The 72089-nt window shown below is 41.3% G+C and overlaps 1 protein-coding gene across 2 annotated transcripts; it reads left to right on the top strand.

The window, feature by feature from the left end:
* Nucleotides 1-30645: 30645 nt before the first annotated feature.
* On the top strand, nt 30646-53755 carry LOC147730794 (uncharacterized). 2 transcript variants are annotated; one of them, XM_086958637.1, is made up of 7 exons: nt 30646-30768; nt 33080-33149; nt 34822-34892; nt 41655-41725; nt 50524-50961; nt 52453-52668; nt 53469-53755. In XM_086958637.1, the coding sequence occupies exons 5-7, from the start codon at nt 50524-50526 to the stop codon at nt 53727-53729; spliced, it is 915 nt and encodes a 304-aa protein (XP_086814763.1). In that variant the 5' UTR covers nt 30646-30768; nt 33080-33149; nt 34822-34892; nt 41655-41725; the 3' UTR covers nt 53730-53755. The 2 variants fall into 2 exon arrangements, with proteins under 2 accessions (XP_086814763.1, XP_086814762.1); XM_086958636.1 differs by lacking the exons at nt 30646-30768; nt 33080-33149; nt 34822-34892 and adding an exon at nt 35915-35986.
* Nucleotides 53756-72089: the final 18334 nt, after the last annotated feature.

Below are 72089 nucleotides of genomic sequence, written 5' to 3'. Positions count from 1 at the left end.
CGAAAATGTTTCATGCAAGCTGTAAACTGAAATCTCGAAATAGGTAAAGAGATAATGCGTTTACCAACCACACAGCTGAAGGTGTTTCAGTTATAGTGAATGGAAGTTCTCTAAATGCAGCATTGTGTAGGTTGCGCCTTTCATTGCCATACGTTGTTGCTTGTGTGTTAAATTAAAGGGCAAGAATGGAAAGGGGCGACCATTCGGTCCCCCCGAACATATGGTGGAGTACCTCGATCCCCCCGGGAAGCCATCTTGGGCGGGAGGCGAGTCTCGGCTGGTATGCCCGAAGCGGCGTAGCCGGGGCGCGCCTTTTTCCCGCCCTAGAGTGGGCTGGCCTAGACACCGACGCGGCCGGCCACGCCCTCGGAGGCAGGCGGGGGCGGGTTCACGCCCACCCTGAAGACGGATAAAAGGAGCGGAAGCCAAGAAAGCATCCTCTTGTTCCTGTGCTCTGAAGCTGCACCTCCCCGCTGCACGTGAGCTCGAGACGGAACGAAGAGCCAATTTTGAGCGTTGTAATCTCTCTTTTTGTCTTACAGATATCCCGTCTGAGAATGCCCAAGAAAGTCGGAAAGCGGGTCGGTACCGAGGAGATGCTCCGCATACTCATGAAGGAGATAGCCGATCTGAAGAAAAAGGTTGAGGCTAAGGACGGGGAGGGAGGACCGAAACGGCCTTTACAGGGAACAATCCCCGGTGGAAAAAGCAAGAGGCCCAGAAGGGGAGCGCTTGGGGCAGAGACCCCGGTTCCCGAAACCCTACAAGAGGAGCCAACCCCGGTGCCGAAAGAGGGGAATCCAATCCCTGTGGTGGTCACCCCCGTGAACAGGGAGGATATGCCCCCCGAGTTAGCGGCACAATTGTCAGCGTGGTTGGGAAACGATTGCGAGGGCGCCACGGCTGATGACGCCCGGGCAGTAATGAGGCAACTGCGGGAATCTAGGGAGGCTGCGAAGGCGCCATCTTCTGTTCCCCCACAGGTTCCGGCGGCTGGAAGTACAGCAGGCCCAAGTTCGGCGACAAGCGTGGGGTCTACTTCAGGTAAGCGGCCATTGCCGATTGCGGGGGAGGGGTCTGTACCTTCTCGAAAGGAGAAGATTGCCCAGCACGTCCCACAAGAAATCAAGGAATTGATTTGGGCGGATAAATATGTAAACATGTTTTCATTGCTTACCGACCATTACGAGATCGAGCATGTGAAGAGTCAAAAGGAGCTCATGCATCCGAGTGTTTGGCGCGCAAAAATGGCCACCTTTAAGGTCGACGAGACCATTGGTACTTGGGGCAGAGCGTGGGGCATTTTTACTTCCATCATGGGTGAGCGCAGGCCTGAGTTGTTGACCGAGTTACCCATTTATCAGTCGCGTATTATGGAGTATTCTGTGGCATATGGGGGCAATCAGTGGTTCTGCTATGATAATCTGTTTAGAAAAGCTAAAGAACACAACCCATTGTTGTCTTGGGATTGTTACGACTCCGTGTCTTGGCAAAAAATGGAGAGTACAGGGATGTTGAAGGTGCCATTAGTAGGGAGTAACGGGGGGAATCCTCCCGCCAAAACTCTGGGACACCCTTTCGGACGGGTGCAGGTAACGAGTACCACTCGAAGCCGAGTGGCAACACAGGTAAAAGGGGGATCTGTTGGAATTTTAACAGAGGCAAATGTACCAGGCCCCAGGGGTCATGCAAATTCAGACATGAGTGTGGGGGGTGCGGGCAGCCATCCCATCCTGAGTCCATGTGCAGAGCCAAAACGGGTGATAACGGTGGTAAGGGAGGCGCCAAACAGGTCTAATATAGTCCGAGGGGCGCCATTACCGACCCCGATTGATACCATGGCAATGATTCCTTGGCTCAGCGAATACCCGGATCATGCTTCCGCTGGGGTGTTACGGAACGGGTTTTCATATGGTTTCCGCATCCCAGTGGGGGATTTTCAGGGGGTTCCAAACTGTAAGAATCAAATGTCGGTCTTACAGCACACGGCGGTGGTGCAGGTAAAGATTGGGAAAGAGGTGACTCGAGGTCGTGTCGCCGGTCCATTCGTTTTGCCACCGGTTGCTAATTTTGTGTGTTCTCCTCTAGGGGTGGTCCCCAAGAAGGACCCGGGTGAGTTTCGGCTGATACATAATTTGTCAGCCCCACGTGGTCTTTCCGTGAATGACGCGATAGACCCGGAAGTATGTTCGGTGCGGTACGCATCTTTCGATGAGGCCGTTGCCATGTTGAATCGCCTGGGGCCCGGGACGCTGATGGCCAAATCGGACATCGAGTCAGCGTTCCGGTTGCTCCCGGTACACCCAGACGATCAGCGTCTCCTTGGTTTTCAGTTTCAGGGTCGCTATTACATGGATAGATGTATGCCAATGGGATGCTCAATTTCATGTGCCTATTTCGAGAAGTTCAGTTGTTTTCTGCAGTGGGTATTCACGAGGAAGACACGTTTTCAACATGTTATGCACTATCTCGATGACTTTCTGTTTTTGGGGGCAGCCGGGGATTCTGAGTGTGGACAGGCTTTACATGAATTTTGTGTCCTAATGAATCAATTCGGTGTGCCATTGGCGCCAGGTAAGACCGTGGGTCCCTCGACCTTGATCGAGTTTCTGGGGATCGAGCTCGACTCGGTGGAAGGTTGTTTTCGATTACCCAAGGAAAAAGTGTTGAAATTCAGGTTATCCCTTGAGACATGTATTCGTGCAGCGAAAGTAAACCTGCATCAATTGCAACAGGTGGTGGGTCAGTTGAATTTTGCCCTAAGAGTAATGCCGATGGCGCGCCCCTTTTCCCGCTCGATTGCACAATCCATGGTCGGCTTGAAGGAAGGACATCATCGCACGAGACTCTCGGCAGAGGTTCGCCAGGACATGCGCATTTGGATTGCATTCCTGGCGGATTTCAATGGTCGAATTGTCTGGAACAAACCAGCGGTGTCTTCCGAGGAGTTGGGGCTTTGGACAGACTCGGCGGGGAGTATGGGTTTTGGCGCCATATTGGGTACACAATGGTCGGCTCAAAAATGGCCGTCATGGTGGCATGAGTGCGGGTTGACGAGTAACATTGCTTTTCTCGAACTGTTCCCTATTCTGGTGGCTTTGAAAACATGGCCAGAAGGGTTTAGGGATCACTCTGTGGTGTTCTGGTCTGATAACATGACCGTGGTTGAGTGTATCAATAGTCAGGCAGCACGTTGCAAATTGATTCTGAGACTGCTCAAGGAAATTGTGTTGTTGTGCATGCAACTGAATGTACTGTTTAGGGCACGACACGTGCCGGGGGTGATGAACCAAGCGGCTGATGCGCTTTCTCGTTTCCGTATGCAGGCCTTCTGGGGTTTTCTGCCCACAGCGGACCCGGTGGCGGCACCCTTTCCCGAAGCTCTCTGGTCTCTCGGTGCCCCGAACTACAAGACCTCGTGGGAGAGAGTTTAGCACCCAGGACGAGGAAGGCATATGAAGGGGCGTTCCGTTCCTATTGGGCCTTTTTGGGTACTGCCAGGGGGGAGCTTTGGGGTCAGGAAGAGTTTGTAGTGAGATTCCTGCTCTCTTTACGTCAGGCAGGCTAGTCAGTAGCTACGGCCCAGAGGCATCGGGCCGCCATTTCCTTCATGGCAAGGGCTCATGGGATCCAGGACCCGACAGCGTCTTTCGTTGTGCAGAAAGCGCTACGTGGGTGGCAACGCCTTGAGGGTCGCAGAGTAGACGATAGGCACCCGATAGGTCTGGATAGGTTGGCCCTGTTATTATCCGTGCTACCGGTAACATGTTCATCCCAGTACGAAGCAGTGTTGTTCCGAGCCGCATTTGCATTAGCATTCCATGGGGCTATGCGGGTAAGCGAATTAGTGGCAAAGAACAAGCAGGATACGATGGGGGGACTGTGCCGGGAACACATTCAGGTCAGGGAGGAGACAATGACGGTCTCGTTTGTCAGGTCCAAATCCGATCAGGGTGCAATCGGGGACTGCGTAATCATCCAGAGGATCCCCGGGTCTGCCATGTGCCCTGTTGTGTGCGTAGAGGAATATTTAGCGCAGAGGGTGGCAGCATGGGGGGGGGACCTTGTTAAGACACGCTGACGCCACCCCACTGACGAGGTTTCAGTTTCAGCGGGTGCTTGCGATGTCGATTTCGGCCGCGGGCTTGAACCCCGGCGACTTTGGGACCCATTCCTTTCGGATAGGGGCTGCTACGGAGGCTACAGCCAGGGGTCTGAATGTTGAACAAGTAAAACGTGTGGGGCGTTGGTCCTCGAACTGTTATAAGAGGTATGTGCGGTTGCACATGTTGTGAAGCTGTAATGATGTACTCACGCTTCTTGTTTTTGTTTGGTTTTCAGTTGCGCGAGCCTACGAGGCGGGGCGGACTGTGCAGTCGACCCGACACCGGGGGGCCAGCGGTCAGACAGTACCGGCTGTGAAAAAGGAGGTGTGGGTCGTGGGCCACTCATACGTGAGGCGTGCCGCGGACGTATTCAAAGCAGGTGACATGATTCACCTGGCTGGGGAATACGGGTACAGTGTGTCTTTCTACGGAAAGGGCGGGCTCTGTATTGACCAGTTTCGATCATTTTTCGAGGGTTTGTTAGGGCGGACGAGGTCACCGCCGTCTGTAGTCATAGTACATCTTGGGGGCAATGATTTGGTGACCACTGGTAGACGACTTCTTCTTGAGGCGATGCTTTCCACGGTAAGTTGGTTGGCGAGAAGAGTTCCAGGGTGCACAATTGCATGGTCCCATATGATCCCACGAAAAGAGTGGCGGGGGGCTATTTCTGTTTCTGCTCTGAATCATTCAGTAAGGAAAATTAATAATAAAGTGAGTAGATTGTTCCGTTCAAGTACACTGCATTCTATTTCGCATGGTTGTATTAAAGGGGACAGTATGTATTCGGGGGATGGTGTTCATTTGTCCCGGATGGGGAACGAGTTACTCATAGGAGACCTGATAGCCTGGCTAAAGACTTTATGACATGACCTTTAGGCAGGAGTGTGGTGGGGGGTCCGGATAGCCGGTCAACTATCCGGCCTGTGGCGGTAAGGTCATGATCGGTGAGCAGTAATTCGAAGATCCCTATGAGGGGGCGTCACCCATTACGGATGGGAGCGCGCGGGGGAGGTGGCCAATTGGCCCCTCAACGGGGAGGCGGTCCTGTCTAAGGAGAGGCCGCCGGAAGGAAAGGAAAGGTGGTCAAGGCCCCTTCCTGGATAGGAGGGGCTACGGCCCCTCCTGGGGAATTTCCCGGGGCCAGGACATCTGCGACGGCAGATGGGTAAGTTGTGTGGGGTGCGGGAGGGGGTTTACGCTACCTTTTAGACACCTCACACGAGTCCTCGAACGACCGTTAAATGGCGTCGAGTTTATTGGGGCCCCCGTCAAGTACAAAGGGAAATTGGTAGATGCACTTGAGGTACGCCTCTGTGCGGTCACTCCTCTCACAAGTGAGGGGGGTATTTCTGGTTTAGGGATCTGACACCGGTTACGACCTTGCCGTTGGCCCTTAACCTTAGGATGTACAATTTCAAGTCAAATGTTTTGTAGGATGTTAGTTCGGCTAGGAGAACCTTTGTATTAGAGATCTGTTAAGGTTAGCCAAACATCGTAATGTGGAAATGAAATTGTACATAATATGAAACTGTTATTTTAATGTTTTAATTTTGTTTCATATTTTAAATAAATACGGCCGGGAAGGGTGACTCCCTTCCCGCCTTCCAAAAGTTCAAGAACGGTTTCCGGTTTCCCAATTCTTGGGGATTGTGTTGAGAGGGGGTGGCGGGTATCTCAGCCATATGGAAAGGGGCGACCATTCGGTCCCCCCGAACGTATGGTGGAGTACCTCGATCCCCCCGGGAAGCCATCTTGGGCGGGAGGCGAGTCTCGGCTGGTATGCCCGAAGCGGCGTAGCCGGGGCGCGCCTTTTTCCCGCCCTAGAGTGGGCTGGCCTAGACACCGGCGCGGCCGGCCACGCCCTCGGAGGCAGGCGGGGGCGGGTTCACGCCCACCCTGAAGACGGATAAAAGGAGCGGAAGCCAAGAAAGCATCCTCTTGTTCCTGTGCTCTGAAGCTGCACCTCCCCGCTGCACGTGAGCTCGAGACGGAACGAAGAGCCAATTTTGACCCACCCACCAGCCCCTGAGGACAGCGATTCGTTGTGAATACAGTTGATATAGTATCTTTTGTTTTCTCTGTTTTCTTACAGGTTGTGATGATATCGTGAAATTTCTTAAGATGCAATAAAGATTGGTTATTTTCAGTATATTTCGCAAATAAAGTTTTGGAACAAGGATTGAGCAGTATTCACGCTTGGTAATAAGTGATGTTTGCTTTGTAATCTTAGTAACTTAGTTAGACTTGTCGTATTTATTTTGGTCGGGCGGTAAGGTCATGATCGGTGAGCAGTAATTCGAAGATCCCTATGAGGGGGCGTCACCCATTACGGATGGGAGCGCGCGGGGGAGGTGGCCAATTGGCCCCTCAATGGGGAGGCGGTCCTGTCTAAGGAGAGGCCGCCGGAAGGAAAGGAAAGGTGGTCAAGGCCCCTTCCTGGATAGGAGGGGCTACGGCCCCTCCTGGGGAATTTCCCGGGGCCAGGACATCTGCGACGGCAGATGGGTAAGTTGTGTGGGGTGCGGGAGGGGGTTTACGCTACCTTTTAGACACCTCACACGAGTCCTCGAACGACCGTTAAATGGCGTCGAGTTTATTGGGGCCCCCGTCAAATACAAAGGGAAATTGGTATGACGTAAATAATTAATTTACTCTCTTAATTTCTATGCAAGGTAAGTACTTAATCAATAATAACTCAGATCGGAAGAAAAAGACAGAGTCCGTGGTGTTAGAGTTCTTAGGGGTCTTATTCCTTAAAAAGGAATGGTCATGGCCAGGATATCATGTTCTGACCACCACAGGGGTGTCAGAAGGGATAGAGCGCTACATTTTATTAACAGTACATAGCTTATATACTTAATTCATGCCATAAGCAACAGTGCAAGAGGCGTAACAGCTGAGAGAAGACAAGATAACAGTATACACGTGGTACAAGTGCGTAACCAAGAGGCGTGAACTAGAGGTGTGTGCTAGAAACGTCACAGGTAGGTGTCACAAAAGGGGTGGCACTAACAGAAATGTTGCAATGTCAGCAGAAATCGGAAGCTTGGGTGCGCGCGCAGCTGCATGACGTGTGATTGACGTGAAGCTGGAGGGTGCAGGGGACTTGACATTGACACTGACGGAAAGAGACAGAAGTCTGGCATGTCAGATCAACTTGTGCTTCTATCATATCTGGTATCTGGTGTTTAGGAACTAAGCTATCTGGGCGGAAAAGTCTCTAGGGCAGAAGCTATTCTATACTTGCTGTGAGTGCGTGTATAAGCGCCTGAGTGTCTGTATGAGAAGCGTGGGGGCATGGGCCTTCCATGGGAGCATGGCAACAAGGGCTATGAATTACTTGGATTACTTGCACAGAGACAGGCCGGCCCTTTGGCTCTGCAGCTGAGGGGAATGTTTACTGAAACTAGCAGGCAGGAATGTATTTTCGGGGAGCGGAACAGATAACTCGAAGGTTATAGTCAATCTTGGCAGGCAGCAGGCTGAGCTGAGCGCGAGGGGCCGCGCTGAAAGTAAGTCAGAGTTCACGGGTACAGAGGCAGCCTGGGCAGAGGCCCTTGGAGTCAGAAGCCAGAAAAGAGGCTCGGTGGCAGAAATTTAGGGCCTACTCAGCCAGAGCTGAAAAACGTAGAAGTATACAACAAAAAGACGTTGGCATAGCATACTTAGGAACGGACCATTCAACCCATTCATGGTGGGTCTGAAAGAGGACATGTTAGCGTTGGACGCAAATGTATTTGCGTCTTCACAGCTGGTACAGGAGGGAAGTTACATGCACTTTAACTCGTACATGGAGACGGTGGGGTACGCGCTAGGGAACACATCTTGACCATAAAATTTATATTTCCTCATTCCCTCCTTGTTCCCTACGGACCCTTCATGATATATTAATCATCATAAATTGATCAGTTTGTTCTTGCAACATCATTTGCTCATCTTTCTTTCTTTGACGGTTTGAGAGGAAACTGGAATGTTCAATGCATGATGTGGCACACAGTCCACATATCGCCGGCCCACACTGTAGGCACAGGCAGCAGCTGAATACTATGACAAGGCCGAAACCTAGGAAGGATAGGATCTTCCATCCCCAGGCAGTTAACGTTGTCCAGAACCAACCGGACCAAGTCCAGGTGCCTGGATTCTGATGTATCTGATTTGCAATTTTATGCAGACGGGTAATAGCTTGATAGACAGATGGCGCATTTTGTGGGATGAAAACGCAGCAACTTGACCCGATGACCTTACAGGCTCCACCTCTATCTGCCAAGATGACGTCAATAACAAGACGATTTTGAAGGACAACAACCCGTATAGCAGATTGCTCCTCTGTTAAGTTACCTAAGGCGGAGGCAGTTTCATGTACTACAGCTTCAAGTGTTCTAGTTAATCTACGTATTAATTTACTGTTTTGGACAGGTCCTAAAAAGAAAAAGAATCCCTTATTAAAATCAGTGTACTGTTCCCATGCCGTTTCTGTGTAGTCGACAAGTGGGATATCTCTTCTGGGTCTATTCTTTACTAGATTGGTATTTCTATGGTAATCAGGGGGAGCTAGGAAAACAGGTGGCAGAAGGAATGCAATATAACAGGTACCATCCCAATCTGGAGGCAAACGTATGTATGCAGTATGACCACAAACAAAATAGGAGTGACTGATAGTTTTAAAGGACGATTTACCATGGTCACTGAATTCGACCACAGTAGTGCATTTACTATGACCTAAGTGTACTGAACCTTTCTTTCGGACACATAATTCACCAGTGACTGGTAATACTAGCATATGGGGCAGAACTGGTGCAGCTTCGGATTCAACAGTAAGGATCATGAGACTAATTGTGTAGTTACCTAATCCATATACTTCATTTTCTAGATCAGTTCCTATTCGAGTAGGGAGTCCCTCCTTATCAGGGTAACAGACATCGAGCAGGACTAAGTTCAAGTTTCCCCAAACCCAGCCCCCATCGAAAACAGCAATATCAGGATCTAAGGAATTAATTATTTTAAACCATGCCCCACAGGAGCCATTGTGAGTGAACGGGTACGGAATGAGGGGCAAAGCTCCCTTGTAATTCTGGTAGGGAGGGAGTCGGCCACATATCCAGCAGTCTGTAGCATTATTAGTCTGATGGGAGTGATGTAACATACTAATGAATGTATTGTTGCGCAGCGCAAGTCTGTAAGAGAGTTCGTGTGCAGGTAATTCACTAAAAGTGTGTTCAGCAGAGACATTGTAAACAGACTGTTCACGCTTGAAAATAGGCCAGTAGATAGGTAGCAGAAAGCTGGCAACAATAACTAAAATACTTAGAATGAACATGATTAATAGGGTCACTATACAGTGACTACGGAGTGATTTACAATATGCACCTTTTTTAACTTGTCTCTCTCTCTCTCTATCTCGATCTAGGGGATACATGTCAGAAACTATTTAACCGATTCACCTAGGGGAGGACTTAAACAATTAAACTGTCTGACTTGCTAGATCGGAGTTTCATACGGTACTCTTCTTGGGGAGTTTTTTCTCGTTCGGATACTGTAAAGTCTTTTTGCTCAACACAGTCTTTGGTGGGGGTGGACGAGTCTCGATCAGGTTTCAGTCCACTAAATTTTTTCACATGACTCGTGTGGACCCACCCCTTTCTCCCCTCAATCTTCACGGCGGTCCTTGTGGTGAGAAGAACGGTCTTCGGAGATTTCCAGCGGGGCTCCAGCGGACTCTTCCTGTCGAAATTTCGGACCAATACTAGGTCCCCAGGACGGACCTCGTGCGGCTTTACATCAGTGTTGTCAGGGAAGGCTGCGGCAACCTGTGAACGACATGATTGGAGTGCAGACATCAAGGAGGCAAGGTAATCTGTCAACATATTACAATCAACATCAGTGATTTTCTTCGGAATGGGCGTCCCCCACATATTCGGTGGTCTGCCAAAAACCACTTCGTACGGGGATAGCCCTGATCTCGAGTGGGCGACCATCCTCATGTAGAATAGTGCCACGGGCAGGGCGACTATCCAGTCGACCCCTTTCTCCTGACATATCTTTGCAAGTCGTATTTTTAGTGTCTGGTTATGCCTTTCTACAAGGCCTGCTGCTTCAGGATGTCGGACACAATGGAATTTCCACTGGTAACCTAACAGTAAAGAAACCTGCTTCATTAACTCGGACGAGAATGGCTGTCCGTTATCTGAATACACGACACGGGGCAAACCGTACCGTGGGAAGAATTCACGAACCAACTGCCGGGCAGTGGTCGGAGCAGTATAATCTGATACTGGGTAAGCTTCTGTCCAACGGGACAAAGCACAAACAATTACAAGGACATACTTGAAACCTCGACAACTGTCCATCTGGATATAATCCATCTGGAGGACTTCAAAAGGGTGATCGGGAGGATGAAATCCACCTTGCTCTACAGGAACGCTTTTACCTGGATTGAACTGACAACAGATCATGCAAGTACGCACTTTCTGTTTTGCTGCTGCTCGTAAGTGTTTATTGCTCCAGAGATTTTGTAAACTGTCTAACATCGCTTTCTCTCCTAGATGTGCCGGGCTATGTGCTGTATTAATCATGCTTTGAACCATAGAGTCAGGGAGAAACCATGTAGATTTTCCCTTCGTCATCCAACCTTGATCTGTCTGGATCCCTCCTAGTTCAGTCCATTTCTTTATTTCATCTGGAGTAGCGTGTGTCTGGATATCGATTACGTCTAGGGTGGGATCTCTAACTGCCATACACTTTGTCGGTACTATTGTCTTTGTCACATCAGTAATCTGGGTGTGAGTCAGTGCTGTATGTTTTGCTGTCTGGTCTGCCAGGTCGTTACCCTGGGAAACAGAATCTGTAACTTTAGTATGTGCTTTACACTTCATGACTGATATGCCCGAGGGCAAATGTATTGCTTCTAATAGTGCTTGAATGAGGGGACCATGTTGTATCTTGGCCCCATGAGAGGTCAGGAAACCTCGTTCTTGCCAGAGGACTCCGAAGTCGTGTACAACTCCGAATGCATAACGTGAATCTGTGTATATGTTAACATTTCTGTTCTTGGCTAGAATACAAGCTCGGGTCAGAGCGATGAGCTCTGCTGCTTGAGCAGACAGTGTGTCAATACGATGTGTTTCTTTAACTTCGGTTTCAGTGGTCACTGCATATGCGGCCACTAATTCTCCGGTACTTGTTCTCATGCATGAACCATCCACATAAAGTGTCAGGTCTGGATTTGTCAGTGGGACATCTGTTAAGTCTCGTCGTGGCTTTGTAACTGCATTAATGACCTCTATGCAATCATGCTGGGCTGGATCTGTCATAATTGTAGGTAACAGTGTTGCGGGGTTCAGAATACTGCAGCGTCTGATTTCTATGTGTGGCTGGAATAGCATTAATTCATAACCTGTCAGTCGTGCTATAGTCAAGTGCTGAGTCTGGGTTCTGTTTAACAGAACCTCTACAGAGTGTGGAACTTGTACTGTTAACTGATGACCTAAAACAATTGAATCACTTTGTCTTATTGCTAACGCTGTTGCTGCTACTGACTTTAAGCATGCAGGGAGTGCCTGGGCTACTGAATCCAATGTACTTGAGAAATAAGCGCAAGGCTTATGTGAACCTGCTTGATCTTGAGTGAGGACAGACAACGCTGTACCATCACGTTCTGTAACAAAAAGTGTAAACGGTTTGCTGTAACATGGTGTCGCTAAAACTGGTGCTTGGCATAAAGTTTTCTTTAATTCTTCAAAAGCCTGTGTATGTTCTTGAGTCCAAGGGAGGGCAGTCGAAGTCGCTGCCTCCTGTGTCGTTAACTGAATGAGTGGCTTGGCTAGAAATGCATACTGTGGAATCCATTGTCTGCAGTACGAGGTGAGGCCTATGAAGGCCCACACTTCCTTTTGTGTCTGGGGTTGCGGCATATTTACAATTAACTGAATGCGATCAGGAGTGAGCTGTCTCCCCACTTTGGACAGCAAGTGACCCAAGTACACAACTTGCTGAACACAGAATTGTAGCTTCGAAGGAGACACCTTGTGTCCCTTGTCGGCCAGGAAATGTAAAACTGTCAGTGACGCTTGTTCACATTCGGGCTCACTTCGTGCGGTGATCAGTAGATCATCGACGTATTGCAGTAAAGCGGTATTAACTGGCATTTGAATACAATCTAGTTGTCTTTTCAGTGCTTGACTATAGATGCTGGGGCTTTCTGTGAATCCTTGAGGTGCGCGCGAAAATTTGAAGCTGCGTCCATTTAAACTGAATCCGAAGAGATATTGGCTCTCTGGATCAATAGGCACGCTGAAGAAGGCGTTCTTGAGGTCAATTACAGTAAAGAACGTTGCTTCTGAATCAATAGCAGTCAATAAGGAAGAGATGTCGGGGACCACAGGGTATTGTGGTACAATGCATTTATTTAATTCTCGAAGATCAATCACCAGCCGATATACTGGCGGTGCATTGGGATCAGTACGTTTAAGAATCGGAATGATGGGTGAATTACAGACATTGGAGTCGGTCTCTACAACCACTCCTTGGGCAATGAGCTCTTCAATGATTTTCAGTAAAGCCACTACAGCATCGGGTGGTAACTTGTATTGTCTGATTCGTGGTAGAACAACACCTGTCTTGAGTGTAACACGGTATGGTGTAATGTTCATACAACCTACATCAGTTGGGCCTTTTGCCCACAAGTAATCTGGTACATTTTTCAGTCTGACATCGAATTCTCGCAAAACATAATGACCCTTGAAATCCCGTAGAAAGAGTCTAACTCCCTCCGGGGAACAGCATATTATAGCTCCTAGAGCCTTTAATGTTTTAATTCCTAACAGATTTTCTGGACATGATTTTGTAAGTAACAAGTCTGTAACACGTGATAATGGACCCACAGCCAGGGGAACTGGTTCGGATACCTCGTTTACAATAGGCTGTCCTGAAAAACCCAGGGAAACATTCTGTGAGCCTGAGAGGGGTGCCCCTGGAACTTCATCATGGCTGATTGTGGTGCGACTTGCCCCTGTGTCTATTAAGAATTTTCTGTCTTTTCCTAATACTTGACTATGTACATAAGGACCTTCTTGATCTACAGGAATCTCAATAAGAGGCAAGTCACCTTCCCTCTCTAGGCTGTTTCATGTATATCGGGGATAATCTGGATATGCGGACTGTGCATACTGATACATCTGCTGTGAAACTTGCTGAGACGCAGCAATGGGCTGTGGCTGTGGTACCGCTACTGTCTGTGCCGGAGCTGAAGAAGCATGCATAGGCTGTGTATTCTGTGTATTCTGTGGAGACTGATGCTGGTTATGGTCTTGTCTAGGCGGATGCGGTCTTTCTTTAGTTTTACCTGTCGCTATGTTATGTTTCAGGACCGGGCATTCATGTACGTAGTGACCTGGCTGCTTGCAGTAGTTACATGTCCCTTTAACGGGAGCTGTAGGGTGACTTGTCTGGGTCCCACCTTTTCTCTGACCATCAGCTGGGACCGTCTGAGCTACTAACATTTTCATCTTCGTGTCTTTCATGCGCTTCTGTTCCTGATCTTGTTCTTCTCTAATTCTGTTCTGATGATACTGGAGCATTTGTAACATCTGGGATGGCGTGTTTGCCTGCCAAGTACTTTCAACCTTGTATACACGGTTTTTAACTAACGGTAGGGAATTCTCGACTAATTTTGATACAAAAAGATGCGGATATGACTCGCTGCTTGGTTTGAGGCCACTGTTAATAATAAAACATTTCTCGAATCTTGAATAGAAGTCGCTAGTATCTTCATCATGTTTCTGTTTACAGGACGAGATCGCGTCCCAATCTTCCTTTCTAGTTGTCAATAATCTCGGCAGAACCTGTACTATCAAACCTGGTAATGCTTTAGTTTTGTCCCCAAGGCCTACCCCTGGGACCCGTTTTCTTTCTTCATCCTCTATTTCTGCCCATGCAATCTTTGTGTCCCCCACCTCCCATTCCTTTTCTTTTAATTTCTCGAAGATACCCGTGGGCAATAATACTTTCAACATTTTCATGATGTCATCATACGTGTAATCCCCCATCAGTAACATGTCTTTGAGCTCTCTGTGAAAACCTGCAGGGTCTTTATCATGGCACGGGACTAGTTTCTTCATTTCTAACAGTTCTAGCTTGGTCAATGGCGTGTGTACATATACGCGCTTCAAGACACGATCCTCACCCATAACAGGGTGCACTTCTCGTAAGGGGTTCTGACTTTCAACGCCACTCAGGCGTTGCATGTGATACATTTTCCTTTCTGGGGGTGGGGCGGGAACATATTCGGAGCTTACAAAGGTATTATATCTGTGTCGTTGTTCTAGAATTATTTGAATTAACTTGGTGCTTAAACCTCTCCATCTATCCATGAGTAGTGCTTCTAGTGTTTCGTGTAAGGGACCTGGATCAGAATAATGTTTTCTGTATTTGATGAGGAGGTGCTGAATCATGTATACACCTGCTAATTTCTGTTCGTCGGGGGAGAGGTTCAGAAATGTCTGCGCTACCGTGTCGTCATTATATATGTCTGCATTTTCGGCCCATGATACAGCTGATCGGGCTAGTTCTTGTTCATCCATAGAATTGAGTACGTGGTACCCAACTCGATCTCGAAGCCTTTTATCAGTTTCCTGGAACTGATGTTCAGCAGAATTCGGATTTGTCAAGGCAGAGAAGAAAACTCTCTTGCTTTCTGGACAGATTCCCTTCCTAAGGTAATTTCCCTTACCTACATATGCTATAGTATCTGCAGCTTTTTCTGGTTCTTCAGATTCTTCTTCCTCCTCGGAGGGAGCTTTGTCTTTCTCTTTTTCGTGTATTTCTATTACTGTCTTTCTTATTTTCTTGTACATGCTAGCTATGCAATTCTGTCTATCATGTTTTCCTTCCGATATATTTTGACCCCACTTGTGGAGTGCCTCTATTTCATCCTGATCTGTCTCAGGCCTGTCTCGTTCTCTTATTAGACAGTTTATGAAAAATCGTAATATCTGTGCTTGAATGTCAACTTTCTGTTTCTCCATGGCATCCTTGATGCTATCAGGGTCTTTCCCTGTCTGAACAAACTCGTATATTCTATCTAGACGGTCCTTCATTCCTACATAGCATAGCAAGATATCAGTAGCAGATCTTAACCGTAGTGATGCCAATATCATTAGGTCGTCTTTTCCGGGTACTGGATCGTATCTGCAAACTGAAATGTTTTCTTTAAATGCATCATAGCGGGGTGATCTGAACGTGAGAGGACTCTGTATGTCCCTGAGATTTAATCTGTGAGTTAATGGCGGGGTCCGAGGACCCGCGGTCGCACCCCCTGAAACGGAGGCTTGTGTATTATCTCCTTGTGGAGTCTGTTTTTGTACTTGAATTTGTCTTTTTGTTAGATCAGGTAAACGTGGTTTCGGTAGATCTGTTTTGAGTGCAGGAAGTGGCGGGGCTGGCGGAACGGGGGAGGTCTGTCGTGGTACTGGCGGAGCATGATTTGGGGGCGGGGTGCCACCCTCGTCCCTGTCAGTAGGCAGGGCGCGGACAGGCAGATTGGTGTAAGCGGGAGCTACATCTTCTAGATAGGAATTCAGGAATATATCTTTAGTGGCCCTATGAGTTACTTTAGTTGGAACCAGTGGTGGCGGCAGATTTTTCGGTATTTCTGAAATGGCGTCAGGTGTACCCTCGGCCATAAGATACATGCCGTTTACTTGGCTATTTCGGATGCGATCTATTTGTTCTGTTTTTACTCGGATTCCTTCAGTAACTAATTTGTTTTCTTGGGCTCTATCTGATTCTTTAAGTCTGTCTTCTCTACGGAGTGCTTTTTCAGTACGTTTATGTGATTCCTTACGCCAGAATTCTATGGCGTCTTTCTGAGATTGTCTGGCTTTCTTTTTCCATAATGCTTCTTCTACCTTCATGATGCACTCGGCATCCCATGTTCCATTAACTGGCCATCTGTGTCTTTCGTCTAGATGTTTCGTATAATCGGCCCATAATTCTAGATACAATATGGCATCTATGCCATGCTTGTTATACATAAAGTTACCTGGAGTGTCCCTAGGGGGGATAGGAATTTCTTCCTCTAGTATCCCTTTCCTAGTTCCTATCTGCTTTAACTTGTTGAAAAACGGCATTTTGCTTACTTAATACTGAATGCTCGATCCTTGATACTCAATTCTGAATATAACTAGTTATACAAGAAAACACAATAATGCACATAAAACGGTCACATTCATACCACAACATTAATCACATGAAAAGACATTTGAGACATAGATGACTACCCCCTATACCGGATGTACTGCTAAACAGTACAGATACACTGCTGTAACAGTGCAGAAGTTCAGAAATTCAGAATACTAGATATACTGCTAAACAGTACAGATACACTGCCTAAAAACAGTGCAGACCGGACTTGTGTACCCAAACCCGTCTAGATACGTCCCAGCAATGGTACTCACCGGGAAGCACGGAAAACAGAAGGCCTCGGAAAACTCGACTGGACTCGACTCGAAACTTCGGAAAACTTCGAAAAACTTCGGAAAACTTCGGAAAACTTCGGAAACCTGGTGGGCCTCTTGACACCTCGGACCTTGTTTCTTTCGGCTAGGCTCTGGTCGGGATCCTCCGCACTCCTCACCGCCTCGTCTGGGCACTGATCGCAGTCTTCGTCACCTCCGTGGGTCAGAGGGAGATGCAGGAAATCCTGCCGGTACGCGTATGGTCCATCTAACTGATGGCAGGGGACAGAGCTTGCAATGCGCCAACCGGCGCGTGAGGTGGGGGAGGGGTCCCTGTTCGGGCGCCAAATGACGTAAATAATTAATTTACTCTCTTAATTTCTATGCAAGGTAAGTACTTAATCAATAATAACTCAGATCGGAAGAAAAAGACAGAGTCCGTGGTTTTAGAGTTCTTAGGGGTTTTATTCCTTAAAAAGGAATGGTCATGGCCAGGATATCATGTTCTGACCACCACAGGGGTGTCAGAAGGGATAGAGCGCTACATTTTATTAACAGTACATAGCTTATATACTTAATTCATGCCATAAGCAACAGTGCAAGAGGCGTAACAGCTGAGAGAAGACAAGATAACAGTATACACGTGGTACAAGTGCGTAACCAAGAGGCGTGAACTAGAGGTGTGTGCTAGAAACGTCACAGGTAGGTGTCACAAAAGGGGTGGCACTAACAGAAATGTTGCAATGTCAGCAGAAATCGGAAGCTTGGGTGCGCGCGCAGCTGCATGACGTGTGATTGACGTGAAGCTGGAGGGTGCAGGGGACTTGACATTTACACTGACGGAAAGAGACAGAAGTCTGGCATGTCAGATCAACTTGTGCTTCTATCATATCTGGTATCTGGTGTTTAGGAACTAAGCTATCTGGGCGGAAAAGTCTCTAGGGCAGAAGCTATTCTATACTTGCTGTGAGTGCGTGTATAAGCGCCTGAGTGTCTGTATGAGAAGCGTGGGGGCATGGGCCTTCCATGGGAGCATGGCAACAAGGGCTATGAATTACTTGGATTACTTGCACAGAGACAGGCCGGCCCTTTGGCTCTGCAGCTGAGGGGAATGTTTACTGAAACTAGCAGGCAGGAATGTATTTTCGGGGAGCGGAACAGATAACTCGAAGGTTATAGTCAATCTTGGCAGGCAGCAGGCTGAGCTGAGCGCGAGGGGCCGCGCTGAAAGTAAGTCAGAGTTCACGGGTACAGAGGCAGCCTGGGCAGAGGCCCTTGGAGTCAGAAGCCAGAAAAGAGGCTCGGTGGCAGAAATTCAGGGCCTACTCAGCCAGAGCTGAAAAACGTAGAAGTATACAACAAAAAGACGTTGGCATAGCATACTTAGGAACGGACCATTCAACCCATTCATGGTGGGTCTGAAAGAGGACATGTTAGCGTTGGACGCAAATGTATTTGCGTCTTCACAGCTGGTACAGGAGGGAAGTTACATGCACTTTAACTCGTACATGGAGACGGTGGGGTACGCGCTAGGGAACACATCTTGACCATAAAATTTATATTTCCTCAGGTAGATGCACTTGAGGTACGCCTCTGTGCGGTCACTCCTCTCACAAGTGAGGGGGGTATTTCTGGTTTAGGGATCTGACACCGGTTACGACCTTGCCGTTGGCCCTTAACGTTAGGATGTACAATTTCAAGTCAAATGTTTTGTAGGATGTTAGTTCGGCTAGGAGAACCTTTGTATTAGAGATCTGTTAAGGTTAGCCAAACATCGTAATGTGGAAATGAAATTGTACATAATATGAAACTGTTATTTTAATGTTTTAATTTTGTTTCATATTTTAAATAAATACGGCCGGGAAGGGTGACTCCCTTCCCGCCTTCCAAAAGTTCAAGAACGGTTTCCGGTTTCCCAATTCTTGGGGATTGTGTTGAGAGGGGGTGGCGGGTATCTCAGCCATATAAATTGCTATAATTCATATAGCGCCATGGTACGTGCCCATTCTTAAGGGTTTGAAGAGTCCAGCTAAACTGCATAATAGAACTAAGCTGACTTTGCCCATAATACAATGTTGGCATGTCACTTTGAATGATATCAATTATAGATGACACAATTTTATTATTAATATAGGAAGACAGCGTATTAATACTATTATTAACAACAGCAAGCACTCTATCCAAATTATCCTGGTCAAATAGTCTTTAACACGTGGTCGCTTCCATTTGGGATAATTTCAAAATTATGTTATAAGTACCATAAATAAATCTTTTGGAACATGGAGATTTGGGACCCAAAAGAAAATCTGGCAAATCCATGTCTTCGGACAGGAGATAAAGATGTTCTTTTACTGTAGACAGTGTGGATGTTCTAACCATTGTTGACAAAATGTCCCCACTGCATCAGTGATAACAATACCAGAATGTTGTGAGTGAGAATATTAAGGATCGGGTCTGCTTGATTTGAACCCAGCTGTGGAATTGAGAAAACGAGCATGACAACCATTAGTGTCTACTGGCCACAATAACCACCTGTGTTGATCTGAAAGTGTGTAATTAAATGTACCATTCTACACCATACTATTGTGTTGTTCTTCAGTAAATTTGTCAAACTTTGCCAATTATCAAAGCAGGCAATGGAGGGAATGGTTGGGGCATTAATTTCTTTAATTTTTGCATACAGTGTCATTCAAGATCCTTTGTTCAGGAATTAAGCAGGCCCGAAATAAGGTTTCCATTTCCTGAACCTACCAAGGTTTCGTTCCCCAAAGGTTATGACTTCTAGTCTGGCTTGTCTCTCTAGTAGATCAGCCTCTATTCGAGAAATTTTAAGTTTCTTTGCTCTGTTTTTACCTATAGCTATACCCGCTAGTGTACCTCTAATAACAGCTTTATATGCGTCCCAGACTATCACTGTGGACATCTCCCCTTCCCCATTTTCCTTAAAGTAGTTTTCGGTTGTAAGACTTAGTTCATCAATGACTTGTTGGCCTAAAAGGAGTGTTCAGTCGAGAGTCCACCTTTTCTCACCCTGCCCTGATTCAAGCTTAATATTTAGTTGGACCGGCGAGTGATCGGACAAGTGCGCTGCAATTGGTGGACTTTCTTGACTTTATTACTTAGTAACTTATCAATCAAGAAAAAAATCTTTTCTTGAGGCATGGCCATATTTGTAATTTCTAAAAGTTAATTTATTTATTGGGTCCCCTTTGAGATTCCAGATATCAGTTAAGCCAAGATCATCTTTGAGCCTATTGAGGCACTCTCGCATCTTGGGTAAGTCTAAAGTTCTACCTGGGGGGGTATCTATCTTTTTTAGGATCTGGTCGGATGTTAAAATCTCCTCCTAATATAATTGGTGTGGATTGTGATAGCAGCTGTGTGTATAACAATTGAAGAGGCGTAGGGTTGTCTATGTTAGGGCCATAGTAACCAACCACTGAGAAAGCAATATCTCAAATTTTTATGTTTGCTATAGCCCACCTTCCCTTAGAGTCTACTGTTTGTCCTACTAACGTAGTAAACTGTGACTTTCTTATGATGATGGAGACTCCCCTGATATTACATACTTTATTTGTACAGACAGCCTCTCCAATCCACTTCTCATATTTTATAGGTTCGAGCCATTTATCTCTAAGGAGGTGGGTTTCTTGTAAAATAATGATATCCCATTGCTGTAGCTTAAGATACTCAACGATTTTTTGACGCCTCCCCCTTGTCCTTAGTCCATTCACATTCCAAGTCACTATCTTTAAGTCGCCCATTGAATCTGATTATATTTCTGTTGTTTATGGCTTTTACCCTGTTTGCTATACAATTTACAATTCGGACAAATATATATTTTTTTCTTTTTTTTCCCCAAATGCTCCCCACCCAAAGAAGAAAATATCAACGTGCATGAACAAAGAAAAAGAAAAGTTATATTTACACCCAACCTGGCGAACCCTCCCCATTACCAATGAGCAATCCTAGTTGCCCAGTTTGAGGACCGCAGTCGGATAGTACATTTTCTAAAGCGGCCTATGCTCGTAGTACTATTTATCCCTATTTGTCTTCATATGTCCTAGTAATTGTTCCACTTCTTTTGGATCTCTAATGTTATAGGTTTTGTTGCACCACATTATTCGAAGGAGGGCTGGGAATTTCATCTGGACAGTGGCTCCTTCAGCTCTTAGATCTTGCATGTACTTTCCTAAGGTCCATTGCCTATCCACAGTTGCCTTAGATATATCTGAGCGGATTTTATAGTTATATCCATCTCTTGACAGGGTGCCCGAATTTAAGGCCTTATTCAATATATGCTCTTTTATTGAGTAGGTTTTGAAGTTGACTAAAACTCTGCGTGGATTCTTCCTATCTCTATTGAGCTTAAACGGGTCTCTGTGAACTCTTTGTATGTCTTTATCCAATTTTTGTTTCCTCCATGTCAGGAATAAAACCTTTTAAGAGGCCTACTACGAAGGACCTTATATTTTGCCCTTCCTGACCTTCAGGAATATTTAATAGACGTAAATTATTCCTTCTCGAGTTATTTTCTAAGGTCTCAATTTTATCCCTGAATTCTCTCTCTGATAAGGATACTTTCTCAATATCGCTCTGACAGAGCCTCACTTCGTCCCTGATTTGTTCCAGGGCTGATTCGACCACCACCACTCTATCAACAAGTGCATTAACTTTAGACTCCAGAGCATCACATGACATGAGGCCTGAATTTTTTCCTGTTTTTTCTCTGACTTGGCAAACTTGTTTTTCATCTCCTTTAGCAGTGAGGCTACAAGATCCCCCATGCTGCTCCTTGAGGTGGTGTTCTTATCTTGCTCATCAGCTGAATCCTCGGGGGGCTTACTGTGTTGTGCATTAGCCTCTGTTTGTGGGACCTCTTCCAGTGTTCCATTAGTAGAGACATCAATAATGCCATCAGTAGTGCCTTCAGTAATGTGTTCATTGCCCTCCTCCAGCTCAAGTAGTGTTAGAGCTTGATACTTGTTCGGTGACTCTATTGTCTTAAGTGGTGACGCAGACATTACGTTTGTTCCACCGTCTTTCTGCACTGGCTTCTCTTGAATTTTAAAGAAGGATCGCAGTGAGGGAGTGAATTTTAGATTCGAGCCCCTCCTTAACTGTTCTTTTTTTTGCTGTTTTTGCAGCTCTTGTAGAAACCACTGCTGCTGTAACTCCTTTGAGTTTCTGAGCCCTCTCTTTCCTGTTAAAGTATTTAGTTGAGCCAGAGTCCTGTTGTGTACTCCAATTCTCTATTTGCTCCTGTAGTGGCTCAGCAGTTTTACCCACCAGTGGCCTGGATTTTGCAAATTATCTCCTGGCGCGTATAAAGTATTGTTGGGGGCTACGGGGTTGTAGTTGCCGTCTTCGCCCACTGCGGGTGACAAGGGTCGATGTGAAGTAGTAGGACTCCTCTTCTTGCCTCACCCCTTTTTAGGTTTTGCCTGGCGAAAGCTGCGCTCTGCGCAGCTTTTTCGCGCAGGCGAAAACCTAATGATTACTGTGTGTGAGTTTGGGTCGGCCCTCGTCATTCATTGGCTGGCTCCATAAATGGAGCCTAGCCATTGGATGAGGGGCCTGTCCGTCAATGCCGGACCAGACACGGGGGCGTTCCCGAGATTCTTTGGCTTTTGCCGACGTCACGCGACGCCGGAAACGCCCCCGATTCTGGTCCGGCATTGCCGGGACCTGCCTTTGCTGACGTGTCGGGTTTCTTTGTCTGTGGCGGAACAAATTGCAGGTAAGCGATGGTGTCTTTTGTAATATAAATGACTGTCTCTTTTGAATGCCCCAGCCGAAATGTTTAATGACGTATTTTTTTTTGTTGTTCTCTGCAGGTTGCCGGGACCTGCCTTTGCTGACGTGTCGGGTTTCTTTGTCTGTGGCGGAACAAATTGCAGGTAAGCGATGGTGTCTTTTGTAATATAAATGACTGTCTCTTTTGAATGCCCCAGCCGAAATGTTTAATGACGTATTTTTTTTTGTTGTTATCTGCAGGTATTTTGCGACGGCACGGTGGGGGTAACAATTTCCGGTCGGGATCCTTGGCTCGCTGTCTGTCTCCGTGGTCCAAGGGATTTCTTGCAGGTAAGCGATGGTGTCTTTTGTAATATAAATGACTGTCTCTTTTGAATGCCCCAGCCGAAATGTTTAATGACGTATTTTTTTTTGTTGTTCTCTGCAGGTATTTTGCGACGGCACGGTGGGGGTAACAATTTCCGGTCTGGATCCTTGGCTCGCTGTCTGTCTCCGTCTCCGTGGTCCAAGGGATTTCTTGCAGGTAAGCGATGGTGTCTTTTGTAATATAAATGACTGTCTCTTTTGAATGCCCCAGCCGAAATGTTTAATGACGTATTTTTTTTTGTTGTTCTCTGCAGGTATTTTGCGACGGCACGGTGGGGGTAACAATTTCCGGTCGGGATCCTTGGCTCGCTGTCTGTCTCCGTCTCCGTGGTCCAAGGGATTTCTTGCAGGTAAGCGATGGTGTCTTTTGTAATATAAATGACTGTCTCTTTTGAATGCCCCAGCCGAAAGGTTTAGTGACGTATTTTTTTTTGTTGTTCTCTGCAGGTATTTTGCGACGGCACGGTGGGGGTAACAATTTCCGGTCGGGATCCTTGGCTCGCTGTCTGTCTCCGTCTCCGTGGTCCAAGGGATTTCTTGCAGGTAAGCGATGGTGTCTTTTGTAATATAAATGACTGTCTCTTTTGAATGCCCCAGCCGAAATGTTTAATGACGTTTTTTTTTGTTGTTCTCTGCAGGTATTTTGCGACGGCACGGTGGGGGTAACAATTTCCGGTCGGGATCCTTGGCTCGCTGTCTGTCTCCGTCTCCGTGGTCCAAGGGATTTCTTGCAGGTAAGCGATGGTGTCTTTTGTAATATAAATGACTGTCTCTTTTGGATGCCCCAGCCGAAATGTTTAATGACGTATTTTTTTTTGTTGTTATCTGCAGGTATTTTGCGACGGCACGGTGGGGGTAACAATTTCCGGTCGGGATCCTTGGCTCGCGGTCTGTCTCCGTCTCCGTGGTCCAAGGGATTTCTTGCAGGTAAGCGATGGTGTCTTTTGTAATATAAATGACTGTCTCTTTTGAATGCCCCAGCCGAAATGTTTAATGACGTATTTTTTTTTGTTGTTCTCTGCAGGTATTCTGCGACGGCACGGTGGGGGTAACAATTTCCGGTCGGGATCCTTGGCTCGCTGTCTGTCTCCGTCTCCGTGGTCCAAGGGATTTCTTGCAGGTAAGCGATGGTGTCTTTTGTAATATAAATGACTGTCTCTTTTGAATGCCCCAGCCGAAATGTTTAATGACGTTTTTTTTTTTGTTGTTCTCTGCAGGTATTTTGCGACGGCACGGTGGGGGTAACAATTTCCGGTCGGGATCCTTGGCTCGCTGTCTGTCTCCGTCTCCATGGTCCAAGGGATTTCTTGCAGGTAAGCGATGGTGTCTTTTGTAATATAAATGACTGTCTCTTTTGAATGCCCCAGCCGAAATGTTTAATGACGTATTTTTTTTTGTTGTTCTCTGCAGGTATTTTGCGACGGCACGGTGGGGGTAACAATTTCCGGTCGGGATCCTTGGCTCGCTGTCTGTCTCCGGGTCTCCTCCGTGGCGTGACGACTTGCAGGTAAGCGATGGTGTGTTTTCTAATAGTGTTTTCGTGTCGGGTACCCAATTTACATTTTCATGTAATACTTATTTTGTTTACAAGTGTTTAGCCTATTTGTTTTATATATTTTGCGCCTGTTCTCTCTAGTGTTTCTGTGTCGGGTCTCCTCCGTGGCGTGACGACTTGTAGGTAAGTGATGGTGTGTTTTTTAATTTACATTTTTATGTCATTGTAATTTCTTTTATGTGTTCAGCCTATTGTGTTTATATTGTAATGTAGTTATTTTTTGCGCCTGTTCTCTCTAATGTTTCCCTGTCGGGTCTCCTTCGTGGCGTGATGACTTGCAGGTAAGCGATGATGTGTTTTGTAATTAATAAATGACTGTCTCTTTTGAATGATTGAGTTTTTGTAACTTTGAAAAGCTTTTTTTAGAATTAATTTATATAACTTTCTTTGCAGGTATTTTTCGGCGGCGCGGCGTGGTCACGGTTTCTGGGCGTGGTAACGGTTTCGGGTCGCCATTTTGTCTTGGGATACTTGGCTCGCTCGGTGTCTATCTCCGTGGCACGATGGATTTCAGGTACGCGATTTACATTTTTATGTCATTGTAATTTTTTATATGTGTTCAGCCTCTTGTGTTTATATTGTAATGTAGTTATTTTTTGCGCCTGTTCTCTCTAATGTTTCCGTGTCGGGTCTCCTTCGTGGCGTGACGACTTACAGGTAAGCGATGGTGTGTTTTGTAATTAATAAATGACTGTCTCTTTTGAATGACTGTGAGTTTTTGTAACTTTGAAAAGCTTTTTTTAGAATTAATTTATCTCACTTTCTTTGCAGGTATTTTTCGGCGGCGCGGCGTGGTCACGGTTTCTGGGCGTGGTAACGGTTTCCGGTCGCCATTTTGTCTTTGGATTCTTGGCTCGCTCGGTGTCTGTCTCCGTGGTACGATGGATTTCAGGTTTGCGATTTACATTTTTATGTCATTGTAATTTCTTTTATATGTGTTCAGTCTATTTTGTTTATATTGTAATGTATTTATTTTTGGGCCTGTTCTCTCTAGTGTTTTTGTGTCGGGTCTCCTTCGTGGCGTGACGACTTGCAGGTAAGCGATGGTGTGTTTTTGTAATTTACATTTTTATGTCATTGTAATTTCTTTTATGTGTTCAGCCTATTGTGTTTATATTGTAATGTATTTATTTTTTGGGCCTGTTCTCTGTAGTGTTTTTGTGTCGGGTCTCCTTCGTGGCGTGACGACTTGCAGGTAAGCGATGATGTGTTTTGTAATTAATAAATGACTGTCTCTTTTGAATGATTGAGTTTTTGTAACTTTGAAAAGCTTTTTTTAGAATTAATTGATATAACTTTCTTTGCAGGTATTTTTCGGCGGCGCGGCGTGGTCACGGTTTCTGGGCGTGGTAACGGTTTCCGGTCGCGATTTTGTCTTGGGATTCTTGGCTCGCTCGGTGTCTGTCTCCGTGGCACGATGGATTTCAGGTACGCGATTTACATTTTTATGTCATTGTAATTTTTTATATGTGTTCAGCCTCTTGTGTTTATATTGTAATGTAGTTATTTTTTGCGCCTGTTTTCTCTAATGTTTCCGTGTCGGGTCTCCTTTGTGGCGTGACGACTTACAGGTAAGCGATGGTGTGTCTTGTAATTAATAAATGACTGTCTCTTTTCAATGACTGTGAGTTTTTGTAACTTTGAAAAGCGTTTTTTAGAATTCATTTATCTCACTTTCTTTGCAGGTATTTTTCGGCGGCGCGGCGTGGTCACGGTTTCTGGGCGTGGTAACTGTTTCCGGTCGCCATTTTGTCTTGGGATTCTTGGCTCGCTCGGTGTCTGTCTCCGTGGTACGATGGATTTCAGGTACGCGATTTACATTTGTATGTAATTGTAATATCTTTTATGTGCTGGAGTTTTTGTAACTTTGGGAAGTGTTTTTGAAATTAATTTATCTCACTTTCTTTGCAGGTATTTTTCGGCGGCGCGGCGTGGTCACGGTTTCTGGGCGTGGTAACGGTTTCCGGTCGCCATTTTGTCTTTGGATTCTTGGCTCGCTCGGCGTCTGTCTCCGTGGTACGATGGATTCAGGTACGCGATTTACATTTTTATGTCATTGTAATTTCTTTTATATGTGTTCAGTTTATTTTGTTTATATTGTAATGTATTTATTTTTGGGGCCTGTTCTCTCTAGTGTTTTTGTGTCGGGTCTCCTTCGTGGCGTGACGACTTGCAGGTAAGCGATGGTGTGTTTTGTAATTAATAAATGACTGTCTCTTTTGAATGACTGTGAGTTTTTGTAACTTTGAAAAGCTTTTTTTAGAATTAATTTATCTCACTTTCTTTGCAGGTATTTTTCGGCGGCGCGGCGTGGTCACGGTTTCTGGGCGTGGTAACGGTTTCCGGTCGCCATTTTGTCTTTGGATTCTTGGCTCGCTCGGTGTCTGTCTCCGTGGTACGATGGATTTCAGGTACGCGATTTACATTTTTATGTCATTGTAATTTCTTTTATATGTGTTCAGTTTATTTTGTTTATATTGTAATGTATTTATTTTTGGGGCCTGTTCTCTCTAGTGTTTTTGTGTCGGGTCTCCTTCGTGGCGTGACGACTTGCAGGTAAGCGATGGTGTGTTTTTGTAATTTACATTTTTATGTCGTTGTAATTTCTTTTATGTGTTCAGCCTATTGTGTTATTATTGTAATGTATTTTTTTTTTGGGCCTGTTCTCTGTAGTGTTTTTGTGTCGGGTCTCCTTCGTGGCGTGACGACTTGCAGGTAAGCGATGATGTGTTTTGTAATTAATAAATGACTGTCTCTTTTGAATGATTGAGTTTTTGTAACTTTGAAAAGCTTTTTTTAGAATTAATTTATATAACTTTCTTTGCAGGTATTTTTCGGCGGCGCGGCGTGGTCACGGTTTCTGGGCGTGGTAACGGTTTCGGGTCGCCATTTTGTCTTGGGATACTTGGCTCGCTCGGTGTCTATCTCCGTGGCACGATGGATTTCAGGTACGCGATTTACATTTTTATGTCATTGTAATTTTTTATATGTGTTCAGCCTCTTGTGTTTATATTGTAATGTAGTTATTTTTTGCGCCTGTTCTCTCTAATGTTTCCGTGTTGGGTCTCCTTCGTGGCGTGACGACTTACAGGTAAGCGATGGTGTGTTTTGTAATTAATAAATGACTGTCTCTTTTGAATGACTGTGAGTTTTTGTAACTTTGAAAAGCTTTTTTTAGAATTAATTTATCTCACTTTCTTTGCAGGTATTTTTCGGCGGCGCGGCGTGGTCACGGTTTCTGGGCGTGGTAACGGTTTCCGGTCGCCATTTTGTCTTTGGATTCTTGGCTCGCTCGGTGTCTGTCTCCGTGGTACGATGGATTTCAGGTATGCGATTTACATTTTTATGTCATTGTAATTTCTTTTATATGTGTTCAGTCTATTTTGTTTATATTGTAATGTATTTATTTTTGGGGCCTGTTCTCTCTAGTGTTTTTGTGTCGGGTCTCCTTCGTGGCGTGACGACTTGCAGGTAAGCGATGGTGTGTTTTTGTAATTTACATTTTTATGTCATTGTAATTTCTTTTATGTGTTCAGCCTATTGTGTTTATATTGTAATGTATTTATTTTTTGGGCCTGTTCTCTGTAGTGTTTTTGTGTCGGGTCTCCTTCGTGGCGTGACGACTTGCAGGTAAGCGATGATGTGTTTTGTAATTAATAAATGACTGTCTCTTTTGAATGATTGAGTTTTTGTAACTTTGAAAAGCTTTTTTTAGAATTAATTTATATAACTTTCTTTGCAGGTATTTTTCGGCGGCGCGGCGTGGTCACGGTTTCTGGGCGTGGTAACGGTTTCCGGTCGCGATTTTGTCTTGGGATTCTTGGCTCGCTCGGTGTCTGTCTCCGTGGCACGATGGATTTCAGGTACGCGATTTACATTTTTATGTCATTGTAATTTTTTATATGTGTTCAGCCTCTTGTGTTTATATTGTAATGTAGTTATTTTTTGCGCCTGTTTTCTCTAATGTTTCCGTGTCGGGTCTCCTTTGTGGCGTGACGACTTACAGGTAAGCGATGGTGTGTTTTGTAATTAATAAATGACTGTCTCTTTTCAATGACTGTGAGTTTTTGTAACTTTGAAAAGCGTTTTTTAGAATTAATTTATCTCACTTTCTTTGCAGGTATTTTTCGGCGGCGCGGCGTGGTCACGGTTTCTGGGCGTGGTAACGGTTTCCGGTCGCCATTTTGTCTTTGGATTCTTGGCTCGCTCGGTGTCTGTCTCCGTGGTACGATGGATTTCAGGTATGCGATTTACATTTTTATGTCATTGTAATTTCTTTTATATGTGTTCAGTCTATTTTTTGGGCCTGTTCTCTCTAGTGTTTTTGTGTCGGGTCTCCTCCGTGGCGTGACGACTTGCAGGTAAGCGATGGTGTGTTTTGTAATAGTGTTTTCGTGTCGGGTACGCAATTTACATTTTCATGTAATACTTATTTTGTTTACAAGTGTTTTGCCTATTGGTTTTATATATTTTGCGCCTGTTCTCTCTAATGTTTCCGTGTCGGGTCTCCTCCGTGGCGTGACGACTTGCACGTAAGCGATGGTGTGTTTTGTAATTTACATTTTTATGTCATTGTAATTTTTTTTATGTGTTCAGCCTGTTTTGTTTATATTGTAATGTATTTATTTTTTGGGCCTGTTCTCTTTTGTGTTTTTGTGTAGGGTCTCCTTCGTGGCGTGACGACTTGCAGGTAAGCCATGTTGTGTTTTGTAACAAATGACTGTCCCTTTTCAATGCCCTGGAGTTTTTTTAACTTGGAAAAGGTATTTTTGAGTTTATGTATCTTCCTTTCTTTGCAGGAATTGAACGGCGGCGGCGTGGTAACGATTTCCGTTCGCCATTTTGTCATGGGATCTTTGGCTGTCTGTCTCCGTCTCCGTGATACAAGGGATTTCAGGTACGCGATTTAAATTGTAATGTAATTAGTATTTCTTTTACAGGTGTTCAGCCTTTTTGGTTTATAATCTTTTAATGTTTCTTTTTTGGGCTGTTCTCTCTAGTGTTTCCGTGTAGCCTGCCGTGACGTGTCGGGTTTCCTTCTCCGTGGCCGAACGACTTTCAGGTAAGCGCTGTGGTCATGTATTAGTGCGACTCGGTGTAGATAGATTCGAATGTAATTTGTATTTTCTTACAGGTGTTGTAGATTGTAACGTAACAGGTGTTCAGGCTATTTGGTTTATGTTCTTCTAATGTTTCTTTTTTGGCCTGTTCTCTCTAGTGTTTCCGTGTCGGGTCTCATCCGTGGCGTGACGACTTGCAGGTAAGCGATGTGTTTTGTAACTAAACAATTACTGTCACTTTGGAATACCCGGAGTGTTTTTTTACGTGTGAAAAGTAATTTCTGACTTCATTTATTTTCCTTTATTTGCAGGAATCTGTCGGCGGCGCGGTGGGGGTAACTATTTCCGTTAGCCATTTTGTTTTGTCATCTTTGACTCGCTGTCTTCGTGGTGCAAGGACTTTCAGGTAGGTGATGTTGTTTTTTTCCAAAGTAATAAGTGTAGCTCATGTGTTTTTGTTCGCCATTTTCTCTGGTGATCTTGCCCTGACTATTCAGGTAAGTGCGACTCGTAGTACATACTTTGTTATGTAATTACTGTTTTGTTACAGGTAACTTCATGCTCCTTTGCTTATAATCTTGGAATATATTTTTGTTTTGCAGCTCTCTCGTGTTTCCTTTATATGTTCGGACGTGGCCTCCGTGCGCTTTGTTCGTGGTGCAAGTAAGCTATTTAACCTGTTCGATATTAATCTCTCTTTTTGGCTTCTTTTTTAGGTACTTTCGTATCGCCTCAGCTGCTTGGTGCCTTTGCTCGTGTCTTTTGTGATCTTTGGCTCGCTGTCTCCATGGTGCAAGGCCTTTAACGTAAGAGATTGAATCGATTTTGTCTTTTGTAAAATAAAACTGTTTTGTTTCTTTGAATGCTCTATATTTTTTAATACATCTATTTTCTTTTCCTTGCAGGTATTTGACGGATGGGTGGCACTCGTAATTCTATTATGCTTACTTTAATAGTTATTTTATATCGTGTGCTTTCTGTGTCGGGAATTATTGCAAACAGCTATCGTGTTTTTCTACTTTAACAAAATGATATTCACCAGCACTTTTTTTTGTATTTGCAGGCAGCGTGGCGCCAACTCGTCTACCACTAAGCTTTGATATTCAAGATCGGCAAAAGTCGCACATAGCCACTAAGTACTCTAACGAGTCACAGCATCCACGACCTTTTCATTCGGCTAGACAGCCTCCTATCGGCAATTTACATATGTCGAGACAGCAACATCCTAAACAACATCTCACCTACATGTTCTTAACAACAAACTTTGCAAGTCTTTTGTTATTTAATGAACTAACTGCGTTTTTTGTCTTCCACAGTATGTAAAGGACTACAGCCACGGAAAGAAACATTTCTTCGAGCGAGCTCAGAAGGTATACTTCGAGACAGTGGACTGGAGCCTCTCTCGATTTTTCGACCGATCTCAGGAGGTATACTTCGAGACAGCGGACTGGAGCCTTTCTACATAAACTGTAAGTTACTTGCCTGTCTGTGGAAGTAATTTGTCCTTTTGAGCAGCGGTATTACGACCACATTTTTCAGTTTTACACGCGCAAACCAAGCAGTAATAATAGGAATCACTTTAGATTTAAATTGTGTTGCCTATACGTTTGTCCAATTTCACCATGTTTTTGTTTAATGCGTTTGAGTTCTTTTTGGTACATCGCCAATAGGTACATTTACGATATAAATGTTTTCGCATGTCTACTTTATTCATGAACTTTTCAAATTCAAACAAATGCTTACATTGTTAGGACCTCTGTTTATTCAAATTCGCCATTATGTACATTTTGGATGCCTTGTTTGTGCGATGCCACATTTTATTTAATATGCTCAAATCGTGGGGCTGAGAGTTAGCTGAGCACAAGCATGTATTTGTCGCAACACTAGATTTAGTCAAAGCATGAAGGCCCGTTACATTTACTGAGAGCATAAAGAACAGTTAGGATAAGGTGAGACCGACGAGTTTCAGTGCAAAGTTATACATCGGCAAACTGTGCATTTAGGAGGAAAATGTTTGCGCATGTAAGTTTAGCCCTTTCTGTGAAAGTCATTTGTCCCAGATTTTATTTAATATGCTCAAATCGTAGGGCTGAGAGTTAGCTGAGCACAAGCATGTGTTTGTCGCAACACTAGATTTAGTCAGAGCATGAAGGCCCGTTACATTTACTGAGAGCATAAAGAACAGTTAGGATAAGGTGAGACCGACGAGTTTCAGTGCAAAGTTATACATCGGCAAACTGCATTTAGGAGGAAAATGTTTGCGCATGTACGTTTAGCCCTTTCTGTGAAAGTAATTTGTCCTTTGGAGCAGCGGTATTACGAGCACATTTTTCTGGTTTATACGCGCAAAGCAGTAATAATACCTATCACTTTACATTTGAATTGTGTTGCCTATACATTTGGCCAATTTCATCATGTTTTTGTTTAATGCGTTTGAGTTCTTTTTGCTACATCTCCAATAGGTAGATTTACGATATAAATGTTTGCGCATGTCTACTTTATTCATGGCCTTTGAAAATTCGAACACATGCTTACTTTGTAAGGCCTTGCTGTTTAATCCAATTCGTCATTATGTACATTTTGGATGCCTTGTTTGTGCGATGCCAGATTTTATTTAATATGCTCAAATCGTAGGGCTGAGAGTTAACTGAGCACAAGCATGTGTTTGTCGCAACACTAGATTTAGTCAGAGCATGAAGGCCCGTTACATTTACTGAGAGCATAAAGAACAGTTAGGATAAGGTGAGACACGACGACTTTCAGTGCAAAGTTATACATCGGCAAACTGCATTTAGGAGGAAAATGTTTGCGCATGTAAGTTTAGCCCTTTCTGTGAAAGTAATTTGTCCCCTTTTTTATTTAATATGCTCAAATCGTAGGGCTGAGAGTTAGATGAGCACAAGCATGTGTTTGTCGCAACACTAGATTTAGTCAGAGCATGAAGGCCCGTTACATTTACTGAGAGCATAAAGAACAGTTAGGATAAGGTGAGACACGACGACTTTCAGTGCAAAGTTATACATCGGCAAACTGTGCATTTAGGATGAAAATGTTTGCGCATGTAAGTTTAGGCCTTTCTGTGAAAGTAATCTGTTCTTTTGAGCAGCGGTATTACGAGCACATTTTTCTGTTTTATACGCGCAAACAAAGCAGTAATAATACGTATCACTTTAGATTTAAATTGTCTTGCATATACATTTGGCCAATTTCCACATGTTTTTGTTTAATGCCTTTGAGTTCTTTTTCATACATCGCCAATAGGTACATTTACGATATAAATGTTTGCAAACTGTGCATTTAGGATGAAAATGTTTGCGCATGTAAGTATGCCTTTCTGTGAAACTAATTTGCAGTAAGAATACGTATCACTTTACAATTAAATTGTGTTGCATATACATTTGGCCAATTTCACCATGTTTTTGGTTAATCCATTTCAGTTCTTTAGGTAAGACTAATCTTTCACACACACATATATATATATATGTTTAGTTACAACTTTAGTTCACAAACTGCTTTGCACGATGCGAGAAATTAAATAAAACACTGACAACATTCCTTGTTTTATTTTCACTGCGTGCATGCGCGGATTTCTATATTTTTAAAGGCACATACAAACCAGTAACGTGACGCAAATAATTGCCATACTATTACATTAGAACGCATTAATCGCTAATACGCAAAGCTTTAGCTAAGATTCAATTTACACAGTTTGCATGAGAAAATCACTGCTTTTTTTGCCTGCACTCATAATATTTTGCTAATGCTATTTTTGTTTTATAGGGTCAAAAAGTAGACGTTTGTTGCAACTGACCCATCGACTACACAATTTGAAATTCGTTATATAAACACGGTATGTTAATACTTTATTTATTTTACTTAATACATTTCTTTTTTTAATAATTGCTGTCTGTACTGAGCATTCTTTGCTGTATAGTTATACACAAAATTTCGCTCATAAAGCACATCTTATGCGTTTGTACAAGCGCTGCACTGGTGAAGTTGTAGTCAGCAGAGAAGGAAAACTTATAACCAACACTTTTTTTACAGGTCCCTGTAGGAAATGCTTAGAAACTCATTTACCACATGCAATATACATAGATCTCTTTCTTTCCTGCCTTCCCTTTCAATTTCTTTCTTGCCTTTCCTTATGTCTCTCTTCTGCATTTACTCTGCATCTCCCTCACAATTTTACATTCACTGTCCTTTCTTTCACTCTCGCATTATTCTTCTCTCCTTTTCTCCTACTTTCTCTTTCTTTTGCTCTCCCTCTCTCTCCTGCATCCTCTCTCTTCTGCCCTCACCCTATATATTCATCCCCACCTTCTTTACAGGTCCCGGCAGCAAATGCTTACATACTAAGCTAGCACATGCAACATACATACATCTCACTCTCTTGACTTCCAGTTCAATTTTGCATTCTTGACTTTATCTCTTTTGCATTTACTCTGCATCTCCTTTCCCATTTTGCCATCAGTCTTTCTCTTTTATTTACTCCTGCTCTATTCTTCCCTCACTATTACACCTACTTTCTTTCTTCTTCTCTTCTCCCTCTTTTTTTCATGCCCTCTCTTATACCTTCTCTCTCCTGTGTTTTAATCTTCTTTCCTTCTATCATGCACACTTTCTTTTACTCCCTCTCTATTCAGCTCTCACTTTTACCCATCCTTTCCTTCACTCTCCTGCTCTCTATTTCTTGCGTCCTCCCCCTTCTGCTTGCTATCTCCCGACTTATCTATTATGCTTATCTCTTTTACCTTCTCTTTTCCTATTCCTTCTATCTTTATTTCTCTCACCCTCTTGATATCTTAACCTTTTGCCCCTCTCTTCTTCCATACACTTTCCACCACTCCTTCTTTCTCTCCTCCTTATCTCGCTCTTTTGTATTCCTTCTTTATTTCTCTCAATTTTGCCCACTCTATCCATCTTACTTTCACACTCTTGTGCTTTTCTTCTTTATCTACCCTTTTTCACATTCTTTTGTCAAAATCTAGTTCCTCCCGTTCTCTCTTGCACTCTCTCTTCCTTTTTTCAATTACTTTATCGCTCTCCTCTATATCTCTCTCCTTTCTGCTCTCTCTCTTCCCTCTCTCTCCTGACCCCTATTCTAGCTGCTCTCTCCTTCCTTCTTGCTCCCTCTCTATTATGCTTCTCTCTTTATCTATCTATCATACTTCTATTTCCTGCACTCTCTTCCTTCTTTATCTTTGTCGTCTTTTCACCTCTTTGCGTTCTCTCCTTATCAAGCTTCTCTTTAACTTGCACTGTTCCTCATCCTTTCTTTATCTCCTTTTTTATTTTCACTCCTTTTCTTTTTGCCTATCCTCCCCTCTTTCTTTCCATCTCTCTCTCTTCTTCCTGACCTCTATCTCTTTCTACCTTGCTACTTTATAGTCTTTACTACTATACTAGTTACTCTATAATACATAGTGCTTCTAATTCTCTATTTACAACTTCTAATATACTTCACACAAATGTCCTCACTCTTTTCAATCTTTTGCTAACAATAGATTTTACTTTTACAGGACAAAAAATTTGCCATTTGGTGCAACTGCCCCATCGAGGACACATCTTTCAAATTCGTTCATTCAACACGGTACGTTCATACTTAACCCTTTCGATGCTGATGACGAGCTCAGCTCGTCATCACCCACGGGTGTCGTGTGCTGATGACGAGCTGAGCTCGTCATGGTGCCACTAAAATGGCAATTCCCAGCACAGGAGGGGGAAAACGCCTAGCAGCCAAGGTGTTAAAACTTATTTTACTTTTGACATTTTTGTGGGTAGTACTTCCTGTCTGTACTGGGCATTCTATGCTGGATAGTTATACACAAAAGTTTGCCTCATAAACAACATTTAATTTACTTTGGAGATGAAAGCTGCACTGGTGAGGTCGTAATCAGGAGAGAGGTCAAAGCTAAAGGAAAACTTATAACTAAGACTTTGTTCTTCCTGTCTGTACTGGGCATTCTTTGCTGGACAGTTATACACAAAAGTTTGCCTCATAAACAACATTTAATTTAGTTTGGAGATGAAAGCTGCACTGGTGAGGTCGTAATCAGGAGAGAGGTCAAAAGTAAAGGAAAACTTATAACTAAGACTTTGTTCACAGGTCCCTGCACACACCCTATATCTTCTTCCACATCCTGCAGCAAATGCTTATATACTGAGACAGCACATGCAACATACATACATCTCCCTCTCTTGCCTTCCCTTTCAATTTTGCATTCTTGCCTTTCCTCTCTCTTGCATTTACTCTGCATCTCCTTCATGATTTTGCCAGCAGTCTTTCTATTTTATTTACTCCTGCTCTATTCTTCCCTCACTTTCTCCTACTTTCCTTCTTTCTTTTCCTCTCCCTCTTTTGCATCCCTTGTCTTCTACACTCTCTCTTTTCACTCCTTTTCTTTTTGCCTATCCTCCCCTCTTTCTTTCCATCTCTCTCTCTTCTTCCTGACCTCTATCTCTTTCTACCTTGCTACTTTATAGTCTTTACTACTATACTAGTTACTCTATAATACATAGTGCTTCAATTCTCTATTTACAACTTCTAATATACTTCAGACAAATGTCCTCACTCTTTTCAATCTTTTGCTAACAGTATATTTTACTTTTACAGGACAAAAAATTTGCCATTTGGTGCAACTGCCCCATCGAGGACACATCTTTCAAATTCGTTCATTCAACACGGTACGTTCATACTTAAAACTTATTTTACTTTAGACATTTTTTTGGGTAGTACTTCCTGTCTGTACTGGGCATTCTTTGCTAGATAGTTATACACAAAAGTTTGCCTCATAAACAACATTTAATTTAGTTTGGAGATGAAAGCAGCACTGGTGAGGTCGTAATCAGGAGAGAGGTCAAAGCTAAAGGAAAACTTATAACTAAGACTTTGTTCTTCCTGTCTGTACTGGGCATTCTTTGCTGGATAGTTATACACAAAAGTTTGCCTCTTAAACAACATTTAATTTAGTTTGGAGATGAAAGCTGCACTGGTGAGGTCGTAATCAAGAGAGAGGTCAAACCTAAAGGAAAACTTATAACTAAGACTTTGTTCATAGGTCTCTGCACACACCCTATATCTTCTTCCACATCCTGCAGCAAATGCTTAGATACTGAGACAGCACATGCAACATACATACATCTCCTTCTCTTGCCTTCCCTTTCAATTTTGCATTCTTGCCTTTCCTCTCTCTTGCATTTACTCTGCATCTCCTTCATGATTTTGCCAGCAGTCTTTCTATTTTATTTACTCCTGCTCTATTCTTCCCTCACTTTCTCCTACTTTCCTTCTTTCTTTTCCTCTCCCTCTTTTGCATCCTTTCTCTTCTACACTCTCTCTCCTGTATTCCCATCTTCTCTTTCTTTCTATCATGCACTTTCTTTTACTCACTCACTCTATTATGCTCTCACTTTTACTCCTCCTTACCTTCTCTCTCATGCTCTTTCTATCTTGCGTCTCGGCTTGCTCTCTCCCTACTTATGCTTGCTCTCTCCCTACTTATCTATTATGCTTATCTCTCCTGCCCTCTCTTTTCCTATTCCTTCTATCTTTATCTCTCTCCCTCTTGCTCTCTTACCTTTTGCCCCTCTCTTCTTCTTGCATACCCTTTCCATCTCTCTCCTTTCTTTCTCTACTTCCTAGATCTAGCTGTCTCTTGAATTCATTCTTTATCTCTCTATTTCCTGCGTCCTTTCTCCTTTCTGCTTGCTCTCTCCCTCCTTTTCTATCATGCTTATCTCTCCTGCCCTCTCTTTTCCTATTCCTTCTATCTTTATCTCTCTCCCGCATGCTCTCTTACCTTTTGCCCCTCTCTTCTTCTTGCATACCCTTTCCATCTCTCTCCTTTCTTTCTCTCCTCCTTATGTCGCTATCTTGTATTCCTTCTTTATTTCTCTTTATTTTGCCCACTCCATCTTACATTCACACTCTTGTGCTTTTCTTCATCTACACTCTCTCACCTTCTTTCTTCCATCACAATCTGTTTCCTCCCGCTCTCTTTATCGCTCTCCTATATATCTCTCTCCTTTCTGCTCTCTCCTTCTCCCTCCTACCCCCTATTCCAACTGCTCTCTCTTTCCTTCTTGCTCCCACTCGATTATGCTTCTCTTTTTATCTCCCTCCTTTCTGCTCTTTTCTCTTTGCCATCAATCTCCCTCTTGCACCCTCTTCCAACTGCTCCATTCTTACTTATTTCTTGCTCATGCCCTCCTTCCCACCCTCTCTTTACCTCATGCATTTTCTCTCTCTCTCCCTTGCTCTCCCTTTTGCCCTCTCTCTTACTTTCACTTTCTATCTCCTTCCCTATCTTGTGCTACATTTCCATCTTGCACTCCTTCTCTTTCTTGCCCTCTGACTCCATTCTGCACTCTCTTCTCTTTTCTCTCTCCTTTTTGCTCTCTTTCTTCTCTCTCCTGCCCCCTATTCCATCTGCTCTCTCTCCTTCCTTCTTCCTCCCTCTCTATCATGATTCTTTTTTATCTCCCTTCTGCTATTTTCCCTTTGCCATCACTCTCCCTCTTGCCCCCTCTTCCAACTGCTCCCTTCTTAATTCTTTCTTGCTCATGCACACCCTCCCTTTAACTCCTGCTTTCTCTCTCTTTCTTGCTCTTCCTTTTGCACTCTGTGACTTTCACTCTCTATCTCCTTCCCTATCTTGTTCTGCCTTTCCATCTTGCACTCCTTATATTTTTTGCCCTCTGCCTCCATTCTGCAGTCTTTTCCCCCTTTCTACGTTCTCTCTCATGATCTCCATTTATCTTGCATCCTCTCTACTTCCTTATCTATCATACTTCTATCTCCGGCACTCTCTTCCTCTTTCTTACTTATCTTTCTCTATCTTCTTTTCACCTCCTCTCTGCATACTCCGTTCTTTCTTTTGCACTCTCTCTTCCTTTTTTTAATTACTTCTTTATTCTTTCTTCTCTATATATCTCTCCTTTCTGCTCTCTTCCTTCTTCTTCCTGCCCCCTATTCCATCTGCTCTCTCCTTTCTTCTAGCTCCTTTTCTATCTATCATGCTTCTCTGTCCTGCACTCTCCTTTTTCTTTTCTTTTCCTCTTTCTAATACTCTCCGTGTTCCTCTTCCTCCCTATCTATCATTCTTCTCTCTATCTCCTTTATGCTTTCTTTTCTCTCTACCATCCCTCTCTCCTGCACCCTCTTCCATCTGCTCTCTCTCCCTCTCTCTTGCTCATGCCCTACTTCTTACTCTTCCTTTACCTTCTGCCTTCCTCCTCTTTCTTCTTACTCCTGCGTCTTATCTCCTTCCTGCCTTCACTCTCCATCTCTGTCCTCATCTTGTCTTCTCTTTCTATCTTGCACTCTTTGGCTCACTGTCTCAGTCTCATGGTGCAAGGACCCCCATAGAGAGAGATGTAGATGGAGGGCAGTAAGAAGAGAGCAGTTGGAAGAGGGGGCAAGAGGAAGAGTGATGGCAAAGGGAAAAAAAGCAGAAAGGAGAGGGAGATAAAGAATAAGGATAGATAAGGCAAGAGAGAGAGAGTATGCAGAGAGTGAGCAAGAGAAAAAACAGATAAAAAAGAGAAAGTTAAAAGGATAAAAGAGGGAGCAAGTGCAAGAGAAAAATAGTACATAGGGAGGAAGAGAAAAAAAAGACAAAAAGAAACGTAAGGGTAGAATGAAGTCAAAAATTCCTTTTCAAACTTAAAAAAAAATCCGGTCATTCAAAAGAGACAGTCATTTATTTGTTACAAAACACAACATCGCTTACCTGAAAGTAGTTACGCCAAGGAGGAGACCCAACACGGAAACACTAGAGAGAACAGCCCAAAAAATAAACATATCATAAGAATATAAACAAAATAGCCAAACACCTGTAAGAGAAATACTAATTACATTACAATTTAAAACGCGTACCTGAAATCCCTTGTGCCATGGAGACAGCGAGCCATGGATCCCAAGACAAAATGCCGACCGGAAATAGTTACTATCTTGCACTCTTTGTTTCCTATCTTCTCGCTCCATTGTACCCTTACTTTTCGTCTTCCCTCTCTCTTCCTCCCTCTCTTCCTCCCTATCTACTATTCTTCTCTCTTGCACATTCTCCCTGTTTTATCCCTTTAACTTTCTCTCTTTTCTATCTTTTATCTGTTTTTTCCTCTTGCTCACTCTCTGCATCCACTCTTTCTCTCCTTCCTTATCTATCATTATTCTCTTTATCTCCCTCTCCGCTTTTTTCCCCTTTGCCATCACTCTTCCTCTTGCCCACTCTTCCAACTGCTCTCTTCTTCACTGCCCTTCTACATCTCTCTCTATGGGGGTCCTTGCATTATGGACACTGAGACAGCGAGCCAAAGATCTCAAGACAAAATGGCAACCAGAAATACTTGGCCAACCCTGCTGTCAAATACTGCAACAAAAGAAAAATAAATTTAGTCAAATTCGGAGCATTCAAAGTGACAGTATTATCAGCTTTACAAAACACAAAATTGCTTACCTGAAAGTCTTTACACCACTGAGCTGGGCCTCTTGCTCCTGCACCTTCTTCCATCCATTCCTCCTTCTTGCTCATGCCCTACATCCTACCCTCCCTTTTTCTCTCTCTCTCATGTCCTCTCTCCTTCCTGCCTTCACTCTCTATCTACGTCTCCATCTTGTCTTCACTTTCTATCTTGCACTTTTTACTTGCTATCTTCTCACTCCATTCTGCACTTACTTTTCTTCTTGCTTTCTAGCTCTCTTGATCTCTCTTATGTGTCTTCTCTCTTCATCAACACTTTCTAGCTACTTTGTGTGCTTTACACACATTTTTCCACTTCACTTTACAAAGTTAGTGTTAGCATCCCTATAAGGCTATATAGATATATAGATGATGTTAACTATAGTGTTTATTTAGGAACACTATGCCACAACTATGGAACACCCTGGACAAACGCAATGACTTATATTTACAACTAATTGTGTGAAAGTTTTATGTTTGTCTGTTATTTCTTTTACAGGTGCACAAACACTCCGCAATTAGGAGTATTTTTGGAATGAGCAATTGCTCTTCCCCCTTTTTTTATGCACTAAATCCTTTTTTTGATATTTTCACTTTCACGCCCCCAGGTCAGGGTGGGCGATTAGAGAGTCCATACCGCCGGAGTATAATTCTGTCATTATAAATGCCTAAGTAAATGTAAACAACTGTAAAAGATGAAACATGTTGACTGACTAATTAGTATTTTAAATTAACAAATCCATTACCTTGGGCATTAAATTCAGACACATAACTCTTTCATTTGTGTACTAAGCATCAAGAATTATAGAATTGTACTTACACATTAGGCAGTTTTAATTATAAAACTCACAACATGCCTTTTTCACACAACCTGCTCCGCAGTCTTCTGGCGTCGTAGCACACCAAAGAGGCATTCGGCCTCTTTGGTGGGGCCCAATGATGAAGCATGACACTGACTAGGTCGGTGTGTGAGGGCTTTCTTTTCCACCTAAAGTGAGTGTGCAATTCCCCAGTTGCATCACTCAGTCTCTGTGGCAATTTTAGATTTATTTAACGTCTCTTCTCTTGTTTATTTAGATTTAACAGGGGATTAAGTGTTCCTTAATCTCACTACCTCTCCTATTGTTCTTTTGTACTTGCTTAAAATTACAAACAATGCATCTAATACACTCTTTACAACTTTTAATAAAATTCACATCGTGTAATTTACATTTCTATCTTTTTTTACCTTCCTTTCTACACCTCTATATCCTCTCTCTTCCTTATCATACTTCTCTCTTTTCCTTATCTTTCTCTTCATCTTTCCACTACTCTCAATATTGCCTATCCACCCCTCTTTATTAACATCTCTTCTTCCTGCCCTCCATCTCTCTCTATCTTGCTCACTTTATCCTCCTTACTACTATACTTTACTAGTTACTCTATACTACATACATTTCTAATACTCGATTTACGACTACTAATATGCTTCATCACTCAGTCCACACACATACTACACATACAACTTCTACACATAGTCTTAAAGTATGTACTACATATACACTTTGTACACACAATTTCTACACATATGCCTTTATACATATACGTTTGCCACTCATTACACATGCACTCTTTACACATGCACTCTTTACACATGCACTCTTTACACATGCACTCTTTACACATGCACTCTAGTCACAATGTTTCAAAAACCTATATCAATATACAATACAATACACTATATAGTATTAAATATAACTTACTGTATACACTATTTAATACTATTAATTAATTACAATTAAAAAACTTTTTGCTAAAATGTTTTAAATACTAACAATGATTAGGAGTATCGAGCCGCTTTTATTATATTAATATGTAAACTCAATATTAATGCTTGTTTCATTCTTCCTTAGATTGCCAATTGATTGAATAAGATCAGACGTTCATAATTGTTTGACACAACATCAGTGAAAACATCATCACGGTAAAAGTATCTATTTTGCTTCTGTATTGACTTGTAAGTATAGAAATAGCAAGGAAAAAAATAAGACACATATATCAACACACACACATATATATATATATATATATATATATATATATATATATATATATATATATATATATATATATATATATATATATATATATATATATATATATATATATATATATATATATGTATATACTTATAATTAGGAAATATCATATAGAAGATTTCCATAGGTAACATTAATCTTAAGAAAAAAAATTAGGTAACAAAAAATTAAAACTAATTGCTTTTTATTTTGCTACCAGCTCCAACTATAAAACAAGTCAAAAACAACAATAGAGTGGATTTAGAGAAAAAAAAAACTAGACCTAATCATATATATAATTAGTTATAAAAAAAATTATATATATATTTATATACTTACCATTGAAAATTATTTCTTTTATAAAGACAATTGCTAATTGTTTGGAAATATATACAATTAGAAGTATGTTTTTTAAATAAGCTATCAACCTGTAACTTGGAATATATTTAACAGTAAAATAACTATATATATACATATAAATATATACAAATATATATATATATATATATACGCTAATAGTATAACTTATAGCTAGTACATCACTAAAACTGTAAAAAGATACATCTAAAGCTGCTACCTAAAATACAAAGCAAAAAAATAGTGTTAAATTAATTGCCTTGGATTATAGTTAACTACAAAACAAATATAAATTAGCAATAGATATATATATATATAGATATATATATATATATTATATAAGAGAGAGAGAACGAAAAAAGACTCGCGTATAACAAAAAAATCTAGCAATACTGTAGCGATATCAAATTATTTCATAAATTAGCTTAGCTAAGATGCAAATACTAGCAGCAGATTATCATCAAGGTCATGACAAATTTACATGCAATTCTAGAGGTTATCAATGCTTGCCAAATAGTACTTTTGCAATTATACACAACTATTACAAAGATGCACATACATGGACTAAAGAAGACTTGCATTACATTATGAAATTAGGTGATGCTTTATATATAGATATGCATTTACTTAATAGCGAACAACTTAGGCATCCAGATGAGTTACCAAATTTTATTGAACACAATACTACTATCTATTCTCTTAAACTTAAAGAACCTTATTATGGAGACATATTACAACAATGTGACCCTTCGTTTCCAAATCTCAACAAAATATTACAACCTGCACTTGATTCCAACTCCGGTGTTATACTTTGCATGGAAATTTATGTTATTTCCATTTTTAAGAAAAATGATTCGTACTTTGTATTTGACTCACATAGTCGTGATAACACTGGAATGCCTCATCCAAATGGAACATGTATTACTATACAGTTCAGATTTGAAAAACTTCTAGAGTACATCACAAATCTGGCACACTATCTTAAAAAACCAAACAAACATTGTGTGCCGTATGAATTAACTCCAATACAAATAAGTACGATTACAAAAGAATCACTTCAAAAAGCAATGGTGCGTCATGAAAAAAATAAGAATGCAGTAGCACCGAAATTTTTTTATGTGTATTCTACTAAAGCTAGTGAAAAATTTTTCACACAAGCATTTGAAATGCGTATAGAAAATGCCAAAACAATCATTCAGAGATGTCAATCTAAAAAAAATACTTTTTTGAATAAGGAACAGCCATTAGCATCTTTAGATAATACTCCTAGTACTAGTACGTATTCCTGTGCAATTCTCACTACAACAGGGCCTAATAATCTATCTAAAAACAACAGCAAGCAGATCAGCACAACACAATATACTAATACACCAGAAGAGACTACTCCTACTGACACATATGCAAGTATACTTAAGAAAACACTAAAGGGCAACACAGAAAGACAACATATTAATAGCACACACATAAATGTACAACAAACAATACCAGCAAGTAATTTAAATACCAACACATATTCTACTAATGTAATTAATAGCACACACATAAATGTACAACAAACAATATACACAAGTAATTTACATACAAACACATATTCAAGTGATTACTATAATACATATAAACTTATTACTGGAAGTAATGACAGTTTACTTCATGATAATATACACAATAGCTATAGTTGTGTATGCGGAGCCCCGCAAATACATCCCCTGATGAGGCACACCAATTTTGATCACACACAAGTGCTTCGTTTTCAATTATATTCTTCGTTTATTTCATTTCAGTACTTTGTACTCATTTTGAGCATAGTTGGCTCGGATATTGAACAGCATATCCAACAGTCGTTATCCGTAACACTTAAACATTAACCTCCAATGCATTTCGGGCTTGAGTGCCCTTGGTCACGGAGAGTTTAAAGTTACGCGTAGCGTCTGAAGACGTTCTCCATCGGTCATCCGTTCGCTGTCGAACAAAATGTGATCAAAATTGGTGTGCCTCATCAGGGGATGTATTTGCGGGGCTCCGCATACGCAACTATAGTCATTACCTAAAGTGTCCTAGACGGATGACACTACCCTACAAGTGCACCCAGAATCCTAAACGTTCATCGACCCACCTACCTACCTTTTTGTTGTGCACCCCTCCACTTCTACTATTTGAATATACACAATAGCACATTGCACAACAAGGAAAGTAGCACAAATAATACCAATATAGATTCAAATATTTTAACACAAACACCACAAGAAATTCCCTTTTTACATAACACACATCCACAGGAAAAAAATACACATAGTAATAAAAGTATTCACTATACACATTGTCTTCAAAATAGTATATTTGCTATTCTAAAGAACTACTGTAAACCAGCATATATTTGGGATAGTGTAGACTTGCACTGTATTATGAATCTTGGAGATGCTTTGTACACTGAAATGCACTCTGTTGATGAACAAGATTGTATGCAACCTCTAAAGTTACCAAATTACATAGTTAGCAATGACATAATCTATTCTACAAAGCTCAAAAAATGCTTTAGCGAAGAACTAACAAAATCAGCACAAACTTTACATAGTAAATTTATATCTGCATTAACTTCTACAATTAATTCACAAACTGGTGTATTGATCTCTATAGGTAGATATATAATTTCAGTCTTCAAAACTATACATACATACTCTCTATTTGATTCACATAGCCAAAATGAAAATGCAATACAACATCCTAATGGAACATGTATTGCTATCCAAATTGACTCTATTAATCTTATTATAGAATACATCCTAAAGTTAGGCAATAGAGAACAAATTACTAATTCTGAGAGTATTACTTTATATTTAACTACAGTGAACATAACAACAATTAGCAAAAAAGGATTACACCAAACACAACGGAATCATAAACAAGGAAATGTAAAGTCTAGAAAAAGCATATATGTTCATACGACACATATATCTATAAATGCATTAGGGGAAATTCCTTCAAATAACTTACAAGTAGAAAATACAATAATAAACACACAAAACAGCAATAGTCAGGACAATAGACTGCATGTAACAGAAGACAGTTATTTAGCTTCACACATAGCTCTTAACAATACTGAGATAATAAACACATTAACAGCTGATGTTGAATCACTAATTCAACCAACCAATATAGAAATTCTAGAAATAAACAGTAATAGAAAAAGAAAACAGACACAAAACAAAGAGAATGAACCTAATCATAGACATATAGCAGGTCAAACAACAAATGATATAATTAGGATATTTCAGGAAGAAATACGATATGGACCTGAGTACACTTGCACTATTTACAATCAACTATGGCATAAGCAAAGTCTTCAAAATACACACAGTATTAGTAAGAGAGCTAAATTCATAGAATGTAACATTAGCAAATACAGAACAAATGAGATATGCAGAACATGTTACACATATATATCTAAAGACAAAATACCTCCATGTTCAGTATATAATGGGATGACATTTCCTGCTATCCCAGCAGTCTTACACTTGCATAACTTAGAAGAAAGATTAGTATCACCAAGAATACCTTTTTTACAAATTAGAACATTACCACGTGGATTCCAAAAATCTCTATCAGGTGCAGTAGTAAATGTCCCTGCAGACGTTATGACAACAGTAACTGTTTTACCAAGGCAAATTAATGATAACATGACAATTCCAATAAAATTAAAAAGGAAATTAAGTTATAAATCTTATACCCATTATGAAAATGTTAGACCAAACAAAGTTAAACGTGCAGCTTTATATTTAGCCACTACAAGCACTTTGTTTCAAGAATATGGAATCACTATTAATAAAGATTGGGATTATACAACACAAGATATACATTCTTGTGATGAGACTTCAGATACAAGTAATACGTCAGATTCCTCAGACAACATTCCAGCAGGAAATTTAGATACTATGTTAGATAATGAAACTATTACTACAGAAACAAATAATATTTTAAGTTTAGCACCTGCAGAATATAACACACCAAGAGGCCTGTATGAAGACAAAGATTCTGAATATTTGGCATTCCCAACTATATTTTGCGGAAAACGAAGGCCGACTAATGAAGAAAGGCATGTCCCAATACATTACAGCACAATCTGTCAATCAGAAGTAAGAAGTAATGATCTAAGAGTAGCAAAGTGTGTTACTAATCTTTTCTTTAAATTAAAAACATTACACATTAAACAATTACAGAGCAAAATATTTATATCTCTTAGGAAATACTTTAATAATGGAAACATTATAACTGCCAAAGACATAAAAAATAAATTAGATACAATTTTACAGTATAATGAAGGATACAAAATACTTAAAACTATCCGTAGTTCACCACCATATTGGGAGCAATGCAAAAAAGACCTCTTTGCTATGATTAGACAATTAGGATTACCAACATTTTTTTTAACTTTATCTGCTGCAGAAACGAAATGGTATCACTTAATTAACATATTATTACGTACAGAAAAGAGACCAGAATGCACAAAAGAAGAATTTAAAAATATGTCATGGGAAACAAAATGCAAATTAATACAGCAAAATCCCATTACATGTGCAAGACATTTTGACTTCCAAGTTCGGAAATTATTTAATTCTATTTTATTGCATGAAAGTAATCCGATTGGCAAAATTATTGATTACTTTTATAGAGTGGAATTCCAACAACGGGGATCACCACATATACATGCTATAATATGGATAGAAAATGCTCCACTATATGAAACTTCTGATAGAAATGAAGTCACTACTTTCATAAATAAGTATGTTACATGTGCAAAAACACAAGAACCAGATATAGAGTCTTTACTACCTCTACAAAGACACGGCCATACCAAAAACTGCCGTATCAAACATAAAAGAACATGCAAATATCATTATCCCAGATATCCAATGCCTGAAACTTTTATACTAGAACCAATAGAGCTAGACAAAACAAATAACGAGCTCTTACAGCAAATTGAACTAATACATCTAACTATAAACAGCCAAGAATTTTCAAATTATACTTTTGAACAGTTTTTACATTCAATGAACATAGATCTAAAACAATATACTTTATGTATACAATCTATTATACAAAAAAATACTATTTTCTTGAAAAGGACACCAGCTGAATGCTTTATAAATAACTACAATCCAACTATTTTGAAAGCATGGCAAGCAAACATAGATATACAATACATCTTAGATGCATATGCATGTGCTGTGTATATTGTTTCATACATTAGTAAATCACAGCGAGGAATGAGCAAATTAATTGCCCAAGCTGCTAAAGAAGTACATGCCAATCCAAGTATTAAAGAACAACTTAAGCATAAAGGGAACAAATTCTTAAACTGTACAGAAATAAGTGCCCAAGAAGCAGCATATCTAATACTACAAATTCCTTTACGGAAAAGTTCAAGATCTTTTGTATTTATCAATACAAGTCCTAATGAAAAGCGTACATACTTATTAAAAGACATCGAAACTATCAATTCTTTACCAGATGAGTCTTGTAAAATACAATATGATAATATTATAGTGAGGTATAGTAAACGCCCTGTAAAATTAGAAACATGTACATTAGCTGACTATGCATCTATGTATAATGAAAAGAAAAAATGTAAAGGAAAAGAAGAAACAGGCCATGACAATTTCCTTATTGAAAATAACTTTCATAGCTCAGATGACGAAGAACTTGAGATAAATTTAGTAGACGAAACAAACTGCATAAAAAGAAAAAAAGCAAGAGTAATTCGCTATTGCAGATTTAACATCAAAAATGACTCAGAAAATTACTATAGAGAATTGCTCATGCTTTTTTACCCATGGCGAAATGAACATAATATAATTAATAACAAGGAAACTTATTATGAACGCTATCTAGAACTTAAAAATGCAGTTGATTCGAACCATAATAAATATAATAAACATAATAAACAACTAACAACTAATAGCAATGAAACTAGTATATTAGATACATTGCTACCACCAATAGATACAGAAGAAGATAACACCATATTCCATGAAGTGCAAAATAATGAAAACCCATTGTATGACCTATCATTTGATTTAGGGATTAGAAGTACAAGTAGAGAAGAAGCACTAAGCAATAACATAATGCCAAAAGAACAATATGATAGTATAATGCAAAATCTAACAGCAGAACAACTTAACTTTATATATCATCATTTGCATTGGGTTAAAACAAAAGAAACACCATGCTACACATTTTGTACAGGTGGTGCAGGAGTAGGCAAATGTTTCCTTATAACAGCACTTTACCAAACATTAGTACGTTATTACAATACAAAAGCAGGAGAAAACCCAGATAACATATATGTATTGCTTACAGCTCCAACTGGCAAAGCAGCACATAACATTCAAGGCCAAACACTACATAGTACTTTTAAAATACCTATTTCACAAACACTAACTCATTGACAGCTAACTCATGAGAATAGAAGCACACTACAAGGTCAGCTAATGCATCTTAAATTGCTAATAATTGATGAAATATCAATGGTAGGGGCTAATGTATTCAACTTTATACATAATAGATTGCAAGAGATAAAAATGTCTGATCTCCCTTTTGGCGGAATATCTATTTTAGCAATTGGAGACTTTTACCAATTGAAGCCAGTTTTTGACCCATACATATTTGACAACCCAAAACATTCATATAGGCCAGTAAGTACTAATTTATGGCAGACACATTTCAAGTTATTTGAGTTGACTAAAATAATGAGACAACAAAATGACTTGCCATTTGCTCAACTACTAAACAGATTAAGAGAAGGGAAACAAACAAATGAAGATATTATACAGATAAAAACACGAGAAATAGAGCCACCTGAAAACATTAGCAAAACGATCCCTTACATTATGGGAACTAACAATGAAGTCAATAGCATAAATAATGCAGTTTTATTAGAACATATAACCCATTACCCAGTTTACACAGCTACAGCAATAGATACAGTTGCAGCAGACTTAAGTGAAGCAGTAAAAAAAAAAATACTCCAACAGTTGCCCACAGATTCTACTAAAACAATGAGCCTGCCATCAATATTACATATTGCATTGCAATTAAGATATGATTTAACTAACAATATAAATGTCAATGATGGTTTAACAAATGGTGCAACAGGTATAGTAGAATTTGTAGAAACTATCAATAACAGCCCAAATGTAATTTGGATTAATTTTGATAAAGAAACAGTAGGCAAATTAACAAGACAAGAAAACAAACACATATATCACAGTAATATTTTGCCTCATTGGACACCCATTCATGCTATTACACGGCATTTCCAATATACACAGAAATTTATAACTATTATACGCAAACAATTCCCATTGCGACAATCATCTGCAAGAACTATATATAGAACACAAGGAGAAACAATTGAGCCCATTTACATTCACTTTAACAACAGTAAAGTACATCATCTGCATTATGTAGCTTTAAGCAGAGCTAAATCTTTAGACAACATATACATTAGAAACTTTCAGCAAGACAAAATAGCTGTACATCCAAAAGTGCATGAAGAAATGACACGTTTAAGAACACACATGCAATTACAAATATCAGTACCACAATTAGATAGCTATAGACAACAGTGTAATATAATTGTCCATAACATACGGTCCTTGCAAAGAAATTACACTGCTATTAAATCAGACAAAAATATCATGAACAGTGATATTATATGCCTCACTGAAATCAACACAACTAGAAAAGCAGGTAAGAATACGTTCTTAATAGAACAATATCACCTAGTATTATTTGATAAATTTCACAACCAGCACACAAAGCATGGTATTGCCATTTACTACAAAAAAACATGCTTTTATCCCCAATATATCAAACACAACACGAAATTGACTTTTTATTTTTCACTCAGCATCTTAATGATTCTGAATACTTATTTATTATACTGTACAAACCACCACATGTACTTTTGCAGACATTATTACAAGTTTTAAGTAGCATAATTAACTTGTATCCAAATTCGAAATATGTCATCATGGGAGACTTCAATATAGATTTAACACAAATGTCACCAAACAGAACTTTGCTATTAGAATATATGCTGCAGCAATTTCAATGCCAGCAAAAAATACAACAATACACAACAGACTACAATTCTACACTAGATCACATCTATACTAATGACAACATTATGCACTACGGTACATTAGAATCATATTATAGTGATCACAAAGCATTATGGGTGGCAGTTTAAAATGCAACCACTTCATTAACATGCTATTTTATTACAGGTAATAGCAAAAGGGGAAAAATTTATGCTCAGAATGTGTACTAACATTTTCTCTCATTTCAGATGATTTCCATACAAGACCTCAAAAAAATGAAACATGAAGACAACAAACCGTACCAAAAAACAATCCGAGCCAACGTAATAAAATGTTCGACAAAAACAAACTATACAAATGCTAAACAAGAGAACAAAGTCATGTATCATCTAGCTCTAGCTGATGAAAGTAGTTGCATTAAAGCAACGTGCTACAATGAGCCATTTTACCAGCAAACTAAAGAAGGACAAGCTATTATGATTCGCAATTTCTTAGCCAAAAACAATGTGATTATCATCACGAAACAAACGAAACTATCACGCATGATGCCCTTATCTATACCTCAAGAAATAATACAGGAGGCAGAATATATCCTACAACCCCCTGCTCCACCAATATCACCGATAAAAACAGTTAAAGCAGCTTCACTACGCTCATTAATGAGCATTTCTGGGACTATTGCTGAGGTAAGCTTATAAAAAGAAAAAAAATTATCACACACACCCTTTTACACGCACACTATATACCAAAAACTCTTGCACACAATACTTACCCCTTTGACAGACTCTCACTCTTTGACAGACTCTCTCTCTTTGACAGACTCTCTCTCTTTGACAGACTCTCTCTCTTTGACAGACTCTCTCTCTTTGACAGACTCTCTTTCTTTGACAGACTCTCTCTTTGACAGACTCTCTTTCTTTGACAGACTCTCTCTCTTTGACAGACTCTCTCTCTCTTTGACAGACTCTCTCTCTCTCTTTGACAGACTCTCTCTCTCTTTGACAGACTCTCTCTCTCTTTGACAGACTCTCTCTCTCTTTGACAGACTCTCTCTCTTTGACAGACTCTCTCTCTTTGACAGACTCTCTCTTACTAACTCTCTCTCTTTGACAGACTCTCTCTCTTTGACAGACTCTCTCTTACTAACTCTCTCTCTTTGACAGACTCTCTCTCTTTGACAGACTCTCTCTTTGACTCTCTCTTTGACTCTCTCTTTGACTCTCTCTTTGACTCTCTCTTTGACTCTCTCTTTGACTCTCTCTCTTTGACAGACTCTCTCTCTCTTTGACAGACTCTCTCTCTCTTTGACAGACTCTCTCTCTCTTTGACAGACTCTTTGACAGACTCTTTGACAGACTCTTTGACAGACTCTTTGACAGACTCTTTGACAGACTCTCTTTGACAGACTCTCTCTCTTTGACTCTCTCTTTGACTCTCTCTTTGACTCTCTCTTTGACTCTCTCTTTGACTCTCTCTTTGACTCTCTCTCTTTGACAGACTCTCTCTCTCTTTGACAGACTCTCTCTCTCTTTGACAGACTCTCTCTCTCTTTGACAGACTCTTTGACAGACTCTTTGACATACTCTTTGACAGACTCTTTGACAGACTCTTTGACAGACTCTTTGACAGACTCTCTTTGACAGACTCTCTCTCTTTGACAGACTCTCTCTCTTTGACAGACTCTCTCTTTGACAGACTCTCTCTCTCTCTTTGACAGACTCTCTCTCTCTTTGACAGACTCTCTCTCTCTCTTTGACAGACTCTCTCACTCTTTGACAGACTCTCTCTCTGACAGACTCTCTCTCTCATTGACAGACTCTCTCTCCCTTTGACAGACTCTCTCTCTCTTTGACAGACTCTCTCTCTCTTTGACAGACTCTCTCTCTCTTTGACAGACTCTCTCTCTCTTTGACAGACTCTCTCTTTGACAGACTCTCTCTCTCTTTGACAGACTCTCTCTCTCTTTGACAGACTCTCTTTCACAGACTCTCATAAAAAACACTTTCGTACACACTCTTGAGCACACTATTTCGCACACTCACACACTTTCACACACACTCTTTAACACACACATTCTGCTACAACACGCTCACACCCACTCTTTAACACCCACACTCTTACACACCAACACTGTAACATAATAAACAAATTTCTATTACCAATTTTTTGTCTTACAGGAAGAAGAAACAAAAACAATTGTTATTGCTGGACAAGATACAAAACTTAAATCAATAACTGTGAAAGATACAACGGACTCAGTAAAAATAACTCTTTGGAGAGATGCCACAGACTTTCCCATAGAAATTGGATCCTACATAAAGATGACGCACCTGACAGTGCATGAATTTAACAGCAATAAAATGTTAAACACAACAAGAAATACACAATTTCAAGTAAGTACAAATTATGAAAATATTAATAACTTGCTCTACTACTCAATCTATACTATCTACTTTTTAAAACACCATCAAACTCTATATTCACTAATTACAATTCACTCAAACTCTCTCTTCTAATACTCTCTATCTAAATCGATTAAGCTATACTATGTATTCTACTAATCACTACTATAAAACTCACTAATACTCTCCACTAATAAATCTACTACTCAATCTTAACTACTCTCTCTTTATTACTCACACCATAAAAAAACACTATTACAGAAAAATAACATTCACTATTTCAAAATAACTTACTAATAATGCCCAACTATCACTTACAAATATAACTTTAATACTAACACTTAAGTACACAATTTTTGGTAGTTTTCAAATTCACTTTATACTACTACGCCAATAACTTCAATACTCCAAAAATAATTAACAATGCACTCAAAATCATACACACTCTACTAATAACTCAGTCTACTCACACTGCACTATTAACTATAATCACTATTTACAATACTATTCTAAAACACAAAACTAGTACCTACTACTCACTATTTATTAAAACGTATTTTTACTAAAGTAGCTATAACATTACAAAACAGTCTCTAATCCTCTATTATACACACTATATTATACCTTTTCACTATATTTACTCACAGCTATCCTTTCTTAAACTATCTTTACTACTTATTAACATTATTTAAGCCTGCATATAACAAGAAATGTTTCCGTAGGTCAACACAAGAAAAGAAATAAAAGAACTTCATAAATATGAAATTAACTAAATTCTTTTTCCTTCACAGAAAATACAACCACCAGAAGAAGAAATAAATATGACTATATATGGGCTAGAAACTGCGAATCAGGAACACAGTACACTAAATGTACATATTGATAATGCCGAAAATTTACAATCTGTAGAAATAAATAACAATATTCTACTGGACTTCTTCAATATACCACCGGACATTGACGACATTCAAGAAGCTCTAATGCCAAACTTGCCAAAAAATGTAAATGTAATATTTCAAAATGGATACATACTAAAAATACATGAGTTGTAAAAAACAACACAATACTTTACTGTAAATAAAAGTACAAAAAGAAGATATTCAAATTATGTTTCTGTAAAAAGGCTAAAAATACAGTATTTTAATTAAAGTTTAATTTGCTTTCAAACAATAATACTAAATATATTTACTTAAATAAAATTTTTAAAGCTTTTTATCTTGTCTTTGCATTATTATTTACAGAGTACATAAGATATGTTAATGGACAATTTTACTTTAAAAAGACTACAACAAATGCAATAATTCTATATTCTATAGCAAATTGAGCAAAATGTAAAAATGTTACTGTGCACACTTTTTTTTTTACAGAAGCTACACCACATGCACTCATTCGATGTTCTGTAGCAAATTCATCTGTCTTATACCTTGTGAAAAAATGGTAACATAAAAACATATCCAACGTTCATTGGAAATGCTACTCCCATGATAATGCTCATACGCCCACACTTTCATCCATCCACCCATCATTCATCCCACCACCTTTTCATACATCATTCATACATGCAACATTTTCTCCATCCATACATCCATCTAACATTTCATTCTCCCAAATATACATCCATCCACACACCCTTTCATCAACTATCATTCATCCACTTACCTTTTCACACATCCATCCATGCAACTTTTTATTTAGCCTTTCATCCTCCTATCCATACATCCTTCATCCATCCACGCTATCATCTATACATCCATACGCCCACCCTTTCTCCATCCACACATCATTCATCGCATCCACCCATCATTCACCACAGCACCTTTTCACACATACATTCATCATTCATACATGCAATTTTTAGCCATCCATACATCCAGCCATGTTTTCTTCCATCCATACTTCATCCGTCCACCCTTTTATCCTTTCATGCATCCTTTCATCCACACTTTTATTCATCCATCCACACTTGCATCTTTCTATCCATACATCCATCCTTCTCACATCCACCCTTCAATTCATACACCCACCTACATTTGCACACATCCATCCATCATCCATGCAACATTTTTATTAATACATCCATCTACCATTTATTATACTAACAATACATCCATCCACACTTTCAGTTTCCCATCCATACATCCATCTTTACACATACACACTTCTATCCATCCACTCATCATTTGTCCAACAGCATTTTCACCGATCCATCAATCATTCGTCCATGCAACATTTTTGACATCCATCTTAAAAATTAATTCCCCAATCTATACACACATCAACGCATCCATCCAGCCACACAATACTTATCCACCTACATTTTCACTCATACATCATACATCCATGCAACATTTTAACTATCCATCCTTTCATTTTTCCATCCATCCATCCCACATGCTTCATCCATTCAATGTTTCATCTATACATCAATACACACACACTTTCATCCATCCACCCATCATTCATCACACCACCTTTTCACACCTCCATACATCATTCATCCATTCAACATTTTATACATCCATACATCCACCTTTTATTACATCCGTCCTTCTTCCGTCCACCCTTTCATCATTCCACGCATCCTTTCATCCATTCACACTTTCAACAATACATCCTGCATCCAACCACACTTTCATCCTTCCATCCATACATCCATCCTTTACACATCCACACACCTTTTCACACATCCATCATTCATCCATGCGACATTTTATACATCAATCTTCAAATTATTCGAAAGTTATGGGATTGTTCAAACTAGTAAAGTCACTATGCAATATAGTTCCTATGCATAGTTCTGTGGCATCCTCAAATGCCTTATTGATGTTTTACAACAAAACGTGAAATCGCTTTCTAAAACCTTGACTTCATTGTATATGTTGTTTAAAGAAGTTTCTAAGCAACTGCCTGCATCCATCTAACAGTGCCTTGTCCAAAATATATTTTCATAAGTTGAAAAAAAGGACACAATACTTTACTGTAAATGGAAGTAAAAACAAAAAATATTCAAATTAGGTTTCATAAAAAATGAAACAGTATTTATTAAATTTTATTTTGCTTTCATACAATAATAGTAAATATATTTACTTAAATAACATTTTCAAAGATTATCTTGTCTGTGCATTATTAGTTACAAAATTCATAAAATATGTTACTGTGCAAATTTAGTTGAAAGAAACGATAACAAATGCACTCATTCTATGTTCTATAGCAAATTGAGGAAAATGCACAAAATGTTACTGTGCACAATATTCTTTTTTTTAAAGAAGCTAGAACATGCAATCATTCTATGTTCTGTAGCAAATTCATCTGTCTTATTCCTTTTTAAAGAATGGGAAAATAAAAACATATCCCACATTCATTAGAACTGCTACTCACGTGATAATGCTCATACGCCCACACTTACATCCAGCCACCCATCATTCATCCCACCACCTTTTCATACATCATTCATCCATGCAATATTTTATCCAACCATACATCCAGCCACGTTTTATTCCATTCATCCACCCTATTATCCTACAAGACATCCTTTCATCCACACTTTCATTCATCCATCCACACTTGCATCTTTCCATCCATACTTTCTCAGCCACACTTCAATCCATCCAACCATCATACAGCCACCTACATTTTCACACATCCATTCATCATTCATGCAACATTTTTATTAATACATCTATCTAACATTTCATTCTACTGACAATACATTCACACACTTTCAGCTTTACATCCATACATCCATCCTTGAAACATCCACCCTCCCATCCATCCACTCATCATTCGTCCACCCACCTTTTCAACAATACATCATTCATCCATGCAACAGATTCAACATCCATCTGGAAATTTCAGTCTCCAATGTATATACACATCAACGCATCCATCCAGCAACACATCATTTATCATCCTACATTTTCACACATACATCATACATCCATGCAACATTTTAACTATTCATACTTTCACTCTACCATCCATCCTACGTTTCATCTATACATCCATCCACCCACACTTTCATCCACCCACCCATCATTCATCACAACACATTTTCATACATCAATACATCATTCATCCATGCAACATTTTATACATCCATACATCCACCTTTTCTTACATCCGTCCTTCCGACCACCCTTTTATCCTTCCATGCATCCTTTCATCCACACTTTTATTCATCCATCCTTCATCCAGCCACACTTCCACATTTCCATACATCCATCCTTTACTCATCCACCCTTCGATCCATACACCCATCATACAGCCACATAAATTTCCACACATCCATCCATCACATTCATCTACCATTTCATTCTACTAACAATACATCCATCCACACTTTCAGCTTTCCATCCATACATCATTTACACATCCACCCTTCTATCCATTCACTCATCATTTGTCCAACAACTTTTTCAACTATCCATCAATCATTCATCCATGCAACATTTTCTACATCCATCTTAAAATTTCATTCCACAATCTATACACACATCAACCCATCCATCCAGCCACACATTATTTATCCACCTAGCTTTTCACACATGCATCATACATCCATACACTTTAACTATCCATCCTTTCATTCTTCCACCCATCCTTCATACATCCTTCATCCATCCATCATTTCATCTATACATCAATTCACCCACACTTTCATCCATCCACCCATCATTCATCACACCACCTTTTCACACATCCATACATCATTCATCCATGCAACATTTTATACATCCATACAACTACATTTTCTTTTATCCGTCCTTCCGTCCAACATTTCATCCATTCACACTTTCAACAATCCATCCTGCATCCATCCACACTTTCATCCTTCCATACATCCATCCATCCTTTACACATCCACACACCTTTTCACACATCCATCATTCATCCATGCAACATTTTATACATCAATTTTCAGATTCTTCAGAAGTTATGAGTTTTTCAAACTAGTAAAATCACTGTGCAATATTGTACCTATGCATGGTTCGGTGTGACATCCTCAAGTGCCTTATTGATGTTTTCCAACAATACATGCAATCGCATTCTAAGACCTTCACATCATTGTATATGTTGTTTAAAGAAGTTTCGAAGCAGCTGCCTGCATCCATCTAAAAGTGGCTTGTACAAGATATATTTCCATAAGTTGAAAAAAAGTACACAACACTTTACTGTAAATGGAAATAAAAACATAACTAAATTACGTTTCATACAAAATGTAAAAGTATTTTCAGTAAAGTTTAATTTGCTTACATACAATAATAAATATATTTACTTAAATAAAAAATTTAAACCTTATCTTGTCTTTGCATTATTATTTACAAACAACATAAATGTTACTGTGCAAATTTAGTTTAACAAAAATACAACAAATGCACTCATTCTATGTTCTATAGCAGAGTGGAGCTTCAGAGTGGAGCTTCAGAGTGGAGCTTCAGAGTGCAGCTTCAGAGTGCAGCTTCAGAGTGCAGCTTCAGAGTGGAGCTTCAGAGTGGAGCTTCAGAGTGGAGCTTCAGAGTGCAGAGTGGAGCTTCAGAGTGCAGAGTGGAGCTTCAGAGTGGAGCTTCAGAGTGCAGAGTGGAGCTTCAGAGTGCAGAGTGGAGCTTCAGAGTGCAGAGTGGAGCTTCAGATTCAGAGTGGAGCTTCAGAGTGCAGAGTGGAGCTTCAGAGTGGAGCTTCAGAGTGGAGCTTCAGAGTGGAGAGTGGAGATTCAGAGTCGAGATTCAGAGTCGAGAGTGGAGATTCAGAGTCGAGAGTGGAGATTCAGAGTGGAGAGTGGAGCTTCAGAGTGGAGCTTCAGAGTGGAGAGTGGAGCTTCAGAGTGGAGAGTGGAGCTTCAGAGTGGAGCTTCAGAGTGGAGCTTCAGAGTGGAGCTTCAGAGTGGCGCTTCAGAGTGCAGAGTGGAGCTTCAGAGTGCAGAGTGGAGCTTCAGAGTGAAGCTTCAGAGTGCAGAGTGGAGATTCAGAGTGCAGAGTGGAGATTCAGAGTGCAGAGTGGAGCTTCAGAGTGCAGATTCAGAGTGGAGCTTCAGAGTGCAGAGTGGAGCTTCAGAGTGCAGATTCAGAGTGGAGCTTCAGAGTGGAGAGTGGAGCTTCAGAGTGCAGATTCAGAGTGGAAGCTCAGAGTGCAGAGTGCAGAGTGGAGCTTCAGAGTGCAGATTCAGAGTGCAGAGTGGAGCTTCAGAGTGCAGATTCAGAGTGGAGCTTCAGAGTGCAGAGTGGAGCTTCAGAGTGCAGATTCAGAGTGGAGCTTCAGAGTGCAGAGTGGAGCTTCAGAGTGCAGATTCAGAGTGGAGCTTCAGAGTGCAGAGTGGAGCTTCAGAGTGCAGATTCAGAGTGCAGAGTGGAGCTTCAGAGTGCAGATTCAGAGTGGAGATTCAGAGTGGAGCTTCAGAGTGCAGATTCAGAGTGGAGCTTCAGAGTGCAGAGTGGAGCTTCAGAGTGCAGATTCAGAGTGGAGCTTCAGAGTGCAGAGTGGAGCTTCAGAGTGCTGAGTGGAGCTTCAGAGTGCTGAGTGGAGCTTCAGAGTGCAGAGTGGAGCTTCAGAGTGCAGAGTGGAGCTTCAGAGTGCAGAGTGGAGCTTCAGAGTGGAGCTTCAGAGTGGAGCTTCAGAGTGCAGCTTCAGAGTGCAGCTTCAGAGTGCAGCTTCAGAGTGCAGCTTCAGAGTGCAGAGTGGAGCTTCAGAGTGCAGAGTGGAGCTTCAGAGTGTCAAGAGCAATGCCAATAGCTCTAACTTTAACAAAGGCAAAACCATTGCATTGTAAATGCTTGTTCTTATTGGAATTCATGCAAGTAGCGCCCTTTACTTCATTGCCTGTGTGAGAGAAATAACTGTAAGAGATCGATTGACTCCTGCTGTTCAGTCCGTTCAAACTATTGGCTTTATTCAGTGCAGCTTCGACTTGGCCACAAGGGGGCACCACGTGATGTAAGGGGACACCTAGTGAGCTCATGGGTTCAGCATGGTATAGCAGGTTATCAGGAGCCCCTCTAAAGTTTTGTTTAATTATAATCCCACTTGAATATTGGAAACTATGCGCAGCCTCTGTCCAGAAATTTCCTGAATTCCTCCTTACTTTGATTTCAGGTTTGACATAACTGCAACTACGGGCATTCCTCTTAGCATAGCATATCACGCCTCCTCGTATCTCACCGGCTCCCGGTCCCATCCAATTCCTTCTCTCACTTCCCTCACCGTGTCCGTTAATTTCCTGCTTCCCAAGTCTCACACTCCAAGTCCCAGCAGCCCCCACACGCTCGTCCGCTCATCCAATTGTCCTCTGAAGCTCCGAGCCGTGGTGAGAGACGTCGGTGGAGGTCCTTGTAGAGCACCCCCGCCCAACGGAGCTTGCCGGTCGTCTCCCATGGCGAGAACCACACCACCAACAAAAACAGAGCCTGCTCAGCGGGGAGGGGCCTCCTCACCGTCAAGTAAGTAGTTAGCGGAAGTGCAGTTTTGCGTTTTTGGCATGAACCGCTTAGCTATATTCAGAGAACACAACCATCCGACTGCGGAGCTCACGACCGAGGCATTCAGCCGCCATGTTCTCCCAGGAAGATCAAAATAGCTTAAATGAAGAAATAATGAAATTGAAACAGGAGCTCTCCTTAGACCTAGAGTAAAAGATAAGGAGGAAATGGCAAGCTAGCACTTTGTCAAATTATGAATTTGGGGAAAATAGCAGTAAATTGCTAGCTTGGAAGCTTAAGACGGAGTTAAATAGAAATAAGATTACAGCTATCCATAAGGGAAACAGGGGAAAAATAACAGAGGACAAGGCAGGTATCAAAGAAGCATTTGAGCATTTCTTTCAGTCTCTATATGAGGAGGATCTAACACCTATACCCACAGCAGTAGATACATACTTAAATAAAGCACGTGTCTTGAAGCTATATGCAGATTCTTGTAAAATCCTAAATGTAGATATCACCATAAATGAGGTGCTGGACGTAATTATTCATCTTAAAAGAAGCAAAGCAGCTGGCCGACGCTATTCCTAATGAACTCTATGTAACCCGGAAGGGTTCCCTGGCGTCTAGTTTAACTGATCTATTTAACGCTATCTTCTTGGAGGGCCTCCCAATCCCTAAATCCTGGAACGAGTCAACGATTAGCCTGATTCTAAAACTGGGTAAAGACCTCTTTTTATGCGAGTCCAACAGTCCAATCTCGCTTCTTAACGCAGATTATAACATTTTTACTCAGGTTTTAGCAAAAAGATTGGGCTATCTACCTGACAAAATAATTCATAAGGACCAGAAGGGTTTCATTAAAGGGAGACAGCTGCATGATCTTACACACCAACTGATTGGACAGACTGCACTTTCTATTCACCACTTGCAAAGAAATCTTGGGCTTTCAAGTGACCTGCGAGCAAGGGTTTGGAGTGCACAAAGGTCGGCATTCAGATTTATATGAAAAACAAGCAAAGGCACGTAAAAAAGACTTTCTTCTTCTACCCGCTACCAGTCAAAGCACCCCTCTCCTTTTACCTCACATTCAAGTGTTAAAATATATGACCACTAAGGGTGTGGGTTCGCGAGTGGTTCCTTGCGGCTGAAGTGCCTGGAAACTGCTGGAATACATATTGATTTGACCCAGTAGCGTAGTTTGGATGGCACATGAGGCGAGCCCTGGTGCGAGAAATGAAAATGGCACTTTTGACTGCTGATCGGGGTAGTAAGATACAGCAAATACGCTACTGGCTCAAATCAATATGTATTTCCAGCAGTTTCCATGCACTTTCCCTGAGAAAATCAGGGATCAGGTTGCTCACTATGCTAAATTGCGTAGTGCAATCCTGTCTGTGGGCTTCCGCCTCACCACTTTTTGCAACCACCAGCCACCACTGAATAATGATAGTACCTCAAACAGCTTTCAGATCAAAAGAGGCACTAGACAGGGGTGTCCTCTCTCCCCCCACCTGTTTAATATATATATAGAGCTACTCGGCAACATGATTAGGATCTCTGAAGAAATTATCCCCTTTAGCTTTAACAACTGGGAGCTAAAAGTCACATTATATGCGGGTGATTTGATGATTTATTCGAGTAATCTACATCCGTCATTTAATGTCATAAACAGAATATTAATAGGTTTTGCGGAAATTTCTGGATATCAAATAAATCATGATAAAACCGAGGTAATGCACTGGAATATACCTACTCCACAAATTGAGTCCAAAAGAAAAATCAAATACCTTGGGATCCAAGTCTTAGAGAATACTGGCAATATCGCCCAGATAAACTTGGACCTAAAAGCTAAGGAGAAGAGGAAACTATTGAAGTCCTGGAGCTACTTATCACTTACCTTTATGGGGAAAGCTCATGTAATAAAAATGGCTATCCTACCAAAATGTACTTTTGTTTTTAACACAATACCTCTGGAGTTTGATCCACGGAGATTAAAAAAAATTCAGGGTGAGATAAACTCTTTCATCTGGGCGTCTAAGAGTGTTAGGATAGCTTGGAAGAAGTTGATTCAGATAAAGAACCAAGGTGGGATAGCTAGCCCAGACCTTATGTCGTATTATAAAGCTTTCCAATTTAAGAACATAAGGCACCTCTTCTGGGATTATGAGTCATACCCTTTTTACTGGAAAGCAGTGACTGAACATGACCGTTGCCTCTATAAGTTCGGCGACCAAAAGTTCATCAAAAAAATTAGACTAAAGGTGCCAAGATCAGCCTTCAAACTATGGTCAGACATAAGGAAACTATGGCGATTCCCATACTACAGTCCCCAAGCACCGATATGGAACTCTCCAGGAACCCCCGATTGCCTGAAAGACTCATTAGCTCGCTCACTGAAAAGGGCTGGGATCACAATGTGGGGAGAGGAACTGGAGGATGGAATTTTAAGTTCTTGGGACGAGTTAATGGAAAGGACTTAGAACGAAATATCTAGGTTCAAGTTTTACCAGTTAGTTAGCTGGTCTAAAGATCAAGCGACGTGGCCAGATTACGTTGAGAACCTAGAGGATGAACTACATAAAGGCCTGGGAAAGAAAGAAGTATCGAAGTGGTATTGGCACTTAGTGGAGAAGAAGGAAGGTGGAAACGAAACCCCAGATCTTAAGTGGAAGAAGATCTACCCGGCTCAAGACTTGCAGCAAGCTTGGCAAGTATCCTGCACTTTTTTATGGCACATTATTATTTCCACACCTCTTAGGAAAAATCATTTGTTTACTTTACACAGATTGTATTGGACCCCCGAAAAACTATCAAAAATGAATGCCCAGATGATCAAGATGTCCAAAATGTGGCGAAAGGGAAGCAAATGATATCCATATGTTTCACTTATGTCATCACCTAGACACATTTTGGTGTGACAAATTGGTAAGATTAGTGATGATAGCTTAAATATGACAATTAAGGAAAGAACCTTTAATGTTATTTTTGGCACAGTGGATATCAATGATTCTAACACTATTTTAACAAAAAATCAGAAATACCTTTTGTTTATACTTATTCTGATTGCTAGACCCGAGATTTGTTTGAATTAGATTCTACCCTCCCCTCCGAAGGTTGAGGACTGGGTCCGCTCAGTAGAAAAATTTAGGAATCTGGATAAGCTCAGAGGGGGATCCAAGCGCACAAAGTACTGGGAATTGTGGGATACATACAGGTTAGGTTAGGAAGGAGTGTCCAATGATGTAATCAACGTGATTACGTTTCTTTTTGAGTTCTAATGGGCCTGGAATAGAGGTATGTTAACTCATGTAAATCGGCAAAGGTTGGTATCAAGCCATGGTTTCTCACCTCATCTCCGAGGGCATCTAGTGAGAGGTGACCCTGTTGCTTGTACAACAAGATCGCAAAAATGAGGACAAATAGTATTAAAAAAAAGGTTTCGTTCCCCAAATCGTTTTCAAATCAATTGTGTCTTTCCAGTAATCATAGCCTTTAAGGGCTAACTGGTTAACAAACAAAGCTGTATATATTAGCATGGTCTGTGTAGAAATATATATTTTTTGATGGGGTGGGGACTAATTTGAAATAATATGACATGGAGTCTAAAGTGTCATATCCTGTCAAATACGTGAATTTGTCTTTTTGCGTTTTAGAACTCGCTTGTGGGAGAGTTGAACAATGTTACCATTGTGTATAATTAAAGGTGTGCATTGACTACTGGTTCTCTGTAGAAAATGATGTCCATAATGGTGATAACTGAAAATATCAGCATAGTTAGAGTTTAAGTATAGATCCTCCGATTGTAAAACAGTATAATATTCCAGCTATGAAAGCATAGAATTTACAATTTCAGCAGCTCAATCATTTGAATGTAACCCAGGTACTATTACATCACCCATCAAAACATTGAACACATATGGTATCTGTAGGATCTCTGCAGGGGCCAATATATTGAAAATAACTTTATCCCAAACATTTCCATCAGTCACCGGAATGGCTAAAATGTTGACGAGGGACAAGTCTCTTTTCATTTTATGAGAAGAATGGTGGGCCAGCACCCTCTCAACTAGTTCCGTAGCAGAACGTTCTGGGAGGAAGAGGCCATTATCCAACAGGTAAAAAACCTTCACAAATCCAATCCACATGAACAAGAAAACCAAGGAGATTATGATACAAACATATATCCAAGACGGGACTAGATAAGTGCGTTTCAGAAATGAAATAAACTACAAATCTGTGTTGGAGGCGGATGCGAAACAGAAGAACTGTCTGAAGAAGAATCATTTTGATCCATGTAATACCCAGAGGTACTTAGTTGAAAATCTGGAGGCCCGGGTTCAATAGCAGGAGTCGAAAAGTCCAACATAGGTGGATCCACCAACAGTGGATCATTATAAATGGCTTCAGCAGCAGAAGACTCAGTAATAGAGACTGCACTCACTTCGGTCGTGCTGTTGGTTGAGGACTCGTCCTCACCCCCCACCACAAGCCGGGGAGTATCAGCATCGGTGGGGATCACGGGCTGCAGAGGAATGTCATGTGGAGTAGCACAGACACCCTGTGGCTTACTATTTAGAAACGGCCACATGATGTAGTTTGACATGTTCAATGGAGACAAAGCGTTTGTCTTTAGAACCAGGAAGCGGTGGCAAGATTACAGTTCTTGTACCTCGAACGTCAATGTCAGGCACTGGAGAACGGTAGGGTAGGCAAACGCTTTAATAATTGCCACCTTCTCTTGAACGAGATCTCATATTTTTTTAATCCAGATGGAGATTTCAGGCTTTATGTCTGTAAATGAAGAGGGAGATGTGTGAAAGTGTTTGCTTGATTGAGGGTCACAGAACTTGTGTAGGTCCTGTAAGAACGCACAATGGTAATCAACATCAACGGTCGTGGCAGTCACCACAATGTCTGGAACGTCAAGAACTGGAACGTACATTTTGATACCAAAAATACTTTGTACAGGGTCTGCCTACCCAGAGATCTTTCAGGGAGGTTATTGAGAGCTCGAGGTGGAGAACCGGGCATGGGCCTCTCGGCGCAGGGCACCCCTTAAATCCCCGAGTTCACCTGCCTTGTCGAACAGAGACACAAGACACTCTGTTGGGCGTAGAAAACCAGGCTTATTAGCGGCAGCCAAGCACAGTTGTCCCAGAAGTATGTACAGAGTATATTCTGAGGAGACTGCCACTTTAGTCCGTGGCGCACAATCTTTTATAGCACACATATTTACAACTTTTACTCCCTGTACATTCAAAGCAAGCCAATAGGAAAAGTTGGAAAACAAGCTATCAGGTGTCCCAAATACGCCCCTCTCTCAAACCCCGTGTGTTACCCCTCCCAACAAATTAATCAGTGCTAGTACCGACAGTCCAATTTGCAGGTGGCAGGACGTATTTGTGTGCCTCAAAAGATAGTTGTGTAACAAGAGAATACAAGGAGAGAATAGCGAAGGCCAGTCGGATAAGATAATGTAAGGAAAGAATAGGAGAAGCCAAATAGTCAGTCGAGACAGGGATCAATCAACCCAGACATGGATTAGCGAACTCGGCCAGACCCTGACATCGGTTTCGTAAACAAGGGCAGGGGGTTATTCTTTAACAAAAGGGACACGTAGCAGCTGAGAAAAGCAAAAACACTCCGTTTGCCGTGCTGCCTGAGTGAGGGCAACACAAAATGGCGACGAGACACAAAATGGTGGCTAAATACGGGACGAAGTCAGAAACCGAAGAACCTCAGACCCTCCTTTTGCCATTACTCAGGCAAAACACAAAGGACTCAAGTTAGTCTGAGTCAATGTCAATGGCCATGAGGTAATCGAGCTGTTGCTGCAACATCATTTTAATGTTCTCTGTTTTCTGTGACACAGGCCTTGGGACACACATGGTGGCACAAAGACCGCAGATGGCAGGGCCACACTGTAAACAAAGACAATAAGAGAAAATGATGCCCAAGATCATTCCAAGGAAGGTTAATATCTTCCATCCCCAAGTGGACAGTAGTCCCCAAAACCATCCTATCGCAGACCAATCTCCTGTGTCCTGTTGTATGGACTCGGAAATTATATGCAACTTAGAGATGGCTTGGTATACCGTAGGGGCATTATCAGGAATGTAAATGCAGCAACTAGACCCGATCAATTTACAGACTCCTCCACGATCTGCAAGAACAATGTCTAAAACCATCCGGTTCTGCAAAGTCATAAGGCAATCCGCCTGAAGTTCAGCTGTCAGTTTACTCAAGGCTCCAGAAGTTACATTTATGGTAGCCCCAACAACACGAACTAGCTGTCTGATGTCTCTGCTGTTGGCCATTGGGCCCCAGAAAGGAAGCAACCCTTTAACCACCTCCTTCTTGTCCTGCCGTGTCCTTAGAATCAATAACCCCTCTGCCATATATTTTTCTATGATGTCCTGAAGGAGCGGTATATGTTGGAGCGGTATATGTTGGAGGAAGAAGAAAAGCCACATAGCAAGTTCCTGAAAAGTAGGTAGGCAGCCACGTATAGGCTCTATCATGACAGACAAAACATGTGCCTTGTGATGGCACTAACGGTGAAGAAATCTGAGGTGAATAGTAATAAATATGGGAACAGACACTCTTCTCCTGTTGATTTTTAACATTTTGGCCATTGATCTTCAAACAGAAATTACCTCAATGAGGTACAGTCCAAATTGGTGGGGATCTCCTTCGTCTAGCCTTATCTGTAAGGCTAGTAACATAACGAGTCACGTTCCAGCCATCATATGCTCGTTTCTCATCAACGAGAATCTTAATAATCTCAGCGATTCTAGCCATGGCCTCTATTCCCTTTATCAAAGAACTGACACTAAAGTCTGCTCCACCACCATATGGACTACCAGGAGGATATCGAAGTTGGTTCTGATATACATTAGAAAACATGGCCAAGCAGAGCCTTCATAGGAAAATGGAAGAACTAAATATGGCATCCCTCTCTCTGTATTATGGGGCATAAGCCCAACAGTCAGTGGTGTTGATTACCAGTTGATGCTGAATAAATGAATTATTGAAGTATTTTGTTCTCCTAATTTGCTCATTTTCTGGGAGTGTATGAAACTGATGTGGGGAGGCAGTGGTAGGAAAAGACAAGGAAACAGAAGTTGGAACAGGTGCTTGCTGCATAGTGTAAACAACCCAACTCACACAAGCCAATAAAATACATGAACATATTAAAATACATAAGGTTATGCCACATGGACTAACCAACAATTCTTTATATTTACTTTTCATTTCTGTATTCTTATCACTGCTTCCCACTTTAATGTCCATTCTCTGATGCGTTGCTCACGGCAATCTTCCTAGAGCACTTAGCTGTGATTATTAGCCGTCCTATGACACTGCAAGTCCTGCAGACCTACTGTCACTACTCAGGTCACAGCTTAAGACTCCTACCGTGACCCTGCAACTTGATGGATAGTGGGAAAGAAATGTCTCTCAAAAAACGTAATCATAAAAAGGAAAAAGAAAGTTCAATTGTCTTTCGTTGATCTGGATCTTAAGTTGTACCGAGTCTTATTAAGGATCGTTTGTTCTTGAAACAAAGTCTCTGGATTTACTGTGTTCAGTCGCAGATGTGATGGTACAGCTTCTTGCAACACTTTGTCGTCTTCTTTCTCAGAGTACGTTCGATCCAGGCGTGCACTACTGAAAGGTACAAATCGAGGGGTCCTTTCGCCTTCACTGTCACTTATACCCTTGCGGACCCACTGATCAAAAGGTAAAGGCAAAGGTACCCTCTTACAGTGAACGCCATGGACCCAATTCTTCTTCCCGACGACCTTTACTGCTGTACGTTTTGCTAGCAGAGCTTGCCGAGGCGGGCCCCAACGAGGTTCCAGATTCTTTTTCCGCTGGAAATTCTTCAGGCAGACCCAGTCACCGGGTTAGATGGAGTGACCTGGATCTGCAGAGGCCTCCGGCAAAGCGTTTTGAACCTGTTGGTGAAGAACACGCAATTTAGTGGTGAGGTCATGCAAGTAGTCAATCAACATTGGGTACGGGATGTCAGAATACCTTTTAGGTCAAGGGACTCCCCAGACATTGGCTGGGCGCCCAAAAACAACCTCATATGGGCTGAGTCCTAAACGAGAATGTACAGTAGTTCTCGTGGATAAAAGTGCCAAAGGCAAAGCGTCAGGCCAAGCAAGACCCGTGCTGGCTTGAATCTTCGCCAATTTGAGCTTGAGAGTACCATTATAGCATTCTACCAAACCTGCTGACTGAGGGTGGTTTGCCGCATGGAATTTCTGCCTAATACCAAGACCCGCACACACTTTCTGCATAATTTGGCCTACAAATTCACTTCCATTGTCACTCCAGACAATTTGCGGCAAACCAAACCTCGGGAAAAATTCCTTCAAAAGGACTTTAGCAGTAGACAAAGCAGTATTGTCCTTTAGGGGGTAGGCCTCTATCCATCTGGAAAAGGCACACACCACCACCAGAACATACCTGAGGTTATTACAACGATCCATATGAATGTAATCAATTTGTAATACCTCAAAAGGGTAAGTAGGGGGAGCAAAATGACCTGCTGGAGATGGAGTTCCCTTTCCTGGATTATGCATTAAACAAACAATGCAATGTTTCACCACATTCTCCGCACATTTAGGAATTCCTTCATTCTGCCATACTGGAGCCAGAAGTTTACATATCCCTTTTGCACCAATGTGAGCTGGACCATGCGCCATAGTAACTACAGGCAATACATAGGCGTCTGGTAACAGCCAACGCTGATGTTCTGACAATTCCGTCCAACACCCTGTTGCGTCCAACATTCTCGTACTTTCTTTCCACTTACTCAATTCCTTTTCAGTAGCTTCTTCTTGAATCGTTCTCACACTTTCTATTGTGTCCTCACACATTCCTCCCTCTCTGACCCATCTTGAAGGGCCTGCAACACACATGCGACTCATAGCATCTCTCGCTGTTTCTTTTGCTACTTCATCTGCAAAAGCATTCCGCGACCCACATCATCAATGATCTTCTTATGAGCACTACACTTTGCTATCGCTATTTGGGTAGGCAAAGCAAGTGATTCGAGAAGGTCAGTCACCAACTGACCATGCTGTATCTTAGTCCCATGGGAAGTAAAGAATCCTCTTTCCTTCCACAAACGACCAAAGCTATGAGCCACGCCAAAGGCGTATTGGTTATCAGTGTAAACATTCACTCTCTTTCCCTTAGCCAACACACATGCTCTCATCAGGGCAATTAGTTCAGCTGCTTCGGCTGAATTCTGTGTAATGCGTGCTGTCTCCACTACCGTATACAAGGTGGTAACAGCATAAGCTGCTGTCGTCTCGCCATTTGGGAGTTTTAAACAAGACCCATCCACCCATAGGATCCCATCCGGGTCCACAAGTGGTGTGTCTTTTAAGTCTATTCTGCCTTTCGTTTCCTCCTCTGTTCGGAGAAAACAATCATGCTGTTCTTGAGTGTCTTTCTCTTCCGGAATGGGCAACAATGTCGCTGGATTTAAAGTATTACACCGCTTGATGTGTATATGGCTAGCCAAGAGCGTCAGCTCATATCCAGACAAGCGAGCACTCGTGAGGTGTTGTGTTTTTGTTCTGTTTAAAAGAGTATCCACTGCATGTGGTACCATAACAAAAAGAGTGTTATCTAGTACCAATCCAGCAGATTGATGAATGGAAATCGCTGCTGCTGCTGTAGCTCTGAGACAACTAGGCAATGCCTTGGCTACTGGATCCAACGTAGCTGAAAAATAGGCACATGGCCGTTGTTTGTCTCCAAATTGTTGTGTTAAAACTGACAACGAGCAACCTTCTTTTTCGTGAATGTAGAGTGTGAAAGGCTTACTGTAATGTGGAGTACCTAACACAGGGGCAGAACACAAGGCAGTACGTGAGTCAGAAAAACTCTTCTGACATTCATCAGTCCGAGGAAGAGGTTGGGGTGTATCTTTCAAAGTAAGTGCCAGCAGAGGTTTAGCCAACATAGAAAAATTTGGAATACACTGTCTACAATAAGAGGTAATGCCCAGGAAGACACACACCTCCCTTTGTGTGGTGGTACAGACATTTGAGCGATTGCTTGAATTCGTTCTGGGGTCAATCGTCTTCCCTCCTTTGACAAGAGATGACCTAAATAGGTAACCTCTTGGCGGCAATATTGCAACTTAGAGGGTGACACCTTGTGATGCAGGTCAGACAAATGACGCAACAGTGAAACGGTCACATCCCTACAAACATCCTCTGAATCAGCAGCTACTAACAAATCGTCCACATAATGAATAAGAGTGGCACCTGGGGGCAAAATGAAAGCATCGAGCTGAGATTTCAAAGCCTGACTATAAATGGAGGGACTCTCACAATAGCCTTGAGGTGCACGTTTGAATCGGAAACTTCGGCCTCCAAGAGAGAAGCCGAAAATATCCCTACTTTCCTCAGCAATAGGAATGCTAAAGAAAGCATTTTTGAGATCGATAACCAAGAACCATGCCGCCGAAGCGGGTATCATAGTAAGCAAGGCAGTGATATCTGGGACAACAGGAAACTGGGGAACGACAATCTTGTTGACCTCCCGAAGATCGATCACAAAGCGATATACAGGAGGCTGAGAAGGATCAGTGCGTTTAAGAACAGGTAGAACAGGACTGTTACAAACATTACCTCGCATCTCTTCAACCACACCCTTCTGAACCAGTTCATAGATAATAGCCAACAAAGCTCGTTCACTATCATTGGAAATCTTATACTGAGGAATGCGTGGTAATTTAACGTTAGGCTTAATAGTAAGCACGCAAGGTGGAATCTGGAGCAGACCAACATCATTCGGACCTGTAGCCCAAAGCGTAGCAGGAAGAGAATGCAATTCAGATGGGAATTGGTCTTTAGATAAATACATAGTATACATAGATAATTTCTCATCTAAAGTAAGATGCACACCAGAAGGGGAACAATACAATGTTGCATGAAGACGTTTCAACAAGTCCACACCCAACAAATTCTCTCCGCAACCAGTTGTTAAAATAAGCGGAGCTTCCAAATTGTAAGGACCAATCGAAAGAGGCAAAGGACAAGAAACCGGGTTAGCAACTGGGGCGCCAGAAAATCCTACAGAAACGTTAGTTAACCCAAACAAAGGTGCCCCAGGGAGTTTGGAGTGAATGATAGAACTTCTCATTGCACCAGTATCCAAAAGAAATGGCTCTGAAACACCCAATGCAACAACTTCAACATAAGGCCCATTCTGATCCACTGGAACTGATACGATTCCCATACTTTGTCCATGGCTGTCCTAACTAGAATGAAAATCCTGAACCTCACCCTCAACACAATAATCGTCATTGTAATATTGCGCAGACTGAGTATTCTGCTGATCAAAATAATTCAAAGAATTCTGAGGGGGAAAGGAATGCTGTCCTTGAGGCAACGCACCTCGCCCCCTACCTCTAGGTGCTGATTGAAAACCACCACGGCCTCGCGGCCCTGGGAATCCACCATTACGCTGCAATAAAACCAGACAGTTATTCTTAAAATGACCTTCCTCTTTACAATAGGCACATTGATTAGGACCAAGCAAAGGTGGCAGACCAAAAGGTTCATGTTTTTGTAACAACCTCTGAAGCTAGGGAGGCTGTTGAAACTGGCGCTGAGCAGAACGAGGAGGATAAGCCTGTTGCAAAAGAACCTTCGTTTTTAATTCCTTAGTCTTCTTCTCAATCTTATCTTTCTCTTTCTTATCCCTATTCTCATAATATTGAGCAGTAGCTAATATCTGTCCAGACGAAGAAACAGCCCACAAACTTTCTGAGTCTTTCAGCTTACGTGATAATTGTGGAAGTAAATTGAATACAAATTAACCCACAAATAATCGCTGTCCACCTTCAGTACTCATATCTTGACCACTATGATCAATAAATGTCTCCTCAAAATGAGTAAAGAAATCTGAGACACTCTCATCTTTCTTCTGCTTACACGCAGCTAACTTATCCCAGTTAATACGTAAGGT

Source organism: Lissotriton vulgaris, chromosome 2_1 (assembly GCF_964263255.1).
Source record: "Lissotriton vulgaris chromosome 2_1, aLisVul1.2, whole genome shotgun sequence".
NCBI classification, from domain to species: Eukaryota; Metazoa; Chordata; class Amphibia; order Caudata; family Salamandridae; genus Lissotriton; species Lissotriton vulgaris.
This window is presented reverse-complemented; position numbering and strand designations above follow the sequence as displayed.

What these genes read in the sequence shown, in the direction of transcription:
- LOC147730794 (XM_086958637.1), top strand. Translation starts at nt 50,524, where the DNA reads ATGATTTCCATACAAGACCTCAAAAAAATGAAACATGAAGACAACAAA. An exon ending in TTTCTGGGACTATTGCTGAG is followed by an intron (nt 50,962 to 52,452) that starts GTAAGCTTATAA and finishes TTTGTCTTACAG; the next exon opens with GAAGAAGAAACAAAAACAAT. An exon ending in CAAGAAATACACAATTTCAA is followed by an intron (nt 52,669 to 53,468) that starts GTAAGTACAAAT and finishes TTTCCTTCACAG; the next exon opens with AAAATACAACCACCAGAAGA.